This window comes from Lagopus muta, chromosome 4 (assembly GCF_023343835.1).
Source record: "Lagopus muta isolate bLagMut1 chromosome 4, bLagMut1 primary, whole genome shotgun sequence".
NCBI classification, from domain to species: Eukaryota; Metazoa; Chordata; class Aves; order Galliformes; family Phasianidae; genus Lagopus; species Lagopus muta.
In genome coordinates, this window is record NC_064436.1 from 24,388,472 (window position 1) to 24,457,793 (window position 69,322).

At 36.3% G+C, this 69,322-nt stretch overlaps 1 protein-coding gene and 1 long non-coding RNA gene across 3 annotated transcripts; one reads left to right on the forward strand and one right to left on the reverse strand.

Annotated features, from left to right (window-relative positions):
- Positions 1–13,924: 13,924 nt before the first annotated feature.
- Positions 13,925–38,568, reverse strand: HPGD (15-hydroxyprostaglandin dehydrogenase). 2 transcript variants are annotated; one of them, XM_048941928.1, is made up of 7 exons: positions 38,278–38,496; positions 38,049–38,172; positions 34,335–34,441; positions 24,062–24,158; positions 17,284–17,360; positions 15,932–16,095; positions 13,925–14,842 (listed from the first exon to the last, which is right to left on the reverse strand). In XM_048941928.1, the coding sequence occupies exons 1-7, from the start codon at positions 38,368–38,370 to the stop codon at positions 14,707–14,709; spliced, it is 798 nt and encodes a 265-aa protein (XP_048797885.1). In that variant the 5' UTR covers positions 38,371–38,496; the 3' UTR covers positions 13,925–14,706. The 2 variants fall into 2 exon arrangements, with proteins under 2 accessions (XP_048797885.1, XP_048797886.1); XM_048941929.1 differs by lacking the exons at positions 13,925–14,842; positions 17,284–17,360 and having other exon boundaries at positions 15,978–16,095; positions 38,278–38,568.
- A 5,933-nt stretch (positions 38,569–44,501) lies between these two features.
- LOC125692027 (uncharacterized) lies at positions 44,502–48,103 on the forward strand. Its single transcript, XR_007376416.1, has 3 exons — positions 44,502–44,524; positions 44,994–45,061; positions 46,177–48,103. It is a non-coding gene; the product is annotated as an uncharacterized LOC125692027 (long non-coding RNA).
- Positions 48,104–69,322: the final 21,219 nt, after the last annotated feature.

A 69,322-nucleotide genomic window follows, 5' to 3' on the forward strand; every position in this document is an offset into this window, starting at 1 on the left:
CCCTCTTACAAAAGTTGTGTCATCTCTACTTAATTAGCATTGACGTGATATCAACTGACAATTGTACAGGCTGTTCAGAGACCTTTATGTTGCAATGTGGTGTTCCTTTTCACTGTGGGATGACTAGATTGCTCTGCAGTACTGGACTCTATCATAACATTAAAATTTAACCCATTCATCTTCTGGAAATAATAGGTGCTGCCAGATAGAAAGTTTTCTTGCCAAAATGTTTGTAGCTTGAATAATGGGGTAAAATGCAATCATTTTAGATTTCCTGGATAAAAAATTTCTTAGGTAATTGTTAGAAGCTTCGGTATATAAATTAAGTGTGCAGTGAGAAGAGAATGGAAAAAAGAACATAAAAGAAAAATTAGAATCCACTTTTGTTTGTGCTGAAGATATTTCAAGTTCTTATTAAGGTAGAGAAATCATACAAAAAAAATTTCAATACAATTTACTATTGAGTCAAGTATCCTAAAAAGTACTGTGCTCTCAAACAGATGGAGATTATTTTTTTTTCTCCTACTCTAAACAGTTGATGAATTCGTTCCAATTAAGCATACGTTTCAGAGTGGGAACATTCCTGTGGCTTTGTGAAAACCAGACAAACAGAAGGTGATTCATAGTAAGGTTGTTCTTTGTGAGGATCTGAATTAATCAAAATATTTATGGAGAAAATAATGCAGGTGTACAACATCTCAAAAGAACTGTATTTTTTTGAATTCTTTTTAGGACTTGCTATTGTTATTCATCTAGTTCTGCACATGCATTGTACACAAAGTGATACTGCTATATGAAAGGAAGGTAAACATTAGAATTTTCTTCCTCTATATTGTGTAATAAGTCTTTGAATTGTTTTTATTTAGTTTGGAAAATTAAAGTAGATTAGTCAGTAACTAATTATTTATTAAACAGAATTGTTGGCAGTGCAAGTTATTTTGGAAGTTTATGTCTCTGTGCTGGCTCTTAGTGTATCTCATACTAACTGTAAGCTATTCCCCCTACACTGAGAGCACATTATGACCTCTTTGCTGTCCTGATAAAGATCATTTCAGAAAAATGGCAGAAGAAGAAAACAAAAAGTGAAAACCAAGTTGTTGTATTTGCTTACCTGTTTCGCATGTGCACATACAAAGAATACAAGGAATTACTTAATACAGTCCATTGAGCTAGAAGCCAATACAACAGATTGAAATCCATTAAATAAAATTAGGATATGAGTATGTAAAAGATTCTTAAGAGTAAAATTTACCAAAAGAGGGACATTTGATAAAAATAGTGCAAAAAATAGTGCAACATGGGGGGACTTTTATAGAAGAAACTACACCAAATCATATCTGCACGGAACAGTTTTTGCTGAATATGTTGGATGATTTCCAGTCTGGATGGTGCTTTGAACTACTTGGTCTAGTGGGAGGTGCCCTGTGTATACCGGAGGGGGTTGGAACTAGGTAATATTACGATCTCTTTCAACCCAAAGCATTTTATTATTCTATGATATAATCATCTTGACTCTTGTCTCTTTTCTTGTCCTCTCCAAAGGTCAAAAATCCTCTCCCTCTCTGCCAAAAAAAAAAATAAAAAAAAAAATATTTCCTTTGAAATTCTATACTAATGTTTTAATTTGATGAATTAATATCCAGTAACAAGGGGAATACAACTTGGTAAAAAGATGAAATGCAAAATCAAAAATTCACTCCGAAGTTTTGTCTGAATCCTACTACTAGCTCACTTATTTTCCTACTCAATACAACACATTTTCCTTGTGTCTTCTCATTATTGTCTTTGAAAACTGTGACTTATACACAAGAAATGAAGTTTGTGTGACCTCAAGTATCAGAGAATAACATTCTTGAAGTTTTATAAGGAAAATTTAAGTTAATTTACAAAAGGTAGCATTACAGATTATTTACACTTTTTTTTTAAATGCTGAATTTTCCTTGTAGTTTGCTTGCTAATGCTGAAAAAGCTCCATTTTCTATTTTATTTTTTAGTCCACCTTTGAGCTTACTTTGAAGAAGAGTGACTTATTACAGGTAAGCAGAGTATGAGAACTGTGGGGGGAAAAAAAAAAAAAAGATACTTCTGATTGGTTTTAGATCATGCCTTAAATTTTTTAAGGAGCTCAGATTGCCTTTGCCAAATTATGTTTTTGTTACTGAAAAGCAGCACTAATCTCACTATACTCCAGTAGACAGTCACTGATAAGGCAGGGAATATGAAGGAAATGTCTTGGAGATTGCTAGGATGTCTCTGTAGAAAGCAGAAAGAAAGTAAATAACTTAATGTGAATTTTAATAGTGATCAAAACCACTGTCTAATTTGAACCTTGTCAAGGGTGGTTTTTGCATTGTAAAGAATTTATTGCTGCTGGTGTGATGTTTGTCCCTGGCTGTGTTTGCTGCTGTCTGCAATTTTGCACTTGAAAATCTTGTACTTGAGGTGTGTGTCTCCTAGCTGAGGAAAGAAAACTCTTCTTTAATTTGGCAATATAGTTGAGTAAGAGGTGTGATCTTAAGATGTTTTTGGAAATACACCGGGAAGTCAACAAATCTGATCTAGCACAGATGCCAGAGGGCTAAAGAGCATGCAGCTTCTTTGCAGGAGTGTCAAGGTTAGTCACAGTTTTTACAGTTATTTTGAGAGAAAGCACAAATCAATTTCAGACGATGGGAACAGTTTTCTGTGGTGATAGGGTTATCTCATTGCTGTCTCCTGCTTTCTTATAGCAGTGATAGTGACCACTATCAGAGACAGGATATGGAAGTTTGCAAGTTCCTGTGTACTCTGGTATGTTCACAGTGTTTATGTAAAGCAGATGAAAATACTTTCACTCTGCATTGCTTTGAGCTTTAGTGGAGTTAACAGATCTAGAAAGGCTATATGGAAAGTCTGTCTGCTACAGGAATACTTTGTAAAACATGCAGGAGAAGCTACATGCATTTCAGACCTTCAATTTTTTTAAATTAATATATTCCTTTTCTTGTAGGCAGAAGGAACATAAAATACTATTTTTCCTAAATTTGGGGATTGTTTAAGAAAAAAAGAATGCAGGCAAAGCAGCTACTGAATGTTCCCACTTTTGTCACCTATGCGCAGCCAGTTCGAGGCTTCCAGGCTTTACTGTTTACAGTGTTTGATATCTTTGAATTTTCCTAGTTTACTGGATTGGTTTATAGCAATGTAAAATAGTTCTCCTGTGCCTCAATACTTTTTGTATAAGGAAGTTATTTTGGGGAGAAAAATCCACAAAAAATAACAAAAAAACCTTAAACATCAAGATTAGACTGAGGATCTTGTTACCGTTTTCAGTTTTTAATAGTCAAGCCAGTTATCCTCAAGGTACTCAGCCTCCTGAGCCAGAAGGCAGAGACAAGGGCAAAATTAACCCCCCACAATTCAGGAGGAAACAGTGACATGCTCTTTCACCTGAACTGTTATAAGACAGAGAAGAACAACAAAGTTGGTGAAGTGTCTGGAGCGCAAGTACTATGAGGAGAAGCTGAGAGAACTGGGATTGCTCAGTCTGGAGAAGAGGAGGTTCAGGGGGGGATCTCATCACTCCCTACAACTATGCGAAGGGAGGTTGTGGCGAGGTGGGGATTGGCCTCTTCTCCCAGGTAACTAGAGATAGAAGAGGAAATGGCCTCAAGAATGCACCAAAAGAGCTTCAGGTTAGATATTAGGAAAAACTTCTGAGAAGGAGTATGAAGTATTGGAGCTGGCTGCCCACACTAGTTTTGGAGTCACCATGCCTGAAGATGTTTAAAAAAAAAAAGGATAGATGTGGCATTGAGTGCCATAGTCTATAGCAGTGACAGGCATGAGTTGATGATATGACCAGATGATTGTAGTCATCTTTCCAACCTGTACAATTCTATGAAACTGTTCCCAAAAAGTAGCAAGCAAAAGCCAAGATAAGGAATGTCATTACAAACATAGCTCAGGGCTATTATGAATTGCATCATAAATGCAGGAAGTAGTTTTTCTCCTGAATGCTTTTGGAATATTAAAACAAATAAAATTCGGTGATTTTTTTGGAGTTTGCTGGAAATCACAGTTGTGTCTGGGCAAAAAGGCTATATGTAGGCACAAAGACGAGCTTTGAAAAAGGTGAATGATTTTTGTTTGCATGTTTATATATTCATAACGCCTGTTAATTTTTTTAGACATTATCACTCGTACACAAGCATCCAATACAGGGTTAAATATCCTTTTAGCAGTACTTCTCTTCTTAACCATCAGATCCTGAGGTAGGATGTTCCTGCTTTTTTGCTTCGAGAAGAATATTTGTTAACCGAATTGCAAAAGAAAATGAACAAACAAATAAAAAAACCACATCCCATAAAAATTTATTCTCTTTCCATTAGGTTAATTGCAAAAAAGTATATGCAGGATCTTTAGGCATTTTAATAATTAACTAGAAGACTATCTAGATTGATTAAAAACTTTGTAATATATATTTCATTTCGTTTAGAAATGATGCTGCACAGAATGGAAATGAAAGCTGACAGTTGATAAGGGAAACAATATATTATTCTAATTTGAAGCATTTAAATTAAAAAAAGACAAAAACAAATTCATAGCAAAGAAATATTTTTAAACTGATATATGTAACCATTTATTTATTTATTTATTTATTTATTTATTGTAATTTACAAATATTTGTCAAAGCAAAATCTGGCATAATCTATACGTGTTTTCCAAATGTTTCAGTGACAGTGTACTGGCACTTTACCTTCAGCAAGTTTAATGTGAAAAATTTATTTGAGGCTCAGTGTTAAAATGTAAGGTAAGTTTGCAATGCAGCCTTTAATCAAGACTGACATAAGGCTATTATTAACTACAGCAATCTAAATTAACAGTTAAGGTATTCAAAGTCTCTTAAAAAAAGTTGTGGTGAGTCTTCCAAAAGCTAGTCCAAGCTGCCATTATTTGAGAATAATCCTAACCACAGGACTAGGTTCTTCAAGGTTCATCATGGTTCCCAGAATAAAAGGCCTGCTTTTGAGGGTTCCTTGTCCTTAGTGTGACCAATATGAGAAAGAGTTTTAGGATCAAGGTTTGAGAAGCTTCTTACAGACAGAAGCCGGATTTTATGTATAATGTGTGTCTGCATTTTTCTGTGAAAATTTTTTTTAAGTTAGGCCTATTGATTTTACACTGTACAACTTCTGCTGAGAATTACTTCCTTGTGGAAATGTCCCAGAAAGTAGGAATTTTAGAAAGCAAGAAGTCAAGAGAGAGACAGAATTAGAAAAGTTCAGTTTAACTCATGAGAATTTACTCTACATGTCAACTCTACCTTGACAAGTACCATCCAGAGATGGTTTAAAAAATAAATATTACTGAAACTTGTGCAGAATAGGATTCTCTGTCGCAGACAAGATATCTCTAATGAGGTTTTCCTGTAGCTGGGGTGGAATTTTGCCTCTCCCCTTATCTGTCATGCTCTTCACTGAACCTGGTTGATGATCTTTACTGTAAGAATTTTGACACTTCTTCATTCTGTAGGCAGAAAAGCAGAACTTACAAGCCTGGCTACTTATACATAAACATATTCCTGCATTGCATGGTCAGGATGTGGGTTTATAAGTCACCCTCATACCTCCATGATCCCATACCAAAGCTGATGGCAATGATGCCTAGTGTTGTGAACTTCCTCAGCCTTCTCATGCATGTTATGTAAAACCCTGGAGAATCTCTTGGATTGTTTCTGCTGCTTTTTCAGCAACTGATTATTCCCAGGAACAGCTCATTCAGAAAACCCATAACGTGGGTTTTGTGGGTAAATGAGGATTCCTGACTTATTAAAGTACTCGCCCTCCATCTTGAAATCTCAGTCAGTGTTGCAGCAGGGACCTATGACTGTGAGTTCCCTCCTTTATCTTTCAGTCCTTCTCATCACTTTTCTTTGTAAGCTTGCAGGCATACTTTCTCCATGATTTGCAAGGTGCAGAATCAGGATCAGAGCTATCAGCTAAGTTATACACTTTCTGCAGGTCAGCTGATCAGTTTCTGCTGGTGCGTGGGTCAAGGAAACAGGAGGGTGGAAGATACAGTAACGTCCCCAGACATTCTCCTGGGTGTAAGAGGGTGTAGAGAGTATTCAAAGAGTACAGAATGTGCAGAACACTACAGGTTTTCTGTCCCAGATAAGATGCCTCAAATGAGTCTTTCTTGTAGCTTGGGTGGAATCTTGCTTGTCCTCTTACCTGTTTCAAGACTCTTTCTTGAAACTGGCTTGAGTACTTTTTCCCATATGACTTTTGACACTTCATCTCACAGGCTCTGGACTGGTCTCCAAACATTGCTTTTCAAATTCTTCTATATTTAGTCATCTGGTAAACATGTGACCCTGAACTCTGCAATTTTCCTTCCTTAATGCCTGCCTCTACTTCATTTTCTCATCCTTGGCCATCACACAACCCTTTCTCCAAGTGTGGAATTGCAAAGTTTAAGGGTTGGAAAGGTATTTTATTTTCAGCCTGACACTGACATAATACAACATTGAAATCAATATTGTATGAGGTAAGGAAGAACCAGCTGCATTTAGAGAGGTTCCAGTTCTTAGCTATCAAATTTTCAATCTGACTTTAACCCACATCAGTTTAGAACAGGAAACCCAGGAAAATCTGTTTCCTCCAGATCATGTTGACGTCATGGTGTACAAGGTAATTAATATTCTGGATTTCAACCTGACCTGCTGGAAGCCTCTAAGGCAGAATGAGACAAGAAGGCAAACAAAACATTTCCTTTCTTTTCTGGAGAAAGATAAATAGGAACAAACTCTGACAAACTTTAAAGTCAGATATGGAATTGGATTGTATTATACCACCTAAAGATGATATCAAAATAATCAAATTGATGAGAATTAGTTGTTTCACTAAATAAACCTCTCTTTCAGGAGGAAAAAGTAACTGTTGTTGATTAGGAATTTTAGTGGTCCAGAAATGAAGAGCTGTATATGGAAATAAAAACTGAAGGTATAAAAATTTCTCTAGACATTAGAGGAAGCAAAGTAAACTCTAATGTCCTTCCAGTTGTCTCTCAAAGCCTGTTTGTTATTGTTGTTGTTCTCAAGGCATTTAGTTAGGAAACAAATCTTGGAGGTGTGAAATTTGCATGATCTCTGAATGGTGGAGGCTGAATATTGTTGTATTTGAAATTACATCCAACTTTTTCTTAAAAGGCAAAGCAATCTACTTGAAATTTACTGTCCTTTCCCTAATTTGATTAAGCTGAAGGAGAGAGACAGGCAGGATGGATTTTTCTCTGCATACGTGGATATGATTTTGCAGCAGGTTGCAGCTGATGAATTGGCTCAATTGGCTTTTTCTGTATGTCAGTCAGGTTCTGCTATCAGAGGAGGTACAATGTCCTTGTGGATTTTAAAGCTCTTTGTTTGTACAGAAGTGTAATGTACAGTAAGAACTTTGCTTTTTACTAGTCGCCAGATTTTCTCTCTAGTCACCAAGTAAAAGGGTGGTGCAGAATGTAAAAAAATACACTGGTTTAATGAGTACAATCCTAAAACTAATTCTATACAAATTTGTCATTCAATTTCTTTTTCTTTTTTTTAAATTATTTCATATGTGAGTAGGGTTGTGTGTCCAACAACGGATATACAAACTCTTCTAAGGATGCCAAAGAACACAAGTTATACAAGCGGGCATGTCACAGGCTGACTCGGTGACTCAGGTCTTGGCAGCTGCCCCATAAACAAAGCTACCGAATTGGTTTGAATCTGTCTAATCATAAAACTTCTTATGCAGCTCACTTGCAAAGATACGCTTTAATGAATTACTAGAGAGTGAAAATGTGGTCAAAAAATACGAATTCCTTATGAGTTTTTAAAAATTATAGCAGGCTTTAGAAATCCAGTTATAATAGTTGTACTTCAGTCTCTGGGTTTTAATCAGACATGAGTATAGGCTAAATCCACAGCAAGGATTTGCAAATGAAAATGCATTTTCTTTTTGTATTACACTAATTTGCATTTTTGCTTTGGGACTTAGACTCCAGCTTCTCTGCCAAGTACAATCGTCAGAATTGCTTAACACCAACGAAACCCTATTCTTATCAGGAAAATTCTGAGGATCCAGTAGTGCAGGTTGCTTAGTGTATGATTAGAGGCCTGTTCATACAATCTGTCATTTTAATTAAAACAAAACACGAAAAACCCAGCATACAAAACAGAAAAAAGTAAATAGAACATAATAGCTAACATTCTGTAGGTCAGATCTTGCCTCGGTGCTGTAATATTATAAAAATAGCTGAGTACCAAGGGGGATTATACATGCTGCTTATTAATGTACAACGCTGACATTTATCAGTTCATGGAATGCACCTTGTTGAGGATACCTGTGCTAGTGTCACATTGCCTGCTTAAACTGATAGTAAGCCCTCTCTAGGGCTAAATCCCAGTAAATATAAAAAATTTAGAAGGATTTCATACTATAATACTGGAGTCTTTGCAGGTAGGTAGGTGCTAATCTGTGCCTGTGAAGAAGTAATTTTATGACAACTGTTTTTCCTTGCCCCTTCTCCTGGAATGCTGTTTTTGACTTCTGTACCTGGAGACTCGATTACCTGTCGCTGGTCAGGAGGGTAAGACTGTGTTTATTTTGGTGTGACAGTGAAGTTTTTAATGTAGTATGTATCCCTAAGACTGTATGTCAGTTAAAGGGAGAAAGAGAAAATTGAATTTTGGTATAATTAAAATATGAGATGAAAAATGAAATGGCAAATTAGACTTTGGCTAAATAAAGCCTGCTTAATGAAATCATAGAATTATAGGATAGAGGGTGGAAGAGACCTCCAACATCATCCAGTTCAACTGCCAACCTACTACCAGTATTTCCTAACAAACCATGTCCCTTAATACAACATCTAAGTTTCTTGAACATCTCCAGGGACAGTCACTCAACCACCTCCCTAAGCAGCCCGTTCCAGGCCTGGCCACTCCTTTGGAGAAGTTCATCCTAATGCCCAACATGAACCTCCCCTGGTGCAACTTGAGGCCAAACTCTGTAGTTCTATCACAAGTTATGTGGTGTAGGAGGACGATCCCCATCTTGCCACAAACTCCTTTCAGGGAGTTGTAGAGGACAAGCATGTCTCCCCTGAGCCTCTTTTCCAGACAAAACAATTCCTCAGCTGCCTGTCAGATCCCTCAGCTGCTTGTCGTAAGATTTAAATATATCTCATATAGATTTAGTCACATTCTCTGAACTCCAAACAGATTTGTCTAGTGAATGTCACTGAAAAATGCTCTACAACTTTTGGAGAAGTTACTAGCTTCGGGCACCTATATAGAAAATGTAAGTTTCTCTAGAACAAAAGATAATTTCTACTGTATGTGTACTCTGCCAGTATGTAGATATATAGATACATACACATGTTGTGTGGTGAATATAATACATGTGCAGAAGGTGTAAAAATGAAAGCGTAGTAGTTCTGGTGCACTGTCAGTGTGCACTATCCTTCCTTGAGGAAAATGTGAGTACAAAATGAAGTACTTGGCATAACGCTCATTTCAAGCAATGGGAATGTGTGAAAAGATACCTGTTTTCTCTAGCTTTTCATTAATGCATACCAAGTAAAGTAACTCTCACATCAAAACAACAGGAATCTTTCTGATAAGTGTCAACTAATTTGTGAGCATGGCTGAGGGCAGTGTATTTAAATGGCCTGACAAAGGTAGAGAAGAAAAGGGCTCCCTAAAGGAATTCTCTATCTGTTTGAAGTGAATTTGCCAGGAGGATACTATCCTAGGAAGCCAATTCACTTTGATAAGAGCTGTACCATAATAAATGATAGAGATTTCTGCGCTCTCTGCCCATCTGTGGGTCTTGAGAACTGCAGCATTCATGTGTATGTGAGGTTAACTGCCTGTCATATTAATTGCTGCAATAGCTCTTAAAGGTCAGTTGGTGTACAAGAGTCTGAAGTATTAGTCATTTGGGCTAAAATATAGCTATTTTTGTGAACAGTTTTAAATTTAAATGTTTTCAAAATGGTTTTACTTCCTCTTCTGTAGGTTCTGTTTGCAACTGTGGGAAAGTGCACTGAAAATTACTTTTGAACTTTTTCTGAAAGCAGGCAGAAGTCTGCTCATTCTCATTTACTATGGGAAAAAAGAAGTTCAAAGATGTGTAACTTGGAGCCCTATTTCCTATTCTTCTTTTTTTAGTTTCTCAAGATTGTTGCTGCTGAGGCAAGCACACATCACGAAGAAGAACAGAGCTGAGATATCAGAGGAGGACAGTTACAAGGTCAGAGGTCTTGATCAGAACGTCCAACCAATCTACAACATTGTGCTTTGATATGACTACAGTAAATCTCTGCTTCACAAGGCTAAGCCTAGAGCCTTAAGCCATCCAGAAGCTTTGTCTCACCTATCCTCAGTTGCCACACTTGTCCTCAGATGACCATCCTACCAACTGATCTTTTTTGTGAATAGAAGTAGACTAGAAAGCCTCTGGTAAAAGCAACAGCTAAGGAAGTGCAGTTCTATACTAAGAAATCAACTCTGCCTTTGCAGTGCTGGTAATCTCTGTGAAATTTCTCAATGCCAACGGTGACTTAACACAGAGCTTATGAATAATTAAGTGACCTGAATTCATAACTGTTGTGAAAGCTTCACTGCTTAAAGCATTTTTTCATTAAGGTTGGTTTTTACTCATGATCTCCATCTTATCCTCTGAATCCCTGAGAATGATGTGTTTGATTGTCTCTCTATAAAAGTCAGAAAACATTCAGGCTTACATTTCATCCACAACTCAACATAAAGGTCTTCAATATAAGAAATGGTATTAAATTAGTTAGTTTTGAAATCTATTGTAGGTTTAGCCTTTCTTTAGCCCTATTTCTTACTTCTCTTCACCTGACTTGTTCTCTTCCTGTTTATTGAACCCTTGAAAGAAAGAGCATAACTTTGTGTTTATTGTCCCTCTCAGTTTAAATTACAGATTTGACCTGACATTAAACTGTTCCTTTTTTGTACTGGCCAAAAAAAAAAAAAAAAAAAAAAAAAAAAATCCAAAACACCATATCATATGATGATATCCTTCACTTTCATTGAACCATCTGGAGTTCTGGAGATGGAGCTGCAAACTGTCAACATCTCCTGATGGAAAGCAAATAGAGTTGGCTAAAATGGAAGTTTAAGCTGGAGAATCATCCTGTAAAAAGTTTAGAGCAGTTCAGTGCTAGAGGAAAGAAATCACTGTCTGTCAAAGAACCTCCTGTCCCAAAGCTGTAGCATTAGGACATATCTAGTGCTTTGAAGATTGTTCAAGTCTGGATTTCAGTGAAAAACAGAGTTTGAGTTTGCTTTTTTTTTTTGGTTTGCTATTTGCAAAGATGTTGTTCTAAATGAGAGAAAAAGGTCTAATCTTCCATATCAAAACTCCTTTAATTGAAAGAAACAAGGATGAGTTGCTGCATTGATTGCTCCCTTCACTAATAAAACTGATACACATTTGATTTTATGTTATGCATAAAGCAAGTCAACCCTGGGTTCCTGATCTGTATGTAACAATAATTACTTTGATAACTGTGGATATATATACCCTTACACAAAGATTTCCTTGAATCAAGGGACTAAATAGTGCTGATAAAGTAGCACTGCTGTATTGCATAGAGGTTGAAGTGCCTTGTGATTAGGGCTTCTATGTGGGATTAAAAAATGAAGTTCACTAGTAATATGCATTCTTTCCTGTTAAAAGTTTCCTAATTGAGACTGCAAGGACATGCTGAGAAAAAAACTTCTATTACATATCTTACAGAACCATAGCATTCAATGTCCATTGCAACTAATGAGCAGTACTGTAGTCTAGATTACTACTTGTTATTTTATGTACTTGGCAATGAGTATCTCTTATTTAAAATATTTATTTTTCTTTTGCTGAATTTTCCTACAAAATTGAAACATTTGCATTAAAAATGATGATCTCCCCAGCAAAATAAATTATGTCTTGGAACTATGTAAAGACTTTTAACTGAAGAAAGAATTTCAAAACAATCTTTGTGCAAAATGAAGCTCACTTTCACCTTTTAGTTAATCGTTCTGCCTAGTACTACTCTGGGTGTTTCTGTCTGTAAGTCAAACATGTGCTCTTTCTCTTGCTGTATGGAAGGGTTCCAAAGGTTGGGGGGAAGTCTTCCAGGAAACCTTTCCAAAACATATTTAGGGCTTGTTCTTCCTGTGCAGATAAAACCCTCAGATGTGTTTTAATACAAACTAACTGAAGCTGGAAAATACAATATTAGGTTTGGGGCATTTTTTAAAATTAAATATAGCGACTTTATAGCTATTTTTCCTGTTAAAATTTGCATCAAGAGACTTAGTTCTTTGTTATTCTGTTGTTTCTTTCAGTGAGTTCCAAATGTGCTAATCATTTGAGATTTATCTTAGTATAAATGTTTATTTGATCAAATAACTTTTTGCATTCTGAGACTTCCTTATCAGATTAGCAGATGGAAATGAATGTAGTCTCTACCTTTCATGAAGGCATTCTATATGGCTGTGTTTTGAAAACTTCTGTCTCTGAGTTACAAAAATAATCCAGAAGAAATGATCTATACATAAAAGAAAGATATGGCTTTGTTTTTGTTTTTTTTTCCTCCTAAATATAGTTTCAGTTTTTCCAGGTGTCCTGGAGTCTAACTGTATGTTTTATTAATCTAATTTTGTCTTGGGTTATTATGATACCCATGTAAACTGAATCGATTCTTAGAATCTTATCTGTTCACAGATTTAGAATTTTGTACAAGAAGCTGATTTTGCAACGTATGAAGTGATGGCTCTAATTAACTTTAAATTTCTTTCCTCTCTTTATTTCTTTCCCCAGGGAGTATGCATCAAAATTTTGACCTCTTATTATTTACACCCTTCAACGATATGTTTTTCTTTCATCCCCTAGAAAACTCAATTCTTCAAGTTTAACAGGTATTTCTTTTGGGGCAGCAAGGAGTAAAAATGAACAAAAGCAGCCAAGCATCAGTATGCCAGCGGTACATGTGCTGATAATATACAATATTCTCAGCAGTATTTGAAGTATGTTATTAATGGCAACTGCTGAGTTACTATCTAATTTAGTGTACTGTTTGCTAGGTGCATGGTTTTACATATGCTATCATTATTGTTTTACATTTCTTTTTTTATAAGCTGCACTGTATTATGGTTTAACATGGAGAGAAACAGAGGTAGGCTTACTAGCTTACTAGCTTCTTACATCAAGTCTTTAGTGCTACTCTGTAGGAAATATTCAGATCTTTTATATTGTGTTCTGATATTAATGAAATTAATGTAGAAATTAATATAACCAAGTTAGATAGTAGATGCTAGTCCAGAGGGATCAACAGATGCCTTAAGGGATGCTGATGGCATGGCTAGCATCACGTGTTTGTTCAAAATAGGCTTTAAAAATATCTGTGTTATCATAGCCTAAAATAGATGCAAAGGAAGAATGGTGAGTAATTCAAGGTATGTGTATCTGCTTCTTTTCTTCTCCCCACAGCCTTACTACTTGATGACTTCCACAGAAGATAAATATTAGTGTTTCCGTTCTTAGTTACAATCCTGAAAAAAAAGAAAAAAAAAGCAATGCTTAAGTCAGTGAAATTAAAGTCAGTATTCCCTAGGAAGGTGACTATTAACTTTTTCCAGCTTTCATAAGGATTATTACCTCTTCTTATGCTATAAGTCTAAATAAATTACTGTATTAAAATGTATTTTACTCAGGTATGTAGCCCATGGAATACCAAGGCTTATTTCATATTTATGTTTGGGGATTGATTCAGAAAGTCTAGGGGAGCACAAGAAGTAGGAAACTCATCAGTTCAGTTCTGTTGCCTTTGTTTGATACGTTCCATCTAAAAATAAGTGTTATGATAGCAAAATGGATATGCACAAATATGAAACAAGCAGGTTGCTCAGGATTTAATTCAGGTTTTAATCAGTTAAGGCAGGAAATTAGATTTAAAGATTCAGAAAATGAGATTTAATGAGTAAACAGACATTTCAATCAATGCCAAAGTAGCGATCCTTGTATATACAAAGACTGAAAATACATATATATATATATTTATATATAAAAAAGAAAACAAATATTTTAGAATAGAAGTAATTTATAAATAGGTATAATCCAAGAGGAAAAAAATCTGTTCTTCTGTGTATGATATGCTACATATTCAGTTGCATGTTTAAATGAGGAAAAAGTATTTTGCCTCTTATTCTATTTTTGTGTGTACATACATGAAAAAGTAAATTCTTAATTTTTAAAGTTTTATCCTGAACTGAATTCTTGGTTTGGAGAATTCAAAATGTAAATAACAATACATTTACTTCTATGAAAAGAATTGTACTAAGTCAGGTCCACCAAAATATGCATGGCGTACATAGACTGGATAACTGCACCGAACTACAAGAAGGAAAAAACTGGCCCTTGTTACTATACAATCAGAAATCTTCATAGCAGTGTGTATGTTCTACTGAATAAAATATTTTAGTGTATATGGAATCAAAAGTTGATAACATTTTCCCCATGTTGGATTTTTTTCTCCATCTCTGTAATTAGGGTGTGAATGTTGGAATACTGTCACTGATTTAGATACATCATTAACTTTTTTTCCAAAAGTTTATCCAACATTTTTTTATATTTTAAAAATCAAAAGTTAATTATAGCTAAACAATTTGATCTATCTCTTTGACGTAAAAGGTGTTTGGCTGTATTCTTGAAAATGAATCCCTTGGGATGCTGTAATCTTCATAACTTCTCCATTCAGAGTATCATCTTCAATTATTGTTATCAGTCCTTCAGCAATTATTGATGGGCTAAAAAAAAAAGAGGTCATTATTCAATAATAATGATGTAATAGACTGTGATAATAATAATAGACTGTGAAAAGCGTAATCATAAAAACACAAAGTCTATATACCCTGAAACTTAGCCTGATATCTGAATATATTTATTTTCAGAAAAGTAAAGGTGGTATTACTGTATTAGGAAAGAAATTCAATCTCCTTAATCAGAAGATGGAACATAAAGCTGCAACTTTGCAAATCATTAGTGTTTGCTGCAGGTACTGCTAAATTCCTGTTGTAATCCACATACTTCTGGGCTTCCTATTGATTTTCTCTGTTGCAGGGGCAGTGGACAGAAGTAGCCCTTACAAGACCCTCTGCAGCACTTTGCTGCTTTTTTATTTAGTTTTATTTGTAGTAGGACTGGTACAAGCTAGTGCACGGAGAACTTTGCCATATCAGTTGGATATGTTCAGTAGATGAAATAGATATTTTAAATATGAAAAATATTGGGCAAAACAGCACAGGTTTCTTTTGTGTAGAAGGAGCTGACAGCTAATTGTTAAGAAATTGAGGAAGTATTAAGATGTCATTTCAGGCTTTACTTGTTCTTATTTTTAGAAAGGCTTTTGGCCTTTCTTTGCAATTCCCTGATGGACTAGGTAACTTTAATCTGATCCACATAGTTGTTACCGTACATTTATGAATTTGATCCAGTACATGATCCGATTTCTGTTTGTCTCATGTCCATATTTTGTAGAAACCAAATAAAAATTATATTCTCTATATCTCATAAAGATTTTAATTTAGCAAATTTATGGAACGATCCACTAAGGACTATTCAGAACTAATACACCATCTTTAAGTCAGGAATTTGATTTGCACTTCGCTGGAACTGGGAATGCATAAGGAGGAAGCATCACCACGCAGACGATGCTCCTGAAATAGGCTTAAGTATCTGCCATTACTCATTTATTTATAGAATACAATTAACAGAATTTGGTCTGAGGCAGCGTTTCCCTTTCATTCTTTTAATTTTGCCTGCTGAAAATTAATTGAAAATGCAAACTTGTTCTTTATTTACAAAGATCAAAAAGCAGTGTATCTGATTTGACTTACTCCATCACACCGTAGAACTGCATCATATTTTTTATCTCATCCTTATACGAATAATATTGTCCCATATTCTCTTCTTTATCTATTGATTGAAGAATTGGTGTATTGACAAATCCTGGACAAATTGTGTTGAGTCTCACACCATAGTTTTCCATGTTAGCAGCTAACTAGAAAAGAGATAGAGTTAGGAGTTCAACATAGAGTTAGGAATTCAACATCAACATTTTTTTAAAAGAGTATTGTGTAGCTAAGTAAAATAACATTTAACAGAAACCCTGCCTGACATTACATAAATTCTATCTCATTTTCATGATAAGGTAGCCTGCATTTTCGGCCTGAAAAAGAAAAGAAAGTCTTATATAGTTTGCATCATGCTTCCACGATGCTAGGCTGTACTAATTCCCTGGTAAGTACAGTGATTCTGTGCTGATTTTTCTTTTTCTCCTCAACTTTCTCATGTTCAGCATAGAGATGGCATTTGCTCTGATTTTCTGCAAACCCGTTTATTTTCGAACTTACATGATGGTGTTTAATTACTCTCTCATAAGAAAGTGAAACTGGAAAACCAGGTTTCAGGATTGTGCTGTGGCTATTATGTGATATGCAACTTTTAACCATACTTATCTGTTTAGCTTAATATTAAAAAGGAGTGATTTGTGTGGGGAGTAGGGGAGTAAAATCTAGACAACCATGCAAATGATTCTCTTAGGTTCTTTGTTCTGGAAATTAGGGTGGAAGCCTTTTATAAGTGGGCTATCTTCTCTAAGCTTAACCCATGAAAGTGTAATCATACTTCACTCTCTCCAAGTTATTCTCTCATGTAGCTTGTTAAACTTAACTGGAAAATTTTGTAGTCAGAGTAAGATTTACTATGTGCTCATATAACACCTAACATGTCCCATCCTGAATGCGTTTTTACATTTTAGTGTGTTAAGAGTTGGCAAGAATAAATAACGATCAACAAATTTGTGTTCCAGTCACTTTTTCCACACTTTAGTACCTATTTATAATTACAACGTTCTCAGTTTGACTTAAAAATAAGAAAAGCAAAATGTTAAATGATTGAGATGGAGTTATGACTTTATGACTTCTGGTCTCTTCCATCTGTCCTTAAACTATTTTACAGTTTCTTTCTCCTTTGCTCAGTAAACCTTTCTAAAACTCAAACTTACCATAAACAATTTACTTATTCCATCTTCAGATACCCTTTGTGAAAGAAAGGACCCTCTAGCAATTTGGATTCTTCATTTGCTTTAAGACAGTTTGTTCCAGTTGTGTGACAAAAGAGGAGGGAGCATGAGAAACAGGGTGTTCCCTAGGAGATGCTGATACTGTTTTCAAAAACATATACTTACTGCTATTGAGCGTGTAAATCCAATTACACCATGCTTTGTAGCACAGTACACAGGTTGGAATGCAGCAGGCATGAGTCCTTTAAAATAAAAAGTTATCTGAATAAGGATGTTGGGTACCCCTACTTATGATGACCTTAAACACAAATGTAAGTTAATAATGTAAAAAAATGTGATCAATTTTCATCAAATTCATAGAAATGCAACAAAATAGTTCATTAAAAATCTGCAAATTCTGTTTTTTAATCTATGTGAAGTGGGGAAAAATGGATGAAATAGATGAAAACACAGGTAGTCAAGGGTGGAATAATGGAAAAAAAAAAAAAGTACAATTTTAAGATTAAAGTACTGTCTTTGAAGTAAGACAAAAATAAAGGACAAGACCTAAGAAAGAACACAGAAAGAAAACACTCAAGAAAAAGAATTTTACAGCCTTTTAAAATGAATCTTGATATATGTAAAGTATTTTAGATACTTCCATTACTGAAACCTTAACTGCTGATACACAAACTGGACACCTGCATTCATTTGCAGTGATTTTAAGGAAGGAATGTGGGTCAAGATGAGAGAAATAGCAAAGTCAATTTTGGCTACTGTAACTGAGTTAGTATTATGCTAGTAATACTCCACTAAACAAATAAATAAAATGTCTGACTTACATCCCTCCCTTCAGTTATTTCTCTCAGATAGTAAAAACAAACAAAAAACATTAAAAAAAAACCTGAGAAAATTTTTCCCCTGCATGCTAGTGAGAGACAGGAATGAATGTGCTGCTCAACTGCCCATGAAATAATGTTGTTGTTTATTTGATAATGTCATTTGAATTACAACAAAGAGTAAATTACATTGCATAGTGGGTTTTGCTCAAAGAAGCAAGTATAATAGAATAACTCAGACTTAACGTGAGGCACTGTAAAATTTATTTTACCTACAGTGCTGCTCCAATAATATTTCATAGGTTTTTAAGAAAAGACTTACGTGGAATAGGGAGGTCAATTTGCAATAAGCAAATGGAAAAAGTACTAAGAAATGAACGCAGGACCTGCTCTGTATGTACCAGAGTGTATGGAGATGAGTGATTAAACACTGAGAAAATAATAAGATGAAATCCTTATTGAGCAGAAAGAAACAAAAGCAGAGATGTAGATAGGATATATTCTCAAAGCATTTTCTACACTAAGTTAAACTGTATGAAATGAGTTTCACTGTATGGTACCTCCTACAGTGGCCCCTATTCAGAAATAAAAACCCAGCATGATATTTAGCAGGGGACAGAAAAAAGAGTGAACAATACTTGGCAATAACATTGATGTGTTCTGTAAGGAAAAGGAGAAGCAAAATGAAAAGTGACTGCCATAATAGTGTACGTTTGTGGTGGGAGTGGAAGAGCATAAAATCATTATTTACAGTAAAATAAGAAGAGCAGAGACTTTGGTAGAAAAATTAAGAAGTTAATTCTAGTAACACTGAGTTTGATGGCAAAAAGCTGATAAAGAAGAGATAGATCATGCATGTATATATGTGTATTTTTAAACATTAAGCCAATAATATCTGCTGTGCAGTAACACCTGAACTGGACCACATGGATGCTCTGGTTCCACTTGAATGTGAAGTTCCTGTGAAAAGCAAGCAAAACCTCACCTGTTCCGTAGTTAAAGGATGACATTTATCTGTGCTCCTTAATACAGTATTGTAAAGTTTGATTTTGATGCCTTGATATTTTAATTCAACAGAAATAATTTCTTTCACATCTTTAAATGATAAAATCAAAAAGAGTGTTTCTCATCTCAGTGGATGATTACTACGAAAACTTTAAATGTAACCATGACAAGATTCAAGGTTTTGTCTTAGTTTAAATGCCACTTTGCTTAGCCAGTGAAAGCAGCACTGTTCAGTGATGGGAAATGAACAACTTAACCTTGTTGTGTCCTTAGCTTGAATTGATTAATTATACTTTTGATTGAGAATCTGTTTTTGAAAAATATGTTTCCTATGGATTGTGATTACAGTATTCCTTTCTGGTGACTTCTGATTGTCATCCATCATCAGTATTCTGGTGATAATTGGAAACACCGGAATACTGTCTCATCAGAAATACTATGGTATCATCATTATTATTTTAGCCATTTAGAGGTTTTATGTATTTTAAAGATGAAAACAATCCTAATGAAGCTACAGGTAATGGACATGATTCAGACAAAATGTACTTGGAAATGGAAAGGAAGAATTCAAAGATTTTGTTGGTACTTTTTTTTTTTTTTAACACAAGTAAATATAGTAAGACAAGTTACTTTACTTGAAAAGGAAGGGAAAATCCAGAAATAAACAAAGGAAGGGTACAGTTCACTGTAATGAAGTTGAAGAAGGTTCAAAGACTTACTTAAATGTCATAAGAGAGCAGGAATAACTTGGCAGGAAGAGCAGAACAAGTAACTCATCTTTTTGGTTAAATCAAAACATTAAAGCCATTCTGAATAACTGAAATTTTTTTTTGCTAACATGGAGAACCACAAAGAAATCAACTCACTTTCAGCCAAAGCAGTAATAAGTAACAGTGAAAAGCTAGTCCTCGCATCCTTCACAACAGCACTCCTGTCTTGCTTTTGTTCCTGACTTCTGCACCTAGTACCACAGTGTCTGATTTCCCCAGCCCCACGGAGATATGAAGCTGTATCTGTTCACAGTGTATCCTAGGGCTTTGCTGGAAAATATTTTGGGAACTGCTCTGTGACATTGATTCTGTTCTGCCTGAGTATTTAGCAGTTCATGATTATGTTTTCCTAGTGGGCATTCATTTGTTAGAACATTTGGATTCTATTTGCTGCTTCTGTAGATATTTAATTATCTAATGCAAAGTGAAAAAACATCACTGAAAGAGGCTGGGGAATATTATCTGCAAAAAAAGTTTGCGTGGGGAGAACGTTCAAATGGATGATGATGGAAGCGGTGTGTGCTGGGACAGGGGAGGCAACTTATACCTAGAGCTTCCTCTCTCTGGGTTTTGTCATGGCACAGAACTGTTACAATGAAAGGGGACAGGAAACTTCCTTCCTCCTCAAAGGATCTCAATCAAGAACTAGATGGTGAACTTGACATGATTTCATGATGACTGAAGGTGCTTTTTTGATTACCATAAATGTTTTGAGTAGACCAGCAATAATCCTGTGCTCATTTTCCCTTTTCTTTTTTCTCAGCAGGATGACAGCCAGCTTGTGCCTTTGGTTATATGGTAGTCCTCTCCTTGGTAAGGTGTCAGGACTCATTTCAGATATCAGGCTTCTCAATACAGCTGCTTGTTTATCATGATCAATAGTTTTAATTAGGTTTCATGGTCTACATCTTGATAAATTCATATGGGATGTGGGGAATTGTATCAATGAGCTTCACTTTATCATTAAGCTTTGCTGAAACAATTATTTTCTACATTTGTGAAAATCTTTAATGAATACAGAATTAGGGTTTGTTTTTTTTTTTCCAGGTATGCTTTTCCACTGAAATGTCCTTTGAGATTTCAGTGAGTCTCCTTCCTTGAATAAGATTTATGAGCTTTTTGATGACCTTTCTACCCTGTATTTTCTTCATGGGTGTACACTGTTAGGCAGCTTAAGACAAGTTTTGTTTCTGCTTGACAACAGCTTTGTTTCACTAATTCTTTGAGAAGCGTCCTTCGTGTTTGTATGAGCGTACTGTAGAGAATAAGAAACCAAAGTCTGCTTTCTAACACGGCTGTTCATCTCACAGAGGGTTTGAGCTCATTAGAAAGCAGTGCTTCTACACTATTATTATGCAGGGATTAAGCTTATTTCCAATAATTATTCAAATTTTTTTCACTTTGTTTTTTTATAACCTCAATATCTTGTTCCATCCCAAATTTGTAATTTTATTTTATTTTTTAATGAAAGAGGTGAAGATCCTTAAGTGTAAGTTTTGGGTAACTGATGGAACCTATTTTAATGCAAGCCATAAGAGTGCATCTCTACTGGAAAATATTGTCAAAGTAATTTGTTTCCTCTCTCTACTAGATTTGCTTTATGAATTATAACAGTTTATTGTAACACATAGAATACTTACAAATAAATAACAACACAGGATGTAGCCATATTTATTTAAATTAAGTGTATTTTCAAACCACATCACAGAAATCTCCTTTGTCATCCTGGGGCAAAAGTCTGCAGTGTGGGATATGCTCACAACACTCTCTGAAGGTCAAAGCTTCTTGAAAAAAAGCAGTTATGTAAGCAGAAAAATGAGCTAGAGGCATGATGGCCCTATGGAGTGATGAGGGAATTGATTTTAAGGGGTTTACATAATATTCTATTCTTAAGAGTATGGAGGAATAAAAGATTATGCTCATTATGTCCGCAGTGATCTGTGCCAAAACCAGAGCAAATCGTAAACTGCATTATTTTTAGGTAACTTCATAACAATGAACCAAAGTCTGAAGGAATAGTTTCTAAATTTTCTAATCTTGCCTTGATAGATTCTGCTCAGCAACTTCTTAATTTAAATAAGAGAGGGAACAAAAGCTCTTCTATGATGCTGAACTGGGTACCCAACTGTGCACCTTTACTCTTCTCCATTACTGTGACACAGCCTTGTCCTTACTCAAATGAAATCAACCATATAGTTTTGTTCTTGTGATATATATATATATATATCCCAGATCCTAAAGAAGTCTTTGCTGTGCTGTGAAGAAATGCTTTACACATTTCCTTTGGCTGAAACTTTACATAAGAGGGGAAACTGGCTGCATGTGGAGCCTGAATGCTTGAAATTAAATCAAACTGTTGATATTATTATACAGCAGTTGTACATGCCAGATAGACTACACATCAAACAAATTCTCACTGAGCAATATAAATTAGCATGTTCTAAGCTGAATATTTTATTTTATTTCTATATATCTCTATAAGTACTTCGCTTTTGTTCGTTTGTTTTAAATATGGTAGAATCCAGGCAAATAGAAATTCAATTTTTACAGAACAACTTCATGGAAGAATGAAAGCTCTTGAAGCAAGTGCTCACACAAACAAATTCAGTTTTCCTCTTTATTTACTACAAGCGTATATGTATAAGTCACAAAAATGTAAGAGAGAATGTGAAATGTAGTCATGTAATTAATTTCAGGAGTTAAATTTAGTGTTTTGTGCTATTCCTGTTGCTTCTATATACTCTGTATAAAAAAAAAATAATTAACATAAGTAGTTTCCTACAGAATGGGTTTTAGAAAAGTTTACTTTTTAAATTTGAAGTTAAGTATATTACTATGTATTCAAAATCCTGCCCCAACTGGCATTCTCTTTTATGCAAGCTTATGTATTTCCTTCTCTCTCACATTTAGCCCTGTCTTGCAGGAATGCTTTAAAGAAAGGACGATTCAGTACTGGAAAGAAATGGTGGACACTATGGCTTACACCCAGCCAAACACTTATGGCATCCATTTCATAGGATGCATTGAAGTATGTCTGTGGGTGTTCTTTGGAAGCATAAAACAGTAAGGTTTGATTCAGTCTCTAGTTCAATCATTGGCAGAATTCCCATGGTTAAGAACTAATTAATGCGTGAAGCAAACATTATTGAGTGTTACACAAGAACTGCATATAATTCTCTTTGCTGCTCAACAAGACACTTGCTGTCAGTCTGTAGAGCACAGCTGATACAATCTTATAGAGGAGTTGGCTTGAGGGGTGGGGGAGAGAGGGTAAAATTAAAACCACTCCAAAGTTTAATCATTAACAGAAGCTAGCTTTGAGAAAAGAAAACACACGCAGGGAATGTTAAACAAGCCAATGACAGCTTGCCTTTTGTGTATGGAGTGAGTTTAGGGACTTAGACCTTCAGACTGTAAAGGAGAGTTAGAGTCACAAAGCACAAACAGTAAAAAATAAATAAACTATAAAAAGTTAGTGTGTGTCAGCTTTTACAATGTGGCTTTCCTTACGATCTAGGAAGAAGTTTCTATGTAGAAGACTTGTAAAAGCAAACAGAGCAAAGGAGGCTGTTTCTGATAGATGGTTGCAATAGTTAGAGCATAATGTTAATTAAATAAATGAAAATTAAAATAATTATAATGATACAAACTGAGGAAAGCCAAACTGTCAGATCATAAAAGCAAAATCTTTTTAATCAGTTCAGAATACTTAACACAGAATCAAACTTCTTGCCAGGTTTGCCCTTTTTTAAGCATTCTGCGTGCATCAGCACTTCTCTAGAAATGTGTAATCTTTTACTTGTGTTGATGAAATCTTTTATTGCGATAGCAGTTCTCTTCAGGTTAATTTTGTCCTGATATGAGGTCAGTTTGAGCTAATGGAGATGAATTTACCATCTGCTAAAGAACCCCTCACCAATACGAAGTATGTATATGAGTAAAATCAGATCCTCTGTGTGATTTTTGTCAATAGGGTGGACTGGATTTCTCCTTGCAGAAACCCAACTTATATGTTAATTTAATGTCCTCAGAACAGTCATGCCCATCCACAATCAGGACCTAAGGCCACCACTCTCTTAGGTCTATAAATTAGATTATGGTTCCCACCTTTGAGTATGTATCATTGTAACTTAGCAATGTTATTAAACAGTGTTCAGAATGTAGAATAAAATGAGGCAAGTTAGGTTTTGCCCTACCATTTCTGTTACCGTGATGAAAACTAGCTCAAAATGAGAATAAACAGGGAAGAGCCATAGTAAAAAAGAAAAAAGTGAGAGCAAATAGTACAATCCATTGATTTTTAGATACAAACCAGTGAACAGAAAGTGTTTATATAGAAAATATTCTCACCTGCCAATGATGAGATATTAATGATTACTCCTCCATCACCTCCATTTCCTTTTCTCATATATTCTAGACCAAGGTAGGTTCCTCTTATCACAGATGTCTAACATAAAGGGGAAGAAGTACAATTATATTCAAAATATGTTCCTTTTTTACTCCTAAAAATTAGTTTTGCTTTAATTTTAATATTTAACTGTAATTTTGCTTTACTTGACTTGTGATCTAACTTATTCTTTGATGATTATAGACACAGAAGTCATTCCACAGTAATTCAGCTCAGTAATTTCCAAAGCAAAACTGCTGTAGATAAAATAATAGCTTGATTATTTTTCTAATAAAGATGTAATTTGAAACAAGCCTAAAATAAGTGCTGTGAAGGAAAGAAAATGTATACTAAGTAAATAATTGATAGACCAAACACATGCTTTGTCTGAGGATATAAGTGGATGAACAGATCATAATCCCAGTATTTTTACTGAGATGAATTATTATTCATTTTAGAAAATGTACAAACTGAATCTGAAGTTGTTACACTTATGTCTTTGTTTGACTCGTGACATGAGAAACTTGCACTTCTTAGAATTAAGTTATGTAGTCTATTTCTGGTCCTAAAATTTGTATTTTCTGGCTGAAATTAGTGCATTTTTATTTTTCCTGTCAAAAGAAGGTTAGTTCGAACAGACAAATACAGCTATGGGAAAAAACCAACAGCAACAAAACATTTTACAAGATGTGAAGGAAGGTATTAGCGTAATTTTAACTGCAGTATGTAAATTTGTTTTATTTTTAAAGAAAGAACTTTAAGGAAAAGTTTTGCTGTGACTTAATATCTTGATTACCTAAGACCTGGTTTTGAACCCTACTGCTGGGATTCATCCCACCAAACTTAAGATATTTAAAGCAAATGAGTCTCCGTAAAAGAGTAAGTTTACCAGAGATTTTGAGGAGTACTAATAGAAAGCTGTGGTGATGCTCTAAGTGAAAGATAATAACTTGATAAGTTTCATACTTATTTAGCAAGTTCATTAGATCTCTGCATAATCAGTTTGTATTTGGCTTACAGTTTCAGAACTGAATCACTTTTATATTTCCAGAGATATTCTTTCTGTTTTTAATCAAGAACTCCATTTATATTTTCTTATTGTCTGTGCCATTTATTTGACCAGGACTAAGATGCTCAACAGATAAAGTGGCCTTACACATCTGTCCACATATGTGCCAGGGAAGGTTTAAAGGACTCTACCACTGAGGTAGGAATGTCCCAAAGTATATTACTAAAACCTTTTGGTTAGTGGTTAATTGTACTGGGGGGGAAAAAAAAAAAAAAAAAAAAAAGGCTTTTACAAAAGCAACATGAAGTGTTTTTCTACTATTGTGTAAATTTCCAAACAAAAAAAAAGGATAATTTTAAGACATGTATTTATTACATTTCATTTTTAACAAGACTTCTAATTCAATTTGTTTCCTGTCTTCAAGAATCGTGCTTGTTTATTTTAATAGGAAACATATTTGTAAGGTTTGAATGTCTTCCTTTTTTTATTTTTTTTCTGTATCCAAGTAACACAAGTCTGAACTGCACAGTGACAGAGATATAAAAACTTGAAGCTTCATTACAAAGTTTGCTTTGTAGTATCGATATTGAATCAGCTCTTTTTTTTCTTAATTTTCTTCATTTCTTCATTCATATAGGTGTAGTATTTTATATTTTCAATATCAATATATTTTCAGCATATCACTAGTAACATTTTGATTAATGTAAGAAAAAGCTATTTTCTAAATACTTTAACAGAAGCTTATCAAAGTTCTGTTTTCAGTGTCTCGCTAAATTAGATCTGATGCCCTGAAAAGTAGCAGACACTATAAATGTGGTCTTGCAGTGTTTAATGTTCTTTGTAACATTTAAATTTCAAGGAATGTACAGAAAAATAAGATTATTTATGCCTGGTAGCATTGCTGTAAGGTAAATTTATTCTTAGAACGAACTCATTAACAGCTTAACAGAAAAATTAGATTTATTTATTGGTGTTTCTCTCTCTCTCTCTCTCTCTCTCTCTCTCGATATATAATAAGATAAGCTGTATACAGGACATTTTTGAAAAGCAAGAGTTAATGCTGTCTCTGGAAAGCAGGTGCAGGCCCTATCATGCCCTGGAGCAGTGGCTCAGCCTGTTGAACAGAAAAGGAGAATTTCACTTGATGATGAGAAGAAATAAATCAGTTGGAGAAGGAAGTAGCTTGTAGCTCCTTGAGGATTTCTCTATTCTTCCAGCCTTCTCATTCAAACAGGTAAAAGAGCAAGATGAGTCCTTGGGCAAACCACAAGTAAATGGGAATAGTGAGTAGCTTGACTTTTCTATCAAAATAATATTACTGATCTTTTTTTCTCTGTACCCCATTAGCAGCATCTCTTGGTGAGCTGGAGGAAGCCGTCTTTTATAGGTATTGTGAAAGGTTGTATTCTGAATTAATGCAGACATTCATTTGGATATTACCCTAATAGCTGCTGTTATCCTTGCATGGAACTTCTCTATAAATGTGCATGATCATGGCTACTTCTAGTGTTTGGTCTTGTAACACAAATAATTGTTCGGGGAATAAACTGAAAAAAAGTAGAGAGAGTGAGAAGAACCTAGCTGTCTGCACACTCATCAGATGGCACTCGGGATGAAGGTGTTCTGTGATAGATCTTCCATTCACTTGCCAACGTTTCCCTCTCCAGAAATGAAAGGCATCTCAATAGTTTTCAAAGGTAGAACAGCAGTAGCTGAACTCACTGTTTTTTTGAGCTTGCAATTTATTCTTAGAATCTAAGTGTCACTGTCCAGCCAAGCCCATGGATCCAGGTGGGTGAAAAAACCAAGGCTGGCTCTTCTATCTGGGAGCCAAGAACTATGATGGGAAAGATGTTTTTCAAAGAAAAAGGTGTATATATTTTTGGGGAGTTGATTTGAAACTCATCTTTAGAAAAGTGCAAATTGCAGTCTGAGGCTTCCTCTTTTATGGAATGTGACACTAGTTTCCTGGATGTTTGCATTCCAAGAGAAAGCTTATAAACTATCACTTCAGTGCGTCATGCACAATAAAAAGTAAGTCAAAGAATGATGCATTCCTGGTCTTGGAATATGATGAAAAATGTTTCCCATCTGCCTTTTTTTCTTTCTTTTTTCAGGTTGTGTAACTAGAATCATAGAATCCTTAGAATTGGAAGGGATCTTTAAAGGTCATCTAGTCCAACTCTCCTGCAATGAACAGGGACATCCACAGCTCGATCAGGTGTTGCCCAAGGCCTGATTCAGCCTCATCCAGGGATCAAACGCATTGCTAGGCAACCTGTTCCAGTGCTTCAGCACCTCACTGTAGAAGATTTTGTCTGTATGTCCAACCCAAATCTACCCTCTTTAAGCTTGAAGCCATTTCCCCTTGTACTATCACCACAGACCATGCTAAAGAGTGTGCCCCTTTCTTTCCTGTAGATCCCTTTGAGATACTGAAAGACTGCTCTCAGGTCGCCTCAAAGCTTCCTCTTCTCCAGGCTGAACAACCCCAGGTTTCTCAGCCTTGTAGGAAAGGTGTTCCATCTCTTGGATAATTTTTGTGGCCCTCCTCTGGATACGCTCCATCAGGTCCATATCTCTTATGTACTGAGGACTCCACATCTGGATGCAGTACTCCAGGTGAAGCCTCACAATGCAGAGCAGAGGAGCAAGATCACTTTCCTCGACCTGCTGGCCATGCTTCTTTTAATGCATCCCAGGATACGATTGGCTTTCTGGACTGTGAGGTCACATTGCTGGCTCACGTCCAGCTTACCATCCAGCAGTACACACAGATCTTTTTTGGCAGGGCTGCACTCAATCCTTTCATCCCCCTGATTTTATTGGTAGTAAAGGTTACCATAACACAGGTGCAAAATCTTGCACTTGGATTTGTTAGACTTCTTGAGGTCCACTGCTCAAGACTGTCTGGGTACCCCTGGATGGCATCCCATCCCTCTGGTGTGTTGGCTGCACCCCACAGACTGGTGTAATCAGCAAACTTGCTGAGGATGCAGTTGACCTCACTGACAATGTCATTGATGAAGATATTAAAGAGTATCAGTCCCAGCACTGATCCCCATGGGATACCACTGATCCAAACATTGAACAACTGAGCACTGCTTCCTGGACTCAATCCTGCAGCCAGTTCTTCATCCATTGATCAGTCCACCCATCAAATCCGTATTTTTCCAATTTGGAGAGAAGGATGTTGTGGGGTACCATGTCAAAGGTCTTACTGAAGACCAGATAGATAACATCAGTGGCTCTTCACTTCTTCATTGATGCAGTGACACCATCATAAAAGGCCATTTGGTTGGCCAAACAGGATTTGCATAGCTTCTAGGAGGATCTGCTCCATAATCTCTCTCAGCACAGAGGTAAGACTGATGGGATGGTAGTTCCCAGAATCATCCTTTTTATCCTTCTTAGAAATGAGCGTGGTGTTGTCTTTTTTCCAATCACCAGGGACTTCTCCTGATTGCCATGACTTTTCATGTTGGCTGTTCATGTTGTTTCATGTTCATGCTGACTACTGAAAACTAACATTAAAACCTGAAAATAATTAGAATGGTTATCTTCCCAGTTGTTGAAAAAACTGACCTCATTGATACTGCTGTTTGTATTCTTATCAAAATACAATTATTTACTCTAGCAAATAATGAAGACAAGGTGCACTGCAGGTCTGAACATGCTCCTAAGGGAGAAAGTTTTATATTGTACCTGCCAGAAGAAAGTTCAGGATTCTTCCCAGTTAAATCTTAATATCTCCTAGTGTTAGCTTCTGAAAAAATTCAGACTTGAATTAGATATGACCAGACATTCTGATGTCTGGTCTTTGAAAAATAATTGTGCTATTACTCAAAATGTTTGTAATTGCAATTGGAAGCATCTTATCAGTAATCATCAACTTATATAATAAATTGTTTGGCAATTTCACTATCAGTGCCAAAATCTGAAACAAAACTTACAGAATCTACAGTACATTACAAGTCTGCATGTCCCATACATGTCTGTATGGTTTTAATGGTTGTTCTTAAAGAAGTAGTATTTTGAAATTCTGATTCTAGTAAAACTCCTAGTTTTCAGCAGAGCTCTAATTCCATTTCTTCTGTCTTTCTGTCTTCTCCATGTCTTCTGTACTTTTTTGCCCCCTAAATTCCTCAGGAATAAAGGAATATTATTATATTTTGAGTAACTGGATTCAGGTGGTGCGTGGTTCAAATAAATTGGTCTTTATTTTAATTGAACATTGGCTACCGTAAACATACATTAAAATGGTAGGCTGTGAAGTTCATTGGCCTACTGGACAATTAAGGTCTATCTATGTGCTTCCTAATATAGACATCAAAATTTAGTATGCTTACAGCTCTCTTTATGCATTGGGAGGGCTGATCCTCATGCCATTGATCTCAAGATAATAGCTACTTCTCACCTTTTGGTAGCCACATCTCTCTGTAAGCACTTAGTCATATTTCTGACATCACACACTTAAGGAATAGGCAGCTAAGCCATTGAACAACAGAGTTGGTGTATTTCTTGGAATGCAATCTTGATACACTAGTTAACTGTGCAGGTTACTCTTCTACAGACAGCTCTGTGCTCCACACTGAGCAATTACGTAAGAAGTGTTAAGAAATTGCTTTCCTGTCTGTACTGTGAGCCCAGGCAGTAACACCCAGCTGCTGAATCTAGCTGTATCCTGGTTTGTTTTTTTGAGGTGGAAGTTCAACCCGTGTAATTTCTTCTGATAAAACGGGAAAGGAAAGCAAGGTGTATGGACCAGAAGAGATACGCCCTTATCTAACTTACACAAGGGAACAGCCCTGCAATGATCGTTACATCTTTGTCTCAGAAGTAAATAAGATGAAGCTTGCCTAGTTAGCTTTAAATTTGTTGTTGACACATTAATTGGCCTTTCGAAGGATAGTTCCTTACTAACGAGGGAATTAATTGATTTTGCATGATTTGCTAGTTGCTAGAAATTTTATTACACCATAAGCTATATGTAACCTATCCACACATTCATGCTTTTCTTAATGTACTTCATCATTTGCACAAGAAATTTTTATACTCAACTACCTCCTTATGACCCAGGGAATGAGCAATACAAATGGAGTAAACAAAGAGAGCAAGACGGATCTCACTAGTTCATTTATCAGAGCAAAAGAAAACCAGCTTTCCAAATCTTTAGGAATATATATTCTCAGAATTAGCTATCATTTCACCTTTCCCTACATCTCTTTCTGTGACTGTCTTCAAAGCCCTTCTAGATGAGAATAAATCTCTTCACAGGCGGTGTTTGCTTCTCTATCCACACTTCCACAGTATAGGAGGAAATAAAAATTTGGTTTGCCTTGAGAATATTTTACTCACATATCTCTGACAACTGTCTTAAGACATTTGGTATTTATGCGGACACATTTTGTAGATATATATATGCATACTGCATAAAATGCAGATGAGATTAAATAAGAGCATAATTGAATCTCAAAATCTATTTCTTCCAAATTTCAAATGACAAAGAATGCCAACTTTCCCATTTTTTCTACTTCTGCCTAAAAACTCATTTTGTTTCTTTTTAAGTTTTAGGAAAAAAAGATATGTTTCAAATCTCTTTAAAAAATGAATTCCCTAAAACAATTCCCAGAAATTTTTAACTACAGTGCAGTAACATTATGTTTAAAAACATTGTTTAAAAACATAAAGCATTAATAAAATCAAATCAAAATAAAAACACTTCATAATTATTTCCCTGTGAAACAAGGTAAACAAGTTAACTTTAGAAATGCATAAAACTAAAAACGTATTCCCTTACATGTTAATTAGTAGTTTTTGCTTTTCTAGGAGAATAATTTAGTAATTTTAGAAGGCTCACAAATGACCTTTCTGGATCAAATTTATGTATCAGTAAATGTATATAATCTTTGGAGCTTAGAATCATAGAATCACAGAATTATCAAGGTTGGAAAAAGACCTCTATGATCATCCAATCTAACCATCCACCTGTCACCACTATTTCCCACTAAACCATGTCCCCACTATCCCAGCCACTACCAGTTCCAGAAAGCCTACAAGACAAGAAAAAAGGACACCAAATTGTGTTTAACTAATGTGCATCTAAAGCTTATCAAAACTTAAACTTTTTTTTTTAAATGTAATTTTTTAAAATTTGTTTTGAGGTCTTTAAGAGGAAAAAAAAAGGTTATAAAAGTTTCGGATTCCTTAAGCATGAATTCTGTGAAGCAGGTTGCAAGAAACACTATTCTTGTTGTTCTAGATAGCTGTAGGTAGAACTCTTCATAAAAATGCGCATGTCACACATCCTTATGACTTTCTGTATGTGGTTTTTGTTTGTGATGGACTGTTGAAATTACATAGGCAGTACCCACTTAAAATGAAATTCCTATATGGTAGCCAGGTTCCTTTCTGCATGCTATATTAACAAGACCATGCATTTGTATAGGTATCAGTAGCTGAAGCTCTATTATGGGGTATGGATGATACTGCTGGCATGCTTAATTAGAAGTGTTGAAAGAAATACTAAAAAAAAAGATGGATGATACTTAGCACAAAATGCAACAGGATTGTGAAAAACACCACAAGAGAAATCATTCTAGTGGTTGTTACCCTTTTTTTCCTCACCATAAAGCTGCCTTGTTTCCTTCACAGGAAACTTTAATGAATACAAGCAAGAGCTGTTTTTTATTCTCTCCTTTTCCTACTGTAGTATGTCCCATTCTTTAAATTCGCTTCTTCATTTCTGTTCCTCATGTTTTCTCAAGCTGTGCTATCAGGGAACTTCCTTGCACCTCTTTAAAAATGTTCCTGGTGACCAACCGGTTCTGTGAACTGTTTTAGCCATAAAGAACACACCCCACATGTGTTTGTTCTGATTTATCTTCCTCTGTACTGCTCTACTTTTGTACTTCGTACTTTAAACTGGGGCAGGGAATATTTGTTGTATAAATATATAAATAATGTTGCGAAGACCAAAGTTGGCATGTAGAGGTTTTTCTCCACCAACCCCCCCCCCATTTTTTTAAAATTTTATTTGTTGCATTGTATATATCAAAATATGTGGCTGTAGAAGTTATTTCTATTCTTAGGGATAACACAAAGGATAATCAAATATCCTATGCTGGGGAAATAGACATGTTTTTAAATTGCATTTTTCATACATTTTTTTGCCTTTCTCTAACAGAACCAAAACATGTTTTATGGAACTGACCAACATACTATATTACGTGAAGTAGTTTTACTGTTCTGTTTTTCATAGTTAATAAGCATGAAGCACGAATATCCTGGTTTACAGAAATTATTGTAACTAGTTAGAAATGACCTATGGAAATCAGCTATGTTGTTGGCTCAAGGTTAGACAGTTAATGAATATTCCAATTAAAAGATAAACGAGGATATGTAATTCTTAAATTGTCCTTAATTTAATGTGCATAGTTGTGCTTTTACTCAGCTTAATCATTTTAAATGTGCTTATTTTAGTCACCTGCATGAGTTGATGCATTTATTCAACTTCCAATTACGAAGGAGAACTTCATGGAGAATTAATCTATATAATCATGTTTAAGTTATATATGAGGTAAACCTTCCTCCTACTCTGCAGTTATAAAATTGTTTGTACATCAGTCTGTAAGTGAAGATATTTACTTAGGCACTAAATTATATTCTAGATTTGCAGACCCTAAGTGCCTTCATTTTTTGAGGTAAACTTGTAGGTGAATAATCACTGACAAATGAGTTTCTCACACAGACTTCATTGTTTTTGGTCATGACTAACTACCTGTGCATGCACATTTGACAAGTGGATGGCTGCCTACAGTAAATTATACCCTATATTAATCTAAGACATATGCATGGAACTGGTGATGTCACACTCTTGTCAGTTCTCAGTGTGAAACATCCTACTTTTTAATTTGTCAGAATATTTCAGAAGTGAAAGATGGAGAATCATGTGTGGTTAAATCCTAAGGAAGATCTAAAGGAATGAGAAAGGAAAATGAACAATGTTTCTCTTATTGTGGAAACCTTAATGTGTGATTCCAAGAATAAACAATAACCTTGGATAGATACAAAAGGTAAAGTATTATTATATCAGAACATTTTTAAAATACACATTTCTCAATTGATTTCCTAGATCTTATCTCAGATACAGCTTGCGTTACATGTCCAGGTATATTTTGTTGTTGTTTCTTTTCAGAGAGGCGTTCAAATTCAGTGACTCAGATACCTTTATCTACAGAATTTTGCAAAAAAGCAAGCTTTTCATTTTCATATCCTGAGCTCTCCTGTCCAGCTGACACATTCCAAATGACTATTTGGTTTCAAGTTCCATGCTGCACTCTACCAAATTTTTTTTTTCTGAGCAGATCAAGGCTACAACACTTTGTAAGCATTTTCATAAGAATGACAACATCCAATCAGAACATTATATATGGTAGAACACAAGCTGACCACCATGTTGTTAACCTTGAAAGTTGGCCTTTCCTATAGAGCTTAGGTCTCTTAACTGTAGCCTAAATTAAAAAAAAACAAAACAAAACAAATTCAACTGAGAAATAGATTTTACCTGGTGAAAGGAATGAGACTTCTTTGTAGAGTTAGCCAAATAATATCAAAGAACTAGTTACAGTCAAAATAAATTTTACTCTTGTTGAATGTACTCTGTTTTAGCAAGTGCTCTTAAGTGATGTGCTTCAATTAGTCACGATGTTGAAATGGCCTATATTAAAAACTCAGGTTGTATACTTGCTTCAGTGGTGAAGAAAACATGGAGCTTGGATGAAAAAGTTTTCCTATAGTATCACAGTTATCCTGTAGTATATATTAGACTTATTCCCTAATACAGGTCAGCTGAATCTCTCAGGTAGCTAAAATGTTCTAAAGCATTCATATAAACAGACCAGTCTCATGTAGGTGGAGCTCTATTGCCTTAGGTGCCATATTATTACACCTACGTGGGATTTCATTGGGCTTTGAAAGGAGAACGTTGTCTGCTATAACTCCACACGGTGCCATACATCTTGGATAGATGACGTAAAGAAGCCACTGCACATACATTTAATTGTCTATACATATGCAATTAGGTGGTAATATTTTGGATAGCTGTGCTTACCAGTCTAATAATCCACGTTCTGTCACGTGGCATAACTCTCCATGGTTTGTGCAGATTAAGTGCATTTCAGTGTCAATTACTGAAGCATGAGTATGTGAGAAGAGATAATGCTTACCAAGTTAATTTGTATAGTGCTCTCCCAGTCCTTCTCATTGTTCACTCCAGCATTATTAACCACAATATCCAGCCTTCCAAAATGCTCAATTACTTTTTTGAAAGCACCTATAGTAAAATCCAAAGGTGACATTTCTTAGCACTTTTCATTCAGTTATACAGTGCCCGATAACATGAGCAAATGAAAGTTCTTAGCACTCATACATTTTGCATTAGGTTGGATATATAGCACCTAATTATATAAACATTTATAGCTTGATCCTGTACGACTTTGATGTAATAAATTCCAGAACTGTCCCCATATATTTTAAGTGTAAAATAAAGGCTTTATTTGTTCAGAATGGTTTTATTGACTGGCCTGAATTTAACTAAATTTAAGAATGCACTTCTTATTCAGTGATGTAACTAATACAGATTTTTCAGGTACAAAGAGTTCTTGATTAATTTTACTTTTTTTTTTTTTTTAATTTATTAATAGTTTTTTATGCATCGGGTAACAATAATAACTTGTCTGCCAAATTCACATATTCTTTGTTCTGGTCATAAAAATGAAGACCTGTCTTCCAAGGAAGCTGAAAATAAGAACAGGGAAACTTCCACAGTGGCACTGCGTTGAACTAAGATAAAAGATGTGTAAGGCAATGATGTCATAGTGATGAGCAAACTCATCTAGGCTGGCCCTGCTTTGACACCATAGTTGGATGAGATGACCTCCAAATGTTTGTTCCAAACTAAGTTTTTCCATGGCTGCAGACCTGATCTGAATTTATACAGTTTCTTCACAGGTTGTTCCTTCCTCCAAAAATGGATACACATCACTTATCTTTTATTATTATGCAAAAGCATATTTTTTATTATGCGCATTGGAGCTGGGAATGTTCAGCCTGGAGAAGAGGAGGCTCAGGGGAGACCTCATTGCTCTCTATAACTTCCTGAAGGGAGGTTGTAGTGAGCTGGGGATTGGCCTCTTCTCTCGTGTCATTAGTGATAGGACCAGAGGGAATGGCTTCAAGCTATGGCAGGGGAGATTCAGGCTGGACATCAGGAAGTATTACTTTTCAGAAAGGGTGGTCAGGCACTGGAATGGACTGCCCAGGGAGGTGGTGGAGTCACCGACCCTGGGGGTGTTCAAGGAAAGACTGGATGTTGTGTTGAGGGACATGGTTTAGTGGGAGCTATTGGGAATAGGTGAACGGTTGGACTGGATGATCTTGAAGGTCTTTTCCAACCTTGGTGATTCTATGATTCTATGATTCTAAAATACCACTCCCTCAAATATTGTTTTTAAAAAACATCAGCTAATGACTGACTGAAAATCTTGATTATTTCAGGTATACTGAAATTATGCTTGAAAGGCCTTAATGAATGAAACTACTTTCCTAAAAGCTGATACCATAACACTGAATTCTCTGGTCTTTCATCTTTGGCTACTAGCATCAATCAAGGGTACAGCTGCAGCTTTGAAATAAACATTTCTATGTTTTTGTTTTGTTTTCCAACAATTGCAAGAGTTTACAATGTTACTTTTATTTTGTTTTGATTTTACCATATGGTTGGTACTCTGACAGTGTTTTCTTAATAGATCTGAATGCTGCTGCAAGTTTATCACAGTCATCATCTTGACATCAGAACAAGAGCTTGGCAGCTGTTGGAAAAGGTTTTATCCACCCAGTTGCTCTTATTGTACAGATTTTTCAATGTTCTTAATCTGTACTATGGTTTTTCATATTTTTAAAACCTCTCTTTTCTGCCTTCTTGATCACTAAGATCACTGTAAACTAAATTGTTCTTCCCTTTTTGGATGTAAAATAACTTTGTGTTTACACTGCAGAGTAGCTGCTTACAGCTTATTAAATCATAAAAAAGAAAAACCAATGATCATACAAAATGCTAATCATTCAAATGAAAGAGAGGATCAATTTTAACAAGTAAGAAAAACAGTGGAAAGTAAGTCTAAACACCAATCACAAATGAGCTTCCTAAATTTTCAAGGTAAGCAAAAATAAATGTATGGTCATTTTTTTAAACTGAAGGTGAAGATATACATAAGAAAGCCACCGCAGGAAAAAGCAAGGAAAGATTTGGATATGGACAAACTAGTGGATTCCCTGCACATGAGCATTATGTACCTACAGATACTTGTTCTAGTCTTGTGATTTGCTTCATTTTGTAAGAGTTCAAGTTTGAATAAAATTATTAAAAATGTGACATTGAATGTAAAAAGCAGATATAGGACATGACACATCCACTAAGTACTTAAAACTCTGAGTGAAATTAGGCTTATTATGCAGCAGTTTTCAATTGCAAGTGAAGAAATCCACAAAGATAATAATGCTGTATTAGAGAAGCATAGCAACTCCTTGTCCTTGATCCTTGCCATCCCTCCATTCCTATTCTGATTGCTCTTTTCCTGCTAACTTGGTTGCAGAATTTCCCTCTCTATGCCATCCTGCTCCTTCCAGTTCCGAGTGCTCTGCCTGCAGGCCGTGCACTAGCCTGGTGTAAAAAAGTAGAGGAACTATGGGATCAGGGTAAGAGAAAGCAAGTTGAAGTAAAAGCTGTGCTGCAGCACATGCTATTCCTACTCCTAAGAGGCTTATTCTTCTCCTGAGTTACTCCTTTCACTTGGAGAAAAAAATCACTTATTAGCTTAGCTGATAAATAGTATGTTTGCTGGTTAGTGCATCTCCCACATTTATTGTCCAGCATCTCCAATGGAAAACATTTAAATCAGGCATAATGACACCACCTAGGAGCTAAGAATAATATTGCTGAGCTATGGACTAGCTACAGTATTTGTAAAAAGAATGATTGTGTTTCACCTCCACTGTTGAGACAAGAACAAGAGCAGTGCGGTGTGTAAAAGCAGAAGTAAAGGGTACGCATCCAACATGACACAAATGAACCTGGAAAGGACACTGACAAAAGTGACGTCAAACTCTCTATCTGACTGACTCATTACCTGTGAATGTTCCTCTTAAGAATGGAACTTCAATGAAGTGATGCAGTAGTTATGAAATATTGTGTAGAGTACATCAACACTATAAGCTATTTTAAGAACTCACTAGGGTGCAGGATTTATTCACTACATTAAAAATAAAAAAATGGTGATCATAAATCCAGGCAATAAATAATGGCAATCATACAGGAGAAAAGCTCCTTCCCATGACCTGCATATGCAAGACACATGCAGAATTCTATCAATCTGTATCAAAAACCAGGCTGAAGTGCTGCGTTATCTTTTGTCAACCCTTCTTTCAGCTCCAGCAGCATATGTTGGACATAAGCATGCCATATGGAAAGATCACTGCAACCTGGAGCAGAATTTATTGCTCCTGTGATGAGAGAATGCAGCTTGGATTCTGTACCGAAGCCTCATAAAAAGCATGTCCGTGCTTTAAAGCTCATATATATTACTCATAAAATAACAAGTATCTTCTGCAGAGGCTTCCATGGAAAAATATCACACGACACTCAATGGAAATAACTTCTTTGGCTTTTCTTTACGATGTGCCAAGTAACACAGTGAAATGCACGTGCGCTGGTAATAATATTTCACGTCCACAGGTTCAGAAACAAATCCTTTTTGAGTCACGGTCGGGCTGAGAACAGGCTGCCCTCCAGAACCCCGAATTGCACACATCGGAGCGGCAGCCCGGGCTCCGTCAGGTCGCTGCATGTCGAGCCGGAGCCGCGCCGGCAGTTTCCTCCTTACCTTTCAGTTGCTCCGTATCCGTAACGTCGCATTGGATGAACACCGTCCTCTGCGCTTCGAACTGTTCGTCCAGGGCCGCCTTGCTCTGCTGCCCGGCCTCGGGGTTGCGGTCCAGGAGCGCTACCTGCCCGGGAACGGAGGGAGGAAGGAAGAGGCTGAGCGGGGCCGCGCCGAGATGGGGGCTGCCGGCTCCCGGAGTGAGGGAAGCAGCAGCTCGGGGCTTGCTTACCTTGGCTCCCTTGCCCAGCAGCGCCTGGACGAAGGCTCGGCCGATGCCCTGAGCCCCGCCGGTGACCAGAGCCACCTTGCCATTGACGTGCATGGCGCTGCCCGCCCGCGAGGCGTAGAGGAGCCGTCTCCCGCCTAGCCGGAGGAACAGAGCGCGGTGTCACCTGCCCCAAGTTTCCTCCCTCCGTCGCTCCCTCCCTCCTGCCCTCCCTCCTTCCCTCTTCCTCCTCCTCCTCCTCCTCCTCCTCCAGCCGGTGCAGCCGCGACTCATTCCCCCTCGCGCCCCTCGCGTCCGACCCAGCGCCGAGAGCTGCCCGCGGCGGGGGGGGAGGACTGGGGGGGGAGCGGGTCGTGCCCCTCTCACGCCTTCTCCGGGTGCTTGCGTGAACCCCGGGTTCGAGAGCCGGCGAGCAGAGCGGCTCCCCCGGAGGGTCTCGGCAGCCGCCTCGGGAGCGCGGGGAGCGACGCGGCGCAGCTCGGGCTTCGCGGAGGACTGCTTACGCCTCCGGGCCGTGAGTGCTTTGCTTGGCCCGAGCTGCGTGAGCGGCGGGGGAAAACAAACTCTCTCTCGGAGAAAAACAGAGCCTCTTCTCACCCCGCTGGTCGGCCCATCGGTGCTCTCCCCTCAGCCAGCAGGGAGACTCGAAGGAAAACACAGTGACTAAACGCTGGGAACGTATGGAGATAACAGCTTTCTAGACATGGTCAGACCTGCAGCTTGTGCTTAAAAAATTTTTTAACTTGTACAGCTGGGAAACCAGATCCTGCTATAACACAAGTTGTATCTGATTAAAAACAAATCTATCAACGCCAAGTAACATATATCAATGTACATTACGAACAAGAAAAACCTTAGCAATCTAATAGCTGAAATCAAGTTTCTTGCTCCTTGGTATTTTACTGGAGGTTCATGAACATTATCCAACAGAAAGCACAATATGATGCAGTGTTGGGTGGATGGGAAAAATTCATCATTCTTAAGCTTCAGCTCCATAAACATACATATGTTGCGTATGCATGTGTGCGTATTAAGACTAGCTTTTCTTTCGGGGTCTGTTTTCTTTTGCATGGTGTACCAAGTTTGAACTTTTCACTTGTGTTTTCAAGGCCCTTAAGTACTCTGACTCAAACTACATCTCTCCCATTACCCTCTGCGCAGTCTGCCCTTACCTCCCAGTGACAGTGTATCTATTTTGTTTCTCCTCCCTATTTTCTACTACGCAGCCTTCATAATGGATGCCCTTCTTTCATTTTTTTTTTTTACATAGAAGAAACAAATTATATTACTCCTAACACCAGCAAACTGTTACAGAACCATTAAGGTAACAATGTTACTTAATTGAGTAAATTGAGTAACACAAGGACTTGTTATTATAACCTTTGTCCTTAAGAATGTGAACTAATGTAATCCAGCTGCTAAATTGGACAGCAGCCATTTAATTTTCCTAAAGATCATGATTCACGGTGCTTCACAAAAGCAGTCAGAGCTGGCCTCTGGGATTAGTGATTTTCTTGACTGTGACACTTGTATTTCTGGGAGGATGCCAGATTACATTGTGCCACCTAAACTGCCCTGCCTCACGAGGCCTTTCCCAACCAGCTGAGCCAGCTTCCCTAATTTGCTCAGAGGCGAGGACAGTGCCTGGTCAAAGCACATCGGGAGAACAGTGTTACCACATATGGACTTAATAGCATTGTAGTTGGAGTCTATCACCCTGAAGACAACCCTGACAGCTTCCCCCTATCCTACACCTTAGGCCATCTGCCATGGTGTTGATTTTCATAATGTACCAATATCGTTTTAAAGTGCTACGCAAAGGAAAAGATCAATGGAAAGCAAAATAAAAAACAAAACAAACAAACAAACAAACAAAAAAACCAAACCAACAAACCATGAGTTTTCAAACTATTGAAGTCAGAATGACCTTTGGCAGCTATTTTCTAAACTGTTGATAACTTCTGCATGAATGTTGAGAGCAAGATGAACTCTTTAACGGTGCTGGAGTGCTTTAAGATTTGAGTGCATACACTGTGTCAAACAAATCTTGCAAGTCAGTGCCCCAGCAGGTGGATTGGTTGGATATAATCCTGGGCATGAGAGGTTGAAATTGTTTAGAAATATTACAATAAACTAACTCAGGGTTTCTAAATATGTTTTTGTTCACCGAATGAAAGAATGGAAAGGGTCCATTATCATTCTCACACAAGAAGACAGAAAAAGTGTTCCACGTCAATACTCACAAACTTGGCAAAATGTATTTCAAATTAGAGACACATTCTTAGCTAGCAGAGTGTCAATTCATCCAAATACAGGGGGAAATACCCGAAAGATGACATGCTGATTTACTTGTAGGCCCAGTAGAAATGATGTGGCTGTAAGGGATGTGTACACTCTGCTTCTTCAGACTGGATTTGCTACTAACTCATTGCACTGACTCTGAAGAACTTCATCATGACATAGCCCTTTACTAACACAGGTCTGTAATATGATCAACTGCATAAAAATTAAATGTTACCCATAGAAAAAGATTTTTATAGACAATTGCATTGTTAGAAATCCAGAGTTAGCATCTCTTCACATATTCTCGATGAAATTTTGGTGGGAAGATATTTTCTACATGATCCATTTAGCAGACTTTGAACCTTGTCTTCAATGTTCATGAAAGAATAAAGAAGCATAAGAACTTCCATGTTTTAGTGGTCCTTATTTTCACATAATCTGTCCATGAGAAAAACCCATATCAGACTTCACAGAATAACTTGGAAGAGCTGCTTCAAAAGACTACAATGAATCCCAAGAAGTCACAAGAAATATCCCAAGAAGACCCAAATATCCCAAGAAGTTGGATTGCAGAGACTAAGCACATACAATTGGTATCTTTGAAATATATGATGGAAACCGATCTGCTAATTTAAGAAAACATTAGAGAGTTGAAACTCTTGATGCATTATTTAATGGTAAAGTCAAATAAATCATGCTGTCTTTACATGTGTGTGTTCTCCTCCCCCCCCCCCCCCCCCCCCCCCCCCCCAGTTCCTCTCTCTGGAATGTACATTAACACTTGCCAGAGAGCTTTGTCATACAATATGCCAACTGGACTCATAAATGTCACAAACAGTTATTGTCCAAAATCACAAGCATGAAAAGATATTAAATATTTTCAGGAATGTTTGGTTTGGGTGCTTTGAATGACAAGTAATTCCATACTAATAGTCTGCACTTTCTGTTCCAATTTAAGAAGTATCAAAAACATTAAGAAATGCCTTAGATATTGAAACTGTTCAGATTAAAATCTCCCACCTATTTCACTAAATGCAATGTCAAATACATATAATACTGATATGTTACTTATGTGCAGAATGGGATTTCACTTTATTGTTTCTTAATATAAATTATGGTTAGCAAGTTTTCATTAGTTTTGCTTTCCTTTTGAAGAGATTCCATTGATTTTAATTCATTTTTTAAGAAGGAGACGGAGGTACGATCTCTCTTTGACTTGTCATTCTGTCACTCTAAATGGTTGTGTGTGTTGTTTTTTTTTTTTCTCCCTCCAAACCCCAACCCCCAAAGTGACTAACGCCTCATTTCTGTGACCATCTCTATACTCTGCAAGGTGCTATTCAAGTTGCTATGATAACTAGATAAGTGATATTATATTACAGAATGAACTATGAAGCAATTAATGTAAGAGGGCATTCAAGGAAATTTGCAGAGCATGAATACTTGAGTATGTCCATTTCCTCACATTCTACTGAGAAGAAAAAGTGGAAAACAGAGCTAGAGAAATGTCCCACAAGTCTAATAATGTGTGGGTTCATTGAAAGACAAATTTCAAGTCACATACTTAGTGTGGTTTTACCAAATATTCTTCAACAAAGAGCCTTGTTCAGCAAGTGTAACAGTTTTTTATGTCCTAGTTGTTTTCCTGATGCCAGTTCTATATGATCACTCTGTTACACTCTAAGTTTGAAAAGTGGCAATTGCTGCATAACAATATGAGGTTATGCAGCTATGCTTTATTTCAAATATTATAACTAGCAATATACAGAATAATTCAAGACAGATACACTGGTTGCCAGAGGTGTCCAACTCACTTACAGGACAAGAAACTGACTTAACAACAGGCTCAGATATTTGCCAAAAGGCATACTTACAGCACAAAACCATATCAGCCCATGATGACTCAGAGGCTGGAATATTTTGTTCATCCAGGACAACAGCAGTACAGGCACAAAATTTTCTTATATTCGGGGACAAGAAGAGAACAGACATTACATCAAAGATGAGTACAAGAAATTAGCTGTGAAAAATCTGCTACCAAAGGTCATACTGTACAAGCTGTTGAAGATGTCAAAACCTTTACGGTAAGATTTGGAGGTAAACATTAAAACTGCTGCTCAAGTACTGCAGGCAGACTGTGGGAGTAAGCATAACATATTTTATGGAAATATGATAAATAGCAATTGAAAGCAGGATTAACAGAATAGAAATGGAAGTCAATGCTTTATCAGAATATGAGAATAAGAAGGGCTGGTTTCTCAGCAGAAAGAGGGCCAGAAATTAAAGACTTAGTTCATTTGCTTTATGAAGTGGAAAAGAGAAGTCATTGGGTACATTCAAAAAGGGAATGAAATCTTGTACAGTGTAATTTCCTGATTTGTAAGAAAGCCTAAAAGTATGCAGTTTGTGTGAAAAGATTTGCCAGACCACGTGAGGAAGATGTTACAGAAAATAAGAGGAAAAGGAAGTAGTGACTGGTTTTTAGATTGCCTTAAACTGACACGATAGAAGAAGAAATAATAAGAGAGAGCCTTCTGTCACATAGCTGAAACAACAAGAAGTCAGTGGAAACATCTATTATAGCTGAAAGAAAAGTTCTGTGGTAAAGAAAAACATTCAGTTGAAACTATTCGGTGAGGAGGGAGATAACTGCTTAGTAAGTTATGGACAGGGGAACGTAGGGATCCCATCATGGTGGGAGACTTTCAAGCACTCCAGTCCAGCATGCCCTTCTTTGCAATCCCAACAGCCCAGTTTTACACTCAACACTCTCACAGTTAGTATTTTAAGTGTAGTGAGAGTACATTTTGGAATGGCATAGGCTCCCAGAGGAGTATGAATGTGAGTTTAAGCGCATGTTGCCAATGCCGCACAGGCCTCGCCTGCAGGCAGCTCGGCCAGGCCAAAAGCTTCTTGAGGCAGTAGCCAGGTTCTAAATGACTGAGGCAAAATTGAATGCTAAAGTATGCCCTGCCCTCTCTCTATCTGATATAATTATAGGAGGACCTTTAAAACCCTGTATTTGGCAGTGTCTTTAAACACTGCAGCAGCATGGCAGCTGGCAATAAAAACAAAACAAAAATATGTGAACCCCTCCCATGCCTCTTGCAGCTTTGGCAACACACTGTGCAAAGGACTGTCTAGCCTATTCATTTGATTACCAGCTCATTAAGCAATGCAAATATCTAAATATTTGGAAGGAAATGGTTGCATGCCTAAAGTGCAAGGTTTCTTAAGAAGTTAATGTGATCGATTAAAATCAGACCAGCCATCCAATAAGGGAGCTTGTGTTTCTTAGAACTGTACAATTCTAGCGTAGCCCAGTATAGTCTGTCTCCTTAAAGGATTGTAATTATTAGATAAAGCACATTCCCTTAATTATTGGTTGAAATGTAGATTCTTGTTAATATTTATTGGGTAAATACTAACATGTTTTCTTTGACAAACATGCAGTTAAGGAGAGTCACTTTTTTATTATGTTTTAACTTCAAATAAGTAAGAACCTCAAAAAAAAAAAAAAAAAAAAAAAAAAAAAAAGAACACCAAAAAAAAGCGAATTCCCAGAAAACATTCACTCCAACTTTCAAAAATAATGAATTAGCAAGGAGCCATGAATCTAATGAATTCTCGTTATTCTTTTTTTTGTAAGGTCAGACAGATATAATTTTTTCCATGCTAATGTTGTTGCTCTGTCCTATTTTTCTCTATATGCAATCACTCTCCAGGTACATCAATTTTTGGCATGTTTGTTTTAGGAAAAGGTATGCGTAGCAGAAATGGTGAGTCATGGCCTGAAGCAGTGATTGAGCAGCTGGTGGGAAGGCAGGGGAGCTCAGGTGCATGCAATGTACCTGAGTGACTGGAAGGGATGGAGCCAGGATCTACCCCTCCCCAGATCTCATTTAAGGGCTGGAAGTGCAAGTAGGAGTATTTTGCTGGAGATCCCTGGATGCTTGAGGCCTTCTAAGTAAGTAATGTTTTTCCTTTATCTCTGTGCCTGTAGCTGTTGTATTTGAGCAGAACTTCATTTTCTGCAGCCTAGGACCTTGCTGCTGTGCTATTGTTGCTGTGCTTTCCATTATATTTCAGCATTATATGCAGATGTTTTTGAGGTGATTGCAAAGCAACAAAACTAAATTTCATTGTGTAAACTGATTATTAGTTTTAAGTTTTATGGAAGTTAGAGAACTTCCACAACAGCTCTGTGGGCAAAAGCCTGGAAGTCTGTGTACCTATGATGTAAAGTAAATGGTTGCTGTCCAGTCAGCTGAACTATCTAGTCAGAGCTGTACAGAAATAATATGGAAAGTGAGCTGAATCTTAAACACAAGATATTAAAAAGGAAGAAATAAAAGGAGATGTACTTATTGGAGCTGGCACTTGCTGTGGTCTTCCTGTTATCACAGAGCGTGTGAAGGGGGTGTTCTGCATTACAGGCTTGTGTTGTTGCTCCACAGGAGAGCCAAGAGCAATACTTTAGCACAGCACAAAATGAAAGTGGAAAGTAAGTTCCCTTATTAGTCATTTTCTTTTTTTTTTTTTCTCTCTGGTGATGGCAGAATGTTTTGTTACTTCAGTTTATGGAAAAAGAACAGGAGTGAAGCAACATTATATAGGTTGTAAACAAACAAATGTTTAGAGGTGATGACTCTGGATAACACTTTTTTTATTTAAATTTATTTAATTTAACTCTGTTTGGAATGGACAACTATGGAAGAAACTGATCAGATATTCTGATACCCAAAGTGTAAGGCAGTCTAACATTGAAAAAAAAAAAGTTACATTAACTTGATCTTAAATTATTACTTAGTTGGTTTCTGAGAGTTGTTTAGAGCATCTGAGCATAGAAGAAACTGCTGCTTATAGACTTACAGAGAATTCCACCAGAAAAAAATAAAGTGAAAAATTGTAGATTGGTTAAAAAAAAAAAAAAAAAAAAATTCAGAAGGTAAATGACTGCACAAATAATTCATTTTTAAAAGGCATATATTAATAATAAATACTGTTGATTAGTAAGGTATGTGATAATACCAGACAGCTGAATATTCACAAGAAAAAATTCTTAAGCAGGTTTTGGAATACTTTTCTGTAGCTTTATATGTATATTCTAAAAATCTAAGAAATGGTGCTTTGTATATTGCTGCCAATTCCTGGCCCAAAGTGTTAAGATGAAATCAATAAATAAGTTGAAAATATAAACTTATTTTTATGCCTAATAACTGAGTGATAAAGAAATAAGTGTATGAATTTACTAAACTTTGTTTCTGAAGAAAATACGAGTACAGATATTAGCCTTGTTTTTCATCAATATGGCAAGTTTGTTTCAGACATTGTAATTTTAAATGTACATATTTATAAAATATGCTATTGATATTTATAAAATAAAAGTTATTGAAATATTTTTTTAGTAAGTGTAATATGGCAGTTCTATATCAAAGAGAAGATTATGGTTAACGCTTAAAATTTCAGAGAAAACATCCTCTTTACACTACTTAACCTGTTTGTTTTGAACTATTTCAACCACTAGTAGTTAATGACTGAGTATCATTTCTTATTATTTGAAGTGTTTACAACCACAAAATAAACTGCAGCTATTAATTCTACATAAGTTTATTATAGGCTTTTCGGCTGAAATTGTTGGGTGAATCTTGACATGTGGAGGAGTTTGTGACCTATGCAGCTTGGGAAAAGAAGCGTGATGTGCTGATACAAGAACCTCTATCCTTCATAGAATATACATTCAGTCTTCTGTCCATACTCAAAGCTGTAATGGGAAATACTTGATGCAAATATATCTGGAGTGCAGCATATGCTATTTCTATGAAGAGAGCTATGGATTCCTACTGGAGAAATCGTATTTTTTGTGTTATAAAACTCAAATTCTGTCATAGCTTTGTGGAGATGGTAAACTTACAATGTACTGTTTTTTTTTTTTTTTTTTATATGAAGCAATTTAAGTAGGTCTTCTGAGGTACTTCCATGATCATATAAAACCAGAATCCATAGCCACATTATGTATTATAACAATTTAAAGATATTCAGTATGGTCAGCAATATGTCACTTTCAAGGGCACCACAGGTAGTGGGTTCTGTTCTGGGCTCCCCAATACAGGAGAAACATGGAGGACAGAGCAGCAGAATAAGTTAAAGTGCCCCTAAAATGACTAAGAGTGGAGCATCTGACATATGAGGAAAGGCATGAAGGGGTGAGACTTTTCAACCTGGAGGAGAGAAGGTTGATGTGGATCTCTACAGTGTAAATTCCTGATGGAGCAATGTAAAGAACAGTCAGACTCAATGGTGTCCAGACATGGGACAAGAAGTAATGGGCACAAACTGCACAGAGAAACTTGAAAGATTCATTACTGCAAATAAAATATGTTCAGCAAAATATGTAATTAATTTTCTACTTTTAGAACTGAAGAAACACTGCTAATGACAGTGGATGTTAGATTACATGAAATCTCCGTAAGTTTCCTCAGTTAGAAAGCTGTTGTGCTTTGCAATGTATTATCCAGATGTGACATGCTGTGTATCCATATAATTTGTCTCATTTTCTGACATTTGCGTATTCTCCCAATTCTAGGTATAGTATAGAATAAAATATGAAACCCTACTATCATAAAGGAAGAAAAAAGAAGATTAGTTCAGAGTTAAAGCAGGCAAACTGACAGCAAAAGTTGTTTAACTTTTCAACTCCTATCTACACATTCACAGAAAGAATGGCATGAAGCTATTATTGCCACACTTGTCTGTGTACTAAGTATGGTACAAAAGATTTTCAGGAATATGTATAATTTTCCCTATGTGCTGAGATTACTATAGTGCACAAGCTACTTCAAATGGAGAGCTTTCTATTTTTTCTGCAGTTACAGATTTTCATAAAAGACTACAAGTAATTACTTGTAGTGTTATTACATGGGCATAAACATGATTTGTAATACCATCCAATACTTATCTCTCTTAGAATTAATCCATTTAAAACTCTTTATAATTCTATTATGTCACAAGTAAGAAATTTTCAGATCAAATTTTTCCTTCAAAGTGGTAATGTGCAGGTAAATACAAGTTAGGCAAGAATTAAGAATATTTATTTGTCTATTGAAGAGTAGTCAGGCATCTGAGTTAGCTCTGGTCTGCCATAGAGCTTCAATAAAAAGGGGACCAGAAGGCAGATTAAAAGACCACATGGCTCTAAATCTTTCTGTGGAGTATAGGCTTTACTCTTCTGCCCATTCCACTCTGATTCCCCAATAATAGCTATATCATTTTATGTTTAAGCTGCTGTACAAAATTACGGTGACTATAAATAACATCTTACAGAGAATATTTTTCCAAGTTTCATTTTATAACAGTTAACTTGAAAAAAGAATCTGGTACTTATTAAATCTGGAAACAAACAAACAAACAAAAAAAACCCTTCAGTTTCTGATACAGTGTTGATGTATTTTTTTGGATGTTGCTTTTGTTGTTGCTGTCTTTCCAATTCTTCTTTGTTCTAGTTATTGTATCACTACAGTTTTGAGAAATCTGGATGAGAATGAACAAATCAGTAAAATGTCTTTTGGAGATAAATGTGATGTAATAGTATTCAATTACCTAAGCCTTTTCTTTAATTTAGCATTCTGAAGATGATGCTTAGTGTTAAAACTGCATATTTAAGCATACATTAGAATGCTGAGGACTAAAGAATTATTTCATACGTTTTTCCCGCCAGAATTTAGGAAGGGAGAAGTTAAAGATGGAACTAAGGTACATAGAGATGTTTGAATGAAATTCATCTTCCTTTGAAATGCAGTTGCGGGTGGAATTAAGGAAGGAGTATGTCACCGCTGAGATCATGAAGCAGTGGGTGCCTTGGAGAAGATGAGTACATGAGAATAGGTAAGAACGTTGCTAGTGATTCCTATTTGAACAAAACATTGTGACCTTTCACAGACTGAAACATGGACTCACTCGGCTGCATACTCCTTGTGTACTTTGGCCATGTTATGCAGAGTTCTGGCTGCCAAAGGACTTCAGCAGCTTTCAAACACGTGTTCAGCTACTGCACTTGTTTGATGTTTTTTGTTTTTACCAGGAAAACTGTCTCACTGACTGTGTTAATCCTTCTCTAGTATGTGCATAAAAACATCTGTGCATAGCCTACCAGTCCCCTAACTAATTCTATGTGCTGTGGTGTTGGAGAGGTATGCACAGACTGAACTGGGCTCTGTACAGAATACTGTGGCAGTGATTTGCCTGTTGTGCAACTCCTACTTGTCAAAATAATTCCATGGTACAATATTTGCTTAGTCTGTTTCCTCCCTCTTTTTCCTTTAACAGGAGGGAGGGTAAGGTGCAAATCAACACTTTTCCCATTTGAGGGGTGTTTATCCACCTAATTTAAGGTTCTCAGGGACTCAAACAGTGGTTTTGGCTTTCTTGTACAGGACAACACTGCAATTTCAGTAGGTCAGACACAAAATAAATAAAAAAAGTGAAGATTTAACAGATGCCTCCCTTTCATTGTTTTCAACTTATTGCCTTAAATTAAAAGACACTGGATCTGGTCTGGAAAAGAGCAATGAAGTTGATGAGGGGTCTGGAGCACAAGTCTGAGAAGTGGCTGAGGGGACTAGAATTGTTTCTTCTGGAGAAGAGGAGGCTCAGGGGTGACTTTAATGCCCCCTACAACTGCCAAAGAGGAAGTTGTGGCAGGGTGGTGTTCGGCCCCAGATAACAGATTATACAAGAGGGAATGCCCTCTAGTTGCAGCACGGGAGGTTCAGGTTGCATACTGCAAAAAAAATTCTTTTCAGAAAGAATAGTGAGGTTTTTTGGTTCTACTTTGTGGTGTTTTTTTTCTGATTCTCTACCTCATCCCACTGGGAAGGGGGGAAGTGAGCTAATGAATGTATTGTGCTGAACCAGCCTAAACCACAGCATCAACCTTAATGATTTTGTGATTCTATGACTTGCATATATCTGAACTACACTTCTTGAGTGGCAATTACTACTATGCCAGTATAATATTAAAAAAAAAATTTCCAAATTCGTAGAACACTTTATCAGTAAGAGAAATATTTCTATTTTAATTATTTCTGAATAACAGCAGAATATATAGTACATAAATGATCAGTTACTAGTCTTCTCAAATGGCAAGCAAAAAGAAATTCCTGAGAACTACGAAGTTAGAATTCAAAGAGCGTGAAAAGGGATGTAGAGAAGTACTCTGAATAATTTGTGATGTATCTAAAACCAGAATGTTTTTCAGTGATGTGCAATTTTGTAAGTGTGAAGGGATCAGACCAGATCATTCCATTTCTTCCTGCTCCCTGCACCACATGATCTCTCTGGCTATTCTGCGTAAACAAGGATATCCAATGTTTCGTTATTAGGAAATCCCAAATCTCTTATGGCAACACACATATTTTGACAAGCTTTTAAAAAAATCTCTAGAATAAGACTGTTATTTCTTTAATAACCACAAGATTTTTTTTTGCAAAATGAATGTTCAGATCTGAATTTTTGTTGCCATTTATTTAAGCTCTTATATTCTACCAGTTGTGTTACCATAGAATGATCTGGACCAGAAGGGACATTTAGGGCCACCTAGTTTCAACGCCTTTCTGGTGGGCAGGGTTGTTATACTGTAATATAGTTTATATCATACATAATATTTCTTTATATATTTGAAGTTCCCATCAGTTTTATTCTTTTTCCCCAGAATCTACATACCAAGAATCATTGTGAGCTTTTGACTGTGAATTCCTTTCCAGTAAAAAAACAGCAGTGAAATATGGTAATCTTCCATTGAAGTGTAAATCCTATGCCATGCTAGTCATGGTTTTTTTTTTTTTTTTAAGACTTATTAGACGTATGTGTTTAGATGGATTGCCTACCTGGAGAAAAGTAAACTCTTGTGTCTCATAATATTACATGATTGCATTCCCATGAGTGACACCTACATAGTTTCTAGTGTAATCTAATATATTGCTTTTTGCTTTAAATCATGAAGTTCCCACAAGATATAGAAGTATGTGTTACTCAAACTTTCATTAGATACGCAAGGATGTAATAAAACATCATCCCACCATTTTTTGAGGGAGATTTTGGGCTGGTTTGGGAATCACAGTCTAGGTGCAGAGGACTACATAATCCATTACTTAGCAGCTGAGACAGCAAAATCTGTAAGGTAATTTACAGTATTGCAGCAGAAGTCTTCAACATAGTTTAATTAAAATGTTTTGGTGATCTGAAGATACCCATAATTTAGCACTGAAATCAAAGAAGTCCATATCAACAGAACTTTTTCTCAGGCTCATGATGCCAGATGGCATTGCTATGTATATGTATGTATCATGTGTATGAATCTACATTTAATGACCAAAATATGGAATGGTTCTTCAACCACTCCCAAGTAAGTGATGCAATGCAAGATATGAGGCACCTGGTCCTGACTGTTAGATTCAGATCACTTAAGTGAGGCATCTAGGGTTTTTTTTTTTTTTATCCAGTTCTTGGAGAGAATCATAGAATTGCTCAGGTTGGAAAAGATCTTAATAATTATCGAGTCCATCTGAGACCTAACCACACTATCCTAACTCTCTCAACCCCCCACTAAATCATATCTCTGAGCATGGGAGACCTAAAGATGGAACTTTTCTGGTGAGTTGCTTAGAGCCTGTGAGTAAACATAGGTGTTACACTTACTCTGCATAGGCCTGAGTCCTGTGCTTTGGGTGTTTCCATTTGGCTCCAGCTCTGCTTCTGTGTATCATAGTTTAACTAGAAGGGAATATTTGTATATCTAAAGCACAGACATTTTAATGGTGGCAGATTACTACAGCATGCATAATGCAGTTAGACTGTGAAGCTCACTGTCGCAAGTGGATTCAGAAGATAATACAGTTAATTCTTGAAGCAGGTTTGAAGTTTTTATCTCAGTTTAGGTATATACTATTCTGTCCCTCTATGTATCAATATGCATTCAATAATCAAAATACGTTCATGTGTCTGCTCTATATACACATAACCTGAATACTTTTCTAAACCTAGGAAATGGTCTTGTACTTTCTGTCACTAATTTCTATTTGAAAAGTAAATTAGACCATTAAAATTCCCTGAACTGGTGCAACCTGGAAAAATGGCAACAATATTTAAACAATATTTACAGAGCAATTTTAGGGTTTTCTTTCTGGCTTGGTTGACATTAGGTGGGGCTTATATAGTTCAGTGCCAAGAAAAGCATATGCGTCTCAAAGTGGCCTTTCAATGAAGTTATCTGATTCAATACTTCAAAAACAAACAAACAAAAAAAAACAACAAAAAACAAAACAAAAAAAACCCAAACACCTTTTGTTTAAATGAGCAAGTCTGATATGCAATATATTTGGCACTTTTATAGTGTAGATGGTTCCTTCCCCTGGAATTCCTGAGATGAAGGTCAGGCATTAAGTTCTTGTCTCACTTCTGTATGACTCTAAATGCACTCTGTATGACTCTTTAATACAGGCTGTGCCTCCTAAACTTCTAAGTGTTGAGAATGTACTCGATCGTGACCCCACATCCCAAAGAACAGAACTTGTAGTATGTTTTAAAGAAAACAAGTGGCCAATATTTGGTGGAAGGCAAAAGGAAAAAATAGATGTGTTAAAACAGACTTTCTTAAACATGTTATTTTTGCAAATTATAAAGTTAGAAGATATTAAATTATGCTAAAAACTTTCTCAATGTCTGTGAAGTATACCAACCTTCTTGACTCTGATAAAAGAATGAGATTTCTCACAAAGACTGATAATACAACGTAGTGTAGTTCATACCTAAATACACATATATTTATTTTGGACTTTTTGCCTTTACAAGTATGCCTGATTATTCCTTTTTATTAATTAAAATCTAGCATCTGTAGAATTGAAATACGCATCTTGAAGTTAATTATGTAAAAGTTTTCTGGGTATAGTGTGCAAGTCAGATCTTTGTGTGTTGGATTAAAGGCAACCAGTAAGTACAAACTGTGCTTGTAGGCTAAAGCCCTCAGGTTTCTTTTGGCAGGTTTTTTCTGAAGTTATTCTTTGCAGCTTTGGGCCTGTGGATGGAGCATTTGTTTGCTTAAAGTTTTCAGAGTACACATGAAAAGTGAGGATGGATCTTGGCAGCACTGTAGGTTCTTTTTCCAGATCTGTTTTGGCCTTTTTTTTTTTTTTTTTTTTAAAGTTTCTGGGCTTTAGCTCAATGTTATTAACCACATCTGGAGCACAGAAAGTTCAAGGCAAAAATCTCTCAACAGCCAGAGAAGTGTTCCAGAAATTTAGAGAGTGACATGTATGAATTCAAAATAATAAACTAGAAATCTAGGTACAAACACAAATAAAATATTGAATGACTAAATGGCATACATATTTTATTTTGAATCACTTAAGTGTGTGACTAATCAGAGCTAAAGCAGAGGCAAATTAGAAAGGGAGAAAGAGCTGGAGAAATTAGCAAAGTTGGAAAAAACACCAGTGACTGCAAAACCTCTTTGCTTAACATCTTTATTACACAAACTCATTGTATAGTTTTCTTAAATCACTGTAACTGAGAACAGATTACAAGCCAAAAAAATCAGATTTGTGTCTACACTAGCCTCTTATTCAACATCTTTCAGCTATTATACCAGTCCTAATGGGAGCTGATATAGTACTATTAGCTCTAGTAACTCTTGGCAGGCCTCACTGCAGATAACAAGCTGGTGAAAATTAGTAGCATCTTTCCTGTGGCATGATTCTCCTGTTCATTGTAGTTCTAGAATTACTTTAGTTCAAATTGAGGCTCAAGGGGTTTCAGGCCAAGATCCTTAAGAAAATATATATATATATATATATATATATATATATATATATATATATATATATATAATCAAAAACAGAGATGCGGATGGGTTTTAATGATCTAAATACAAGACTGTGTTTCTCAAAACAAATGCCAACAATGTTACAGATAATCTTAGTGGCAGCAGAGCTTCTCCTCAATGGCTGTCACCTTGTTAAGAATATTGGTGGATGTTTGAAACTTAAATCTTACTTAAAAGTAGTTTCAAAACAGATGTCTCTGTACCACCTGTCCCACTTCATGCTAGCTTCAGACAAAATATGGGTGTTTTGGCCATTTTCTTTGGGTTTTAAATGTATGAGCGATTAATTGTGCTCTCTTTTTTGCAAAATATCCCAAGAATTAGAGCACTTCTGTAGAATATGGTATCAAGATTGTCAAGATTCTTCACACTGTGAATAAACAGAAATCTATGTCTTTCTTGAAAGTATCATAATCATGAGGTTGTCAGGCTCTGTTGATACTGTTCTGGCATGGGGGACTGCTTTTGGTTTGAAACTTGAGCACTTTAATTAGTACTTCCTGATAAATGCATGTGTATTTTAGGTTACATAAACAATTTGTGTAGTGCAAAAGTTGTCAATTTTGTGCTATTAAAAAAAAAAAATCTAAGTTAAAAGATACACTAATATGATTCATTTAAATGCTAAAACAGTAATTCTTTGCAAAGGCTTTTTTTTTTTTTTTTTTTTTTCCCACCTTATGGGAAACAAAATCCTGAAACTGCCAACTGCAATTAAATAATCTTGTGGTAACTGAAGGTTAATGATTTCATCAAGATAATGCAAAAATAATTTTTAGGAAGAATATAAAGAGGGATAGATATAAGAGCAAAAGTAGGGGAAAGATCTGTGTGAATCTATTGAATTTTTCAGCCTTCTTACTGGTTGATTGACCTAGAAGTTATATGAGCAGGCAATGTCAGTTATCATGACTACACGTTGTTGGGATTAGTATTTCAAAACATCATTTATATGAGGAAAAAATTAGGTAAATAAATCACCCGATTACAACCTCATTTTGAATATTCTCTCTGATTGCTTGCATGGAATTAGAAAGCATTTTTTATTACGTAATCCAGCTGAATTTTCAGTGCTGTAATTATGAAAGTCATGTAGAGTATGACCCAATGTAGCACCAAAACAAACAAAAATACCGAGGAAGAAAGAGACTGAAAATGAGGAGAGGAAATATGCAATATGTGGTAAACATCATCTAGTAGATCATGAAGGCAGAGTAGATAGAGTGTTTGGTGATAGGGAAGTTGCAAATTTCTGTTTCTTCCAAATTTCCAAAGAAAAATATACTCATGCCTTATGTCCAGATGTTCAAGAAACTGGACTATTCAAATAGGTTGAAGGAAATGTCAACTTCATATTGAAATGTTAAGAATTCTGTTTTTGTATTTATGGATTCCTTAGTACAGACACTAGAAAGTTAGCAGTAGTCAACAAAAATGGTTTTACTCCCTCATTACTATGTGTTTTCCTTCAGTTTGTAGATGACAAGTTACTCAGATTTTTCTATACATACTAAAATAGAAGGTGAGTATCCTGACTTTTGAACAGTGACTATTCTGGTAAGACATAATGTTCCCTAAGAATTAAGCAGAAAAATAGTTAACGCTCATAGGCCAAACAATGAACAAAATCTTTGACCCACTCTCTACTCCATAACATGCGATTTACTTCATTTTAGAGACTACAATGAGAAGTTTCCTATTACTTAAACACAGACATTCAAGGTTATTTTAATTGCTTAAAGGAATCTCAGACACCCACTGACAGATATGACATGGCGTGTACAAGAAACCCAGATTTTCTGGAACAGCAGTGAATAACACTACTGAATTATGTACTCTAGACACAACCCTGCACAAGTGCAACAAGTGGAGATTTACTGTTAGTAGGTGAGTTTCTCTGTGCCATAGAGATTGTCATATTCTGCTGAGAGTCTTAGCAGTCATGGGATCTGAGGACTATGCTAAAGTGACAGACAATATATTTCCCTGTATGTGTCATACATGTGCATAGGTGGAGACAAGGAGTTAATGAGTTTGTGGTACTGTAAAATGCCAGAGATCACATAAATGATTAATTATCAATCACTTGTGAAGTGATTTTAGATTATGCCTAATGCTCTCTCACCTTAGAGCGACTCATGCCAGAGGCATCCTAGTCACGGAAAAAAATAAGGTGATAAATCAAGCAATAATTTAAATATTTTGTCTGTCATACCAGGATGTTTACAGCTACAGAGTATGAAATGAATTATTAAATCAGGATGACTCCAAGAAAGTATCACCTTTGTATTTGGTAGATGAAAAATTAAAAAAAAAAAAAAAAAAAGTTGCCTCTAGCACATCTGAGCCTGTTATTCACTTTGGTTTACTGAATAGATTCATCACTACTATGTTTATCTTATACTGCTGTGGCTTTACTGTTTCAACTCAGTTTGGAGTTCTACTTTTGTTACACACTAGTTCATGTGTTTGTTGACTCTGTGAGTTTACACAGATGATGCTTTTGTTTCACTGTAGCAAATTCTGATCACACTTGCAGTCTGATCCTTACTGTAACTGAAAATTTGAAGCTGGACCTGTCTGTAGCTGGGAAGGGAAGAGACTGCCCAGAGGAGCATAAATAGAAGCAGCACAAAAGCAGGCTGGTTGCATAAATAATTATAATTTTGAATGATGAAAAATGTATTGGGTATTGTTAATTTTTATTGTCCCACTGGAGGGAGAAAAATACCTCTGATAATGTAATATTGCTGCTTGATCTGGCAGCCTCACAGTTTCCAAAGCCACAAGCTGTGTTTATGGTTCTAGGAACAGCAGTACAGGCTGTTCACAGATGGCATTCCTCTGAGCATTAATTCAGGAGAAACAGAAAGATGTCCTCTTATGAAAGAAGAGGAAGCTGTTCCACTGATCTGTAAGTTTTGCAACATAAATCCCAGGAATTGGTGAGTATGAGATAGCCTAAGCCAAACTTTGACCTTGAGACACAGCTCATCATTTTGAGTATGTTCAGATCACTTCTTGTCAGTCCCATGGCTGGCCATTTCCCAGAGGTTACAAATTCATTCTGTAACAGTGGTCTACTTTCAGTTCTGGCAAGATAATTTTTTTCCATAGCCCTTAGCTAAAGGAGTTCCCTACTAGAGGACTAAGTGACATATTACTTGGTAGAAACCATCTCCTCTTATAATTGCTAAACTCTCTCAGCTTTTCACACCAATACTGTTGAATGGTACGCTGGCCATTTTCCAACTATGTAGATGTTGATGGTTTTGGCTGTGGTCCCAAAAGGGTGGGGGCATCCAACATGATAAAACACATTGAAAAAAATCATAGAACAAATATGCCCCAGAGGGTTACTTTAGGAGAATAGGCAAGCTCTATGTCTGCTAGTAATCTGAACACAGCATTCACTGTTGCTACTCATGATTTCATCAGCTCATTTCAGCAATGTGGCTCAACAGACTTCAGCATGTCTTTTCAGAAGCAGCAAATACATGATTGAAAACACTCTGGAGATGTGAACTTGACCATGTAGTGTGTGGATACTGATTGTAGTTATGCTTCCTTGAGAATAGAAAAGATATTCGATGTTTTGTGGTTGTTGCTGTTTCCAGTGACAGGTTCCTCATAGACTGCTTTGTTAAAAAGGGCAGTTGCCCTTTGGTCCCATGAGAAGGGCACTGCTGTGCAGAGAGGATGTTGGCAGAGGTGCTAACAACTGTCTATAGAGTAGTGCTGGGTCATGGATCAAATGAAAACATATTGTAAGGAGAACAGGTCCCACAAGAACAGCCTACCAAGTTGTATGTTTTTATTAGGTGAAGAATAACTTGCTCTCGAAAGTGTCTATGGAAAAGTACGATGTCATGAATGAGTGGGCCTGCAAAAATGCTGGTGGGTTTTGAAATGTGGCAATAAATATTCAGATGCAACACAAAATAGTAACTTTTAGCATGACAAATGAGAGGTTTCCTAAAACGTATTATCCAAGAGGATGATGTCACTTTAAAATGTAAAAGTGAATGATAACGTCTACTTTTCTTGGAAACTGACATTCTGAGCATTCATGAGTCAGAACACTGATGCATTATTTACTGTGCAAGGAAGAGAAGTCCAGAAAACTCGACAGGCATCACTGAAATCTGTGTTTTCATAACAGTATTAGCTTTTCACCAGAATCACAGCAGAAGTGCAAGAAGGATATAGGAAAAAGAAGTACCAGAGCAGATTCTGCTGTTACTAATGATGATCCTTCTTGTCATACAGAATAAGGCATGATTTGTTACTTCTTCCCATCTGTAGGAGTTCTATCTTGCTGACAGTGTTGCAGGAAGAAAGGAAAAGGGAGAGGGATGGGATGGGGCATCCACAGTCTCTGGGCAACCTGTTCCAGCACCTCACCACCCTCAGTAAAAAGAAAAGAAACAAAACAAGGAAGAAAACATTAGGAAAAAGGTATAAAAACATTTTCCAACTGCTAAAACTAAAGATAGTTTTCTAGTTCTGACTTAATTATACCATATTGACTGCATCTTATAATTAAATACTGTCAAGTTGAGGTAAATTCATGTGCTACCTTATAATTGTGAAATAAAAAATAACTACAATTACAAAAATGTTTCAGGAAATAGAAATCTTAAATAATCAAAAATATCATTAAAAACCAATCAGAAATCACTGCTGAATGGTGTAATTAAGAACTATTCTTCACGCTTAGTTTTCTCTTATAAAAACCAAAGGAATGATTTGGGCTGAAAATAGTGTAACTTTGTGAAACATTGTTTTATGGAAAGTAAACTTTCTGCCAATACAAATTTAGTCATTACTTTGAGAAGCTGGCATTACTCTGTTAAGAATTCATATTTAATATGTAATGAGTAGGAATTAAAAAAATCATATATATCCCATGTTCTTAAAAAGGCTAAAATGACTTCAGCTTTACACCTCTAGCCAAGTGTGCTTGCTTACAAAAACATATTCTTTAAACTAGGACAAAGGACAGATAACCTCTAAGACCTTGCAGAACTATAGAGAAAATAACAGGAAGTAAACTATCTGATACCAAAAACACAGTTCTTACGGCTTGATAAAATGTTCACAATGAACATTTTAAAAGAGAAAGCAGTGGCCCTCTCTGAGGCAGTTATCAGTGTGTATCTGGGGGAAGTCTGATGAAGATGTTTGAAGTCTGCCAGAAGACATGCTTTGAGTTGAAGGCATCTCGGACCACAGCTGAAAAGAGTGAAGAGTTACCTATTAAAGCAGCCACAGACAGTGGTTTGGTAATTCTGAATAAAAAGGCTTAAAACAAAAAGCCAGGGTGAGCACAGTTGTGGTCGATGTCTTCAATGTAAATGCGGAATGCTTCTTCAGTGATTTCTTTAGAATATATACATTAAAAAAGCCTCATACTTGAACATGGAGATGAAAGTGTAAACTTCATCTAGCACAAATTGTCAAAATGAGTTATTTTATCCTTAAATTTGCATAAATGCACAAGGAAACTGCCTCACTTTTTTAAATTGTTGGAGACATCCTAGCTGATCAACAGCAGTTTTCAAGATAGCTAAAGGCAGTGCCTGAGGTGTAACTCAATAAGTAAAATAATATCAGGGAAAACTGTTCAGTCTCAGCTTCAGAGTTACTCTTTAAAAAGCTACGCAGTTACACATGCCCACGCCTCACACAGTAGTTGCAAGTGAGAGAATCATTCCTCCTTACCCATTGGGCAGCCCTTGGATTTTCTGTCCAAGTGTCAAAACACAAAGCTGCAAGGAACTGTAGCAATTAAGATTTGGGAAAAGAAACAGAAAATAAATTCTCTGTTTTGAATGCTGAATCAGATCATTTAAAAATATAGTAAATTCACAGATTCGGTAGTTTAGTGTTCTGTTCTGCCTGAAGGATTTTGAAATTGAGTCCTTTACCTCGGAGTACTCTGACTACATAGGTACTGAATGGCTGTCTTAAGTAATCCTAACTACTTAACTGTCCAGCTTGTGGAAAATGCAGGGAAAAAAAAAAACAAAAAAAGCTGACATCAAGACATGTTAAACATGAAAGAAAAGGGTGCCTGTCTTTGGGCATTGGGGCGTTCACTATTGAAATAGGATGCATTGTCTCTCATTTCAGTGCAGTGTTTAGTTCATATGGGGTGCAAGTATTGGTTGTACTTTCCACTGCTAAAGTTGTTCATTTACCAGGTGGGAAATAAGAACAGCCAGTTAGTTGTGAAGTCATTTTCTGCAATTTTAATCTGAGACAGCCTTTTCTACATGGGCTGGTTTGTAGACAAAACAAAAAATATTTCTTTTCATGCTTATATGTATGTTATGGAAGCATTAAGAATTAAGTTCACTGTATTCAGTATTTTGATGCTCAACAAAAGCCCCGCCAAATTTTACCAGAAAAAGTCTAGCCATTGTGAGTATTTGTTTTTGTTCCTCTGCACTTGGATGCTGCGGAGTATTGTGGCTTTTTTTTCTTTTTTTTTTCTTTTTTTTCTTTCTTTTTTTTTTTTTTCCCCTGTCACTCTAAATGCTTATTATTGTATGAGCAAGCCTTACACTTAATCCTATTGTGGTTAAATGAGAAGATTTAGCAATTTCACTCTACGCTGTCATCTTTAATCGCTCTACCCATGCATGCATGTCTCTTGCTACTGCTTGATCTATTCAAAGGAGATTTTGTTGAGAACATCATCTGTATGTAGCTTTATTTTTAGGAAGATATGATTTGGGGTCCAATAACAAAAACGGTTTGCAAATTTGCATCTTCTCAGTGGGAAATATTTAAAAAATACAAGGCATTATTGTACAATCACAGCATACCTATGAATTGCCATGGAATCTTGTGAAAATCAAATGTAGCTTTGAAAAATTCTTCACCAGAACAGTTTCAGGAGGACAGTTGAGGAGTAGGCTGATGGCGCTAGGCCTTGGTGTGGAGTCATCTGGAACAGTCACAGCTCTGGTCAAATACATACAGAGAACCTGACAAATGAGATGTGGAAGGGTGTGACATGTTTAACTTTGTGAAAGGAAGGCTGAGAGGGGATAAGATTTCTCTCCTAAGGGAACAGAACTGTTTAAGTGAAAGAACAATGTTGGCACAAGAACAAATAGATATAGGTTGACCCTGAACAATCTTGTGTTGGATGTTAAAAGAAAATTTCTGACTATTAAAAAAGTTTTCTTCAAGTTGTCACAGCCACTCACCAAGGATGACCAGCATAGACCTGAAATAAAGAGGTTTGAAATGGACAAGGGAAGTACTACTGATGTCATCTATCTGGACTTTATAAGGCTTGTGAAAATGTCCCTCACAACTTCCTTCTCTCCAAATTGGAAAGATATGGATTTGATGGGTGGACAGTTTGATTGACAAAGAAATGTTTGTGAGACTGCACCCAGAGAGTGGTGATCAATGGCTCAACGTCTAGTTATGAGTGCTGTCCCTCAGGGATCAGTACCGGGACCAATGTTCTTCAGTATATCCATCAGTGACACTGGCAGTGGGATCAAGTTCATCCTCAACAAGTTTGTGGATGACACCATGCTCTGTGGTGTAGTTAATTCTTCTGAGGGAGAGATTAGACACGCTGAGCAGTGGGTCCAGAGGAACTTCATGAGGATCAACAAATCAAAGTGCAAGGTTTTGTACCTGTTTCATGGCAACCACTGCTGTCAGTAAAAGCTGGGGAAAAAACTGATTGAGCACAGCCCTGCAGAAACTAACCTGGGAGTACTGGTGGATGGTGAACTGGACATAAGCCATTTGTGTGCCCTTGCAGCACAGAAAGCCAACAAAATATGCATGGCCAGCAGGTTGAGGAGGGTGGTCCTACCCCTCTACTCTGTGCTGGTGAGACCTCACTTGGAGTACTGTGTCCAGACGTGGAATCCTCAGTACAGGAGATTCATAGACCTGTTGGAGCACATCCAGAGGAGGCCCACATAAAATGATCCAAGAGATGGAACTCTTTTACAAGGACTGGCTGAGAAAGCTGAGACTGTTTAGCCTGGAGAAGATTTCAGGGGGACTTGATAGCAGCCTTCTGGCATCTAAAAGGATTTACAAGAAAGAAGGAGATGGACTCTTTAGCAGGGTATGTTATGGTATGACAAGAGGAAACGGTTTCGTAATAACAGGGAAGATTTAGACTGGACACACACAAAAAAGTTTTTTATAATAAGTGTAGTGAAGCACTGGCACAGGTTGCTCAGAGAAGTTGTCCTCAGAGACATTCAAGGTCAGGCTGGACCAGGCTCTGAGCAACCTGATCTAGCTGTAGATGTCTCTGTATATTGCTAGACTAGATGACTTTGAGTGTCATTCCCAACTGAAATGACTCTATGATTCTATGATGTCTGACTGAGAATGTATACCTCAAAAGTAGCACAAAATTGAACCATGCATGTGTACTTCTCTAGCACCAGCTTTTTTTCTTTAAATGTGGTTTATGGAATCAGAGTAATGCTGTGTGATTTTTATTAGCAAGGAGCAAGAGTCCAGACATAATGAGCCTCCTCCAAGCTCTCTTCCCGGAAGGAATTCCCATCAAATTTCCATTAAGCTCTTACAACATATCTAATAGAATGGTATCTGTATTGACGTTAAGGTTTGTTTTTAACTGGCATAATCCAATTCAAGAGTAATTTGCTGACTTTAGGCAACATTTTCTTGCCAATCTGTTACTCTAACATGTGCGTCAACTCATACCAAATAATTCTAATAATCCCTCCTAGTCTTAATGTCCATTAGAATGTGAATGATCTGACCCGAAGTCCACTGGAACCCAAGGGGATCTTCCCATGGTTTCATCGGTATGTATAGATAGAAAGCACTATTTTAACACACAGTAAATTAATTTTTCCAGCCGGGATTTTCTGAGATGTCAGTCAAGAAATCTGCCATCAAGCATTTTTGTGATATCCGCAAAGACAAAGTAAAGCAGCCTTGAAAATTACATCATTTACAAAAGATTATTTACTTTTGGCTGTCACTGACTCTACGTTAGTTGTTTTGCAGAACATTAGGGGTTATGAACTTAAAACCTCTAGTTTTATCTAGAAGGCTAATAACAGATGTACTGTCATGTGCTGTACATTTTCCTTGATGGTACAGCCTCTGTGTTGCTGATAGCTTTATGCTGAGAAAAAATAAATCCAGCTTCTGAAGACTTTTTCTATGATATCTTTGCCTTTACAGGGAATACAGAGGAAAACACTAAGCATAAAAAATACAAAGTTCTATTGAGAACAGCATAGATATCCTCAGATAGAAGAAAATCAAACTTTATTCCAGAAGAAAATAAGTTAAAGACATTTAATTACAAGCACTTCCAAAATTAGATAAGTTGCTCCAAAAATAATACTTCCTACTTATTTCCATGGCAACTACAACAGCTACAAAGAGAAAAATAACAGTTTGATAGAATTCTCAGCAACAAAACACTATGTTTCAATGTAACTGCCACCATTAGCTATGCATTTTCACTGAGATGATTAAGAGCCTGCATGCTGCAATTGCTGAAACAGCACCCACTGCCTCACTGTGCTCACATCTACTCTTAGATCTCCATAAATGTTCAGCAAGCATCACTGAATTTCAATGGGTGCATTTTTTTCTGCATAGGGGAATTAAATTAAAAAAAAAAAACTGTGTTCAGAAAAAAAAAAAGTGGTAGATATTTTAACTTCTACTTTCTTTAAAATATTTTGCAGTTTCTTGAGCCAGGTAGATTTCTGATCACAAGGACTAGTCTATTTTGTTAGAAATGTGGGCCTCACATTGACTTGTTTTGGTTTCTAGAAATGACAACAACATTTCCTATGGCAGAAGTATTTGTAAGATGTCTCTGCCATAAAGATTTGTAAGTGTTTAATAATGTGCAATCTTGCTCTGCATCTTTTCTCAGAGTTAAAAAAAAATGCAAGGTCATTATTTTCTGTCTGACCGTTCTTCTAAGAAATTTCTTTAGTTTCTACCAAGTTCTTCACAAGTTATTAGGAGAAACAAGACAGAAGAAAGGTACGTTTACAACGCGTTCACGAAAATTTTGTTCCATGGAAAATTGTATTAAAACTTAATGTGAACACATTGAAATTATGCTCTGTTGTCCTGCTTTCTTCTGGCAGCTCATCCTGATAGTGGTTTTATACTAATATTTTTCATCGTTAGCCAGCATCATTTAATGTAGAACAGAAGATAGTATTCACAGAACTTCTTTCCCTCTTTATTTAAGCCCTTGAAGACACAAGTGTTTCTGAAAAGTTTATTTTATTATTTTTCTTTATCATTATGATTATAATTATTGTTATTATTATTATTATTTTAATGCAGATGTTTACTCATGCATGTTCTTCCAGTTAGCTGTAGTACACTGAGCATTTATCAGACATCAGAAAGTAAGGAAGCATTCCCATGGACCTCAATGGAGATATTATTTTAGAAAATTTGGAATTTTAACCATGACATTTTGACATTGTTCTTAGAATGTGACCAGAAGGAATATTCAAGGCAGAAATGAAAGGAAGTGAAACTTGAGAGACACATAGTCTAAAACAGAAAACAAGACCAGTTCAGAATGACTCCTTTGCTGCATTGTTTGTATGGGAAATATTCAACAAATCTGTAGTGCTCGCTGTGTTATATTCTTGACTTACATATAAGCAGAACATGAACTATGTTTCTGGCAATCATTTTTGAGGCTCCAGAATTAATTCCTTATTGTATTGAAATGTTTTGTTGCACAATTATGAATCATAGAATGGCTTTGGTTGAAAGGGACATAAGGGATAATTGAGCTTCAAACCCTTGTCATGGGCAGAGTTGACAGCCAGAAGATCAGGCTGCCCAGGACACCATTCAACCTGGCTTTGGGCACCACTAAGGAAGGAGTATCCAAATCTTTTCTGGGCAGCCCATTCCCTTGTCTTGCCACCCTCCAAGTAAAGAATTTTCTCCTGAAATCTAACCTGAATTTGCCCTCTTTTAGTTTAAATTAATTCTCCCTTGTCCTGTAACTATCAGACTGTCTAAATAGTCAGTCCCCATGCTGCTTATAATCCATTTAACACTGAAAAACTATAATGAAACAGTGTTTTGCCCACTGCCCTCCTGTGCCCTTCCTCTTTTTTTTTTTTTTTCTTTTTTTTTTTTCATGTGAGTATGTGTGTGTCATTGAAAAGAAAAAGATTAGGAAGAGAACTTGTGATTTTGATGCAGTATGTGGCAATGTTTTTGGTTGTGAGAACCTTAAAAAATAGAAAGAGACCTGAAGTCTTCTTAGCCTGAAGTTCCTCTTGCCTGTGCCTTTATACATCCTTGTGTGAGAAGTGAGAAGCTTTGTAGGGGAACTAAATTACAGAACTTAAGCCGGAAAGCATCAGGTCTGAATTTTGGCATGCAGATATTGCTCTGGGTTATGTTGACAATATGGGGTGAATATTATCTTCATGTGAGTCAGTGAAATGCATCCCAAGCACTTTGAATCAAAGGGTGATTTATCACTAGGAGTTGTGCTAAAAGGTGTTTACTGACAGAGCCAAATGCTAAACAGACACAGAACAAGCATGCTAGTATGGTAATATAAGAAAGAGAAACTTTCAGAACTTCCTGTGCTCTGAAATCTGGAAGAACAAGCTGTAACTCTGACACCTGCCTTGTGCTCTGTGTGTCATCTCAGCATACTCTCCCTCTGTTAGACCCTAAAGCAGAATAAATGTTTTCAGTCTTGCAACAACGCTTACAGGGCTACATTGCAGTTTCATATTTCCAATATTTTTAAAAGGCACTTTAATTCTGATTGCACTGTTCAGATACGTATGCAAAATCTGTCAAACATTCCTCAGTACCTTAAACAAACATGCTTAGCCAAATAAATTAAATCAGCCTTAATATTACAAAGGTCTACAATAGTGCAAATGTTAAAGTAGGTAATTTTTATTTTTATTTATTTATTTCAGTTTCAGATAGGTTAGGTGGATTAATAGCTCTATTTGGAGTAGAAAAACCCAACACAATAAGTAGTCACCACCAAGTGAGCCAGCTGCTGTTAGAACTTACTGATGAGACTGTCTAAAGCAGGTGTCCACACTGATATTATATCCCACTCACTGAATGCCATGGGAAGAAAAAGAAATAAGCCTAAAAGGGAAAATCTCCTCTAAAAAATTGATTTGCTTTCAAGGCAGAAGCCATTTTTCATACCTACTTTGTTTTCATATACCTCTGGGATCTGTTGATTCTTTTCTGATGCTGTTTTTGTGCCAACAGACTGTGTTTTTAAGATCTCAAAGGCAGTGAAGAGCATCCTTTATGGCCCCAGGCAGTCACCTGCATGTGAAGGCAGCCACCCCAGCTCTCAGAGCTTTCCTTCCGAGGTCTGGTTGCAGCACCCAGACCTGATGTGCGACCTGCACCATTGAGATGACCTTGTATTGTATTGCTGGGGCCATAGAGGAGAGGAGACCTCAAAGATCTCTAGGGGGGGCCATGACAGGACTTGATGCTTGGGAGTCACTGTGGGCCAGAGCCTCCCTCAGGAGCTGGTCTGAGTGACAACTGCTGCCAGATCAGACTCATCAATGGGCCTGGGATCCTGAACCTGGAAACATACAGGCACTGGATTTAAGTGGGTAAGCTGGAATTTACAGATGAGCAAAAATATTGATTGCTTATGTGTGATTTAACCATCACTGAATAGTAGTAGATTCTAGGAATCACTTGGCAGCTTGGGGGTTAGGAAGCTGGAAAATGTTTGTTGTGAAAACAGAATCCTTTTTTTGAATTTCTTAAGGACTTTCAGATTTTTTTGCATATGTTCTAGGGATTTTCCTATAGCTCATCAAGATTTCTTGTGATTTTCTGTCGACTATTTGTTTGATTTTGCTTCAATGCTCCTGGTACCAAACATCTGTAGAGAATTCTACTCTATTAGCATACCCACTTAATTTTGCTGGGAACAGACTTGTTCACAGATAAAAACATCCAGGTTCCTCCCTCTACCACCCCCACTAAAAAATGTAACAGATATTGTCAAGGTAAAGAGTATTTCTTTCATTTGCAACCACACCCAGTATATCGTAACTGTGACTCAGACTTGTGTTCGTCCAACGTGGCGAAGTTATCAGCCTAATTTTGCAAAGTTAAGAATAAATGACCATTCTTTTCCCAGGTGACAGTGTGACAGGGGTCAGCCATAAATATTTGTTTCCAAAGGAAAATGATATGAAAATAAAGCAGAGAATATTCTCTTCTCCTGAAGAACTGTGACTAGTTTGCCTCAGAAAAAAATTCTTGGGGAACTTCTTAATATATTTTTGATACACGAAACTCTTTGAAATCTTCTAAAGATCAAACCTTCCAAACATGTAAGCATATGCTTTAAGTTTAGTAGATAAGCAGTTTCTAATTGGTTCAATTGAATACCTTCTGCATAATGTTTACTTGTAAATTGAAGTCCTTTGGGAATATATTACTTCTCTTTTTGTCTCTTTGTACCGTTATTTGCAAAGTGTCTGAATTAATACTGTTGTCATATGTGTGTTAGTCTGTAACTAACACAGCCTTATGAATAATGAAAATACAGCAGCATGATCTAAACATCTGAGGAATAAACAATAAGGAAAAATTGGTATGAAGTTACAACAATTCTCTGCAAGACAATAAACTTGCAGGGAAGTATTTTGTGTTATGCGGACAGAAAAGATGTGAGAGAGAGAAGGAAAATCTATGAACTGTAGTAGAACTGTCCTACATTACTTAATATCAAGTAATTCTTTGTGTGTGCAGTTGTTCATTTATGAGGTAAATTTTCCTGAGTATGCTATATGTGACACTATTCTGTATGGACTTGCCATTTAGTTTATATTCTCTCTAGCTGTGTCAGAAATAGTTTACAAGATCTTTTAATGATTCTGGTTCTTCCAAGAAGAGTGACACAATCATCACTGAGGAGGAAGGGAGAAAACTTGATATGTTTCCCCTTTTCTGTGAATTCAGGGTTATACAACTGCCAGAAATTTAAAAAGAAAAACTAACCAATGCACTTCATGTTTGGATCTACAGAGCAGATATTCTGACCCATTGAGTCTATAATTTACAACAGTGGAATTTTATTCTCTTTACTTTTTTAGAACAACATATGGCATAAATTAACTATCTTCACTCATATAAAATAAAAATGCCAGAGCACTGTTCTTATTTGTTTAAGAAGGAGACATGACACCTTTGTTGTGTCCCTCTTCAGACGTGTGGAAGATAAGCAGATAATATCTTAAGATCTTTTTATACCAGAAGAAATGAGCTAGTATACATTTGTAATAATTCATAATGATTTGAGCTCTAGCCTAGATAGTCAGAATTCTGGATTCTAGTCTCCACTTCAACGCATTTTCATTAGTTTGATCAGAAGATTTTTTAACATAAAAACTTTTTTTTTTTTTTTGCAAATGCCTCTGCCCTTTGTGCTGTGGTACATTTTCAACAACAGGTGTGGACAATTGCCTTACTTGAAAAAGAAGTGATAGGTAATGAGGGTTTGAAATCCATCAGAGTGAGAAAAATGTAGATCATGTCTGTGAGAGGGAGATATAGCAATGTACACATTGTTAGTTGTGTCTTTATATAAAGTGAGAACAGACTTTGGGATTTACAACAATCTTATTTCTTTTTAATATTTGCCTGCTTTGATCTAATTGCTGGTCTTTAAAATAAATCTTTTTTGACCCCTCTAGCTTTTATTTATCAGCTCATTTCCAGCAGATACAGGATGGAAACGAGCCTTTTCAGGGAACTAAAAAACAGGAAATTCAGTATGCAGAGCTGTTTTCAAAACATGATGAACTCAACCATTTTCCTCTCTCAGTAGCAATATCATAAAGATTTCATATGTTTCTAGCACTATCTTTCTTAGAATTCATCTAAACCATATGTGCACACAAGACATGCTGTAAAAAGATGAATGATGTTCATACGAAACATCTAAACATCAACAAAAAATTTCAATTAATCACCTTTCACCACGGTCCATACTAGCTATCTTGAACCCATTCCTTAAGTATTCACTAAAGCTAAGATGGAATTTAGGAATGGTACTTTCAAAGTGTGCTTTCTATTTACTTACTTTACTTCAGTAGTTAAAAAGTATACTTATTTCTGATGTTATGATTTATAAAATTTTTGTCACAAAAGAGAATATATAGGTGTGTAAATAGTATGCACGTATTTCTTAAGAATAATATGTGGAAATAGAAATGAAATAAAACAATATGTAGGTCAATAAAATAATAGAGATATTTATTATTTTAAGTAGTTAAAATCTTTATCCTGTATGAGTGTGTAAATAAATATGCAGCAAAACTATTCCTCTAACTTGTTTTTATTTAGATTATATATATTTATCTTCTATTACTTTTTTTTTTTTTTTTTTTTTTTTTTTTGGTATTTTTAATTGGGTTCCTTGAAAGCAAATATTCTAACAGCTCTGTTAATTTTTAAAATAAATTTTCTAAGTCTCTTCAAAATAGATCAGTTTTATTTGAACAGAGTAATGACAATATGAAAAAAAACACATTGAAACAGAGCATAATTATTGGATCTCCCTTTCTTTCTTTAGTTTACTGCAAGAAAATCAAAGGAATTTCTATGTCAAGCAAATAAGAATAATTTTTATATTTTTTAATATTATTTTTATATGAAATGTATCAGAATGAAAAATCCAGCTACTCGTACACATTCAGCCTTACAAGGTGATCTTGGATTTGCTCTGCTCTTACTGTGGGAGGGATTTTGCTCCCCTCGCCCCAGCTTACAAGTTCAGGGACATGAGAGGTGTGGGAAATCTGACTGGCCATGAAGACTAAGGCAAAGAACTCATTG

Excerpts from the sequence above, each read along its gene's own strand:
- HPGD (XM_048941928.1), bottom strand. The coding sequence starts at position 38,370 with ATGCACGTCAATGGCAAGGTGGCTCTGGTCACCGGCGGGGCTCAGGGC. Across the intron at positions 34,442-38,048 it reads GGATACGGAGCAACTGAAAG|GTGCTTTCAAAAAAGTAATT; the intron begins GTAAGGAGGAAA and ends ATTTTACTATAG. Across the intron at positions 16,096-17,283 it reads GATTTACACGCTCAATAGCA|TTAGCTGCTAACATGGAAAA; the intron begins GTAAGTATATGT and ends TCTCTTTTCTAG.